The sequence below is a fragment of the Pongo abelii genome, chromosome 13 (assembly GCF_028885655.2).
Source record: "Pongo abelii isolate AG06213 chromosome 13, NHGRI_mPonAbe1-v2.0_pri, whole genome shotgun sequence".
Lineage (NCBI taxonomy): Eukaryota > Metazoa > Chordata > Mammalia > Primates > Hominidae > Pongo > Pongo abelii.
In genome coordinates this window covers 51,167,455-51,239,543 of record NC_071998.2, presented here as the reverse complement: position 1 = coordinate 51,239,543, position 72,089 = coordinate 51,167,455, and the positions used below count along the sequence as shown (strand labels likewise).

At 39.7% G+C, this 72,089-nt stretch overlaps 1 long non-coding RNA gene across 3 annotated transcripts; it reads left to right on the top strand.

The window, feature by feature from the left end:
* The first annotated feature begins 14,833 nt into the window (after positions 1-14,833).
* On the top strand, positions 14,834-53,887 carry LOC129047729 (uncharacterized). 3 transcript variants are annotated; one of them, XR_008509492.1, is made up of 3 exons: positions 14,834-14,985; positions 38,344-38,550; positions 53,638-53,887. It is a non-coding gene; the product is annotated as an uncharacterized LOC129047729 (long non-coding RNA). The 3 variants fall into 3 exon arrangements; XR_008509491.1 differs by lacking the exon at positions 14,834-14,985 and adding an exon at positions 28,255-28,293; XR_008509490.1 differs by lacking the exon at positions 14,834-14,985 and adding an exon at positions 33,462-33,612 and having other exon boundaries at positions 53,638-53,869.
* The last annotated feature ends 18,202 nt before the right edge of the window (positions 53,888-72,089 follow it).

Here is a 72,089-nt window from a genome sequence, read left to right as displayed (position 1 = left end):
TATGGCTGGGGCTTTCCAAGCAGTGACCAGCAGGGAAAGGACTTAGAAACTTGGGCCAGAGCTAGGAAGGAGTCCAAGTCAAGTGGCAGCAGAGAAACAAGCCGAAGTATAGACCCATTAGAGAAGTGAGTGTAATAAGAGCCCCTGCAAACTCCCTTCCCCAAATGTACCCACAGGAAGTGAACAAAACAAGGCAATGGGGGAAAGAGGGAGCAATTAATAACTTGTGTAATCATCAATTATTTTCTAAATTTGTGCATATGTATCCTTTAGGGACTCAGCTGCAAGCAGTGGAAAGTATCATCTCAAATGGAACTAGGCAACAAGGAAATGTATTATCTTGCATATGAAAAGGCTCAGAAGTTGGGTACTTTCAGGGTTGGTTGATTCACTGGCTCAGCCATATCATCAAGGATGCAATTTCTTTCACTTCTCTCTGCTATCTTCTGGGTTGGTTTCATTCCTAGGGTTACAGCAAGATGGCTGCAGAAACTCCAGGAGTCACATCTATATATTTCAATATACAGAAGAAATGCTTTCTATTCCAGTGAAGTATCTTTTTCAATAAAATTCCTAGAAGACTTTTTCTGTGTCTCATTGGCTAGAAACACAATCATTTCTGAACTAATCTCTTCCAAGGGGATTGGAGTTGGCCTTAGATAAGCCAGGTTTATCCTCAGAGCTGGGTATGGGGTCAGCTTCCTCTGAGGCACATGGCTACGAATGGGAGAGGTAGAAACTCTGAAGACAGCTAGGACTTGGGTTGCTGGGTAGAAATTGTGAAGTGCGTACTACACAGTGGGGACAAAGGAGGAAAAAAAAATGGGGAGAAATACGTTTTGAGGTTTCTGACTGCATGTTTCTGTTGTTTCTAGCCCTATAAATGAAGCTGTAGCTCTCTGGCCTTACATAAGTAAAAGAATCCGCTGGGGTATGGCACTCCTACACAATGGAATACCATGCAACTGGTAAAGCAATGAAGCATAGTTCTGCATATTGGTCTAATATGATCTTCAGGATATATTTTTAAGTGATAAAATCAGGTGCAGGGTATTGTATGTATCTGTAAAAGGAGGAAATACAAATGTAAACATAAACCATAAACTAATAAAAGTATCTCTATGTATTGTTTTTGTAGAATTGACTTTAAAATCATGTAAATTGAAACAGAAAGCAATTCTTAAAAATTAAAAAAATGACAGCCGGGCGCAGTGGCTCACGCCTGTAATCCCAGCACTCTGGGAGGCCGCAGCGGGCGGATCACGAGGTCAGGAGATCGAGACCATGCTGGCTAACACAGTGAAACCCTGTCTCTACTAAAAAAAAAAAAATACAAAAAATTAGCTGGGTGTAGTGCTGGGCGCCTGTAGTCCTAGCTACTCGGGAGGCTGAGGCAGGAGAATGGCGTGAACCTGGAAGGCGGAGCTTGCAGTGAGCCGAGATCGTGCCACTGCACTCCAGCCTGGGCGACAGAGCCAGACTCCATCTCAAAAAAAAAAAAAAAAAATTAATTAATTAAAAAAAGACATAAACTTAATTGTGAACTATGTAGGTGGTTTAACTGTAACAAGAGGAATTATTTAGAATGACATTAAAAACTCAGTAATTTGGATTTCTCTTGTGGGATATATCTATCCTAAAGAGAAGAAGAACTGCAACGAAATTTAAATTGTTAATGTCATTAGGAACCAAGATTTTTCAACATAAGAGAAACATATACCATGGTAAAATCAAAGAAGTTAAATTAAAGCTCTGTAATTCTAAATTTGAATTGTAAATATCAGTATAAATATTTGATATATTTTCTAATAAATATTTCCGAGCAATTTCTACTAAAAAGGCCTAGAACAGGCCATTAATAGAGCACCCAGATTGTGGTCTGTAAATACAAACACTCAGAAAATGAAAACAGTTTGTGGTGAAATAGTGAATTCCAACTTTGGGAGAGCAACTGTGCAAAGTAAGCCTGGAAAATCTTGTCAGATCAGAAAGCAAGGAAAACATCGAGATGATGGAGATTGTGTTAAAAAGATTCAGAAGCTGGTCTGAAGAACTCCCATTGGCCAAAGATGGAACAATTTGAAAATCAAAAGGAATAGAACTGTGAATGGATTGATATATATATAACATATAAATATACATGGATTTGTAATCATATAAAAATAATTGGTCACCTTTGAAAGATCCTAGACAACTAATCCATGATTCTGAAGAAAGGTAAATAAGAGCACAGAATCCAGTCTTTAACTTGTTGTTCCTATGTGACGTGTACCTCAGAGCAAACAAATATTTGCTGAAAATTTTTCTTTATAGAAAAAATCCTAGTTAATGAAAGAAGAAGGGTAGATTTAAAATATTAACATTTCAATTCTTTTTTTTTTTTTTTTTTGAGATGGAGTTTTGCTCTTGTCGCCCATAGAGTGCAGTGGTGTGACCTCGGCTCACTGCAACCTCCGCCTCCCAGGTTCAAGTGATTCATCTACCTCAGCCTCCTGAGTAGCTGGGATTACAGGTGTGTGCCACCATGCCCGGCTAATTTTTGTATTTTTAGTAGAGACAGGGTTTCACCATGTTGGCCAGGCTGGTCTTGAACTCCTGACCTCAGGTGATCCAACCACCTTGGCCTTCCAAAGTGCTGGGATTACAGGCATGAGCCACCGCGCCCAGCCCAACATTTCAAATCTTAATGAGATAATTGATCTAAGCAATTCACATCAATGCCTGCTAAGACCTTTAGTTGAAAAGCTGATAGGGAACTTTATAATAGATGAGCAGGCTGGTGACACCCGAACTCCTTGATCAATATTAACATCAAGCATTAGTTACCTCCTCATGTGATGTAATAGGAAGTACACAGCACCACCTATGAAGTCTTCTTGCCAAAAGAACTGAAACTAAGTATAATCAACACTTTCTGTTTACAAGAAATGTTGGGACATAGAAATGAAATATAATATATTGACTTCTTTTGGATTTGAATTTAAACAAGCCTACTACTTAAAAATATATGAGACAATAAGAGACAGTTGAGCACTGACTGAATATTGGATGATACTGGGGAATTATTAACTTTTTCAAATATGGCAATGGTTATATTTTTAAAAAACTATTTTTTTGTAGCTACAAATGGATATGTTTATATATGAAATAGCATAAAGTTTGGAATTTGTTTCAAAATAATGCAGTGTATGTGTGATGGGAGTGAATGGGGGTGGATTGACAAGCGTGAAGCTGGGTGATGGGTAATGGAGCTCACTGTAGTGTTCTCTTTGGCTTATGTTTGACAGTTTCCATAATAAACTGTTTGAAAAGAATGAGCTATGGTCAACCACCTTTCAATCAATGCAATTTTGGCTTTTGCTGCTCTGGCTGTAGGCAGGCGCCTTGATGTGAAGGTTCTGGCAGACAAGACATGGCTGTGTAGAAGCTGCCTTGGGAGTGAGGAATTGCATTGTCAGGGCCTTTGAAATACCTGGGACCATGGTTTTCCAGGTCTCTGCTGTACTTGTGTATTGATCTTCCTCTTCCCCTTTCTCTCACTCCTGCCGGTTCCTCTCAATCACCGGAGTGGTGACAGGATTCAGTGGAATGATCTAGATGAGATGAACTCTGGAGGATTTGCTCTCAGGAATGGTGGCATTGGCTGTTAGTCGCATGCCTCTTCTTGCTTACACTGTGATTTTGGGACTAACCACAGACCACACGTCAAAAACCATCCTCTTCTACTGGTGCCTGAGACTTGACATTACTTCTCCATTGCCAAACATAGAGTCTTGGATCCTATTGAAAGATAAAGTCCATGTAAAAGGGCTGACTCTGTAACTGATCAGTTTTCAAGTTAAGGTGCCAAGAAAAAAACTTATGCTCAGAGGGTTCTGTTACTCATTTGGGTATGACTGTTTTCATCTACTCTAGTAAAAATGTTAAATAAAGAGATGGAATAGTATTAATCGTAAAATTTTCTCCATTCAGATATTTTCATGCTCTTGGTGTATGCTATTGTTTATATATATTAGAATCTAAGATGGTATCTGATTTAATACAGAATTATTATTGATTTTAATTTTCATATGGTAACTTTTCATGCTATTCCAAGAAGAACACTATGATTTTTAGGGGGTTCTGCTACTAGGTAAAGTTTGAGAGCAGAGCACTGCAGAATGACTTATATTTTAGTGTGAGTGAAGGATTTGAGGGTGGGTTTGATGAGAGGCAGAATAGCTTTATTCTACGTGAGAACTGAAATTGGAAAAACCTCAACCCAACCCTTGTCTTGTTTAAGAATGTGTTTCCTTGACAACACCATTTAAGTACAATAACTTAAGTGAAAGTTAAATTCTTAGGAGTAACACCCAAGCAGGGAGAGATGATATTTCAGCTTAGCTTTTCCTGGGAGTTAGTGACTGAACCTGCTGGGTCATAGGCTGTAAGATGTATTTCTTACTCTAGAGAATATAGTTGTAATGACACAAGAATAGAAATTAATCAGAGTTTTTTTTTTTTCATTCCTTCTAATCTTTGTTTAAGTAGTTCAAGATCTTAGCCAAGGGATGGGGACAATTGCTGGCAAGAAAGGAAGCTTTCTGAATGGGCGTGAACCTTGAAACTCGGAATAAAACCGACTGGAGAGGGACACCTTGAATTTAATTCACATTTTTAATCTGAAAAATTAGAGGGAAGGGCAGGAAGCATTTAGACTATCAGCAAATTAACTATTACTGTCTCCAGCCTCTCCTTCAATTTAAGGCAGCTGGGGTATGTGTAAGCCAGATGTTACCAAAGGGAATCATGGTAAGATGTGTAACTAGAAGCTTAAAGATTGTGATTTCTAATCTTCGACGGTTGATGTCTTCTGGGATATAGAGTGTCTACAATCATGCTCTATAGATAGATTTTGTCATTTATTGCTCAAGGATGAAAACAAGCATCCAAAAATTCTTTAAGTCTGTGTTATTTTTCCTATTCTATTTGGATCAAAATCTGTATTATCACTCTCCCCCTCTCTCTCTGTCAAATCATCTTTCTTGCTATCTCACATCTCTCATTGTATGCACCAGAGTTGTGCTGTTCACCAGCCACATGTGGCTACTGAGCACTTGGCATGTGGCTAGTCCAAACTGAGATGTGAGTATTAAATAAACAGTGGATTAGGAAGACTAAGGATGGATAAATGAATATAAAATATCTCACCAATAGTTTTAAAATGTTGACTACATGTAGAAATGGAAATAGATATATTCAGTTAAATAAAACATTATTAAAATTAACTTCAATATTTATTACTTTTCTAATATGGTGATTAGTATGTTCAAAATTACTGTGTAGCTCACATTATATTTCTATTGGATAGAGCCACACTAGAAAATATTCATGACATCTTTAATTTGTGCTAGAGACCAAAGGTATGAGATCAGAAGCTGGATCCCTCAGTTTGAATTGTGGTTCTCCACTTTATACATATGTGGCCTTAGACAGTTCTAAAAATCTCCATGCCTTTGTGTCCTATTCTATAAAATGCAGAGAGAAAGAGTTGCTCTTGCATCGGGTGGTTATGAGATTGCCTGAGACAGTGGCTGGTTCAGAGCAAGTTATGAGTATTACTACTTCTGATGATATTCCTACTCTGTTGCCCTAACCCAGAGCTAATCTCTTGTGTTGCTGAAAATCAGAGACTCTGTTGCAAGAAGGGGTAGGCAGCAGCCTCCCCACTCTTCCCACTATTTACTCATTTTTACTTGCCGTCAACTTCATACCCATATGCCCTTGTATGATCTGAATGTGTCCCCCAAATGAATGTGTGAATGTGTTGGAAACTTGATCCCCAGCACAGCGGTGTTGGGAAGTGGGATCTTTTTTTTTTTTCCTAAGATGGGGTTTCACTCTTGTTTCCAGGCTGGAGTGCAATGGTGCGATCTCGGCTTACTGCAACCGCCACCTTGGGTTCTCTTTTTTCAGCCTCCTAAGTAGCTGGGATTACAGGTGTGTGCCATCATGCCTGGCTAATTTTTGTATTTTTAGTAGAGACAGAGTTTTGCCATATTGGCCAGGCTGGTCTCAAACTCTGGACCTCAGGTGATCCGCCCACCCCGGCTTCCCAAAGTATGGGGATTAAAGGCATGAGCCACCTCGCCCGGCTGGAAAGTGGGGTCTTTTAGGAAGTGTTTAGGTCATGAGGGGTTTGTCCTCATAAATCAATTAATGCTCTTATAAAAAGGGTTTGTGAAAGCGGGTTCTTTCTCTCCTGTTCTTCGTCTCTATTAGCTCTTCCGCCTTCCACCATGTAAGGACACAGTGTCTTGGCCCACACCAGATACTGGTACCTTGATCTTGGACTTTCCAGCATCCTGAACTGTGAGGAAATAAATTTATTTTCTTTATAAATTGCCCAGTCTGTAGTCTCCTGTTATACCAGTGCAAAACAAACTAAGATGTGCCCCTTTAACATTTGAGGACAGGGACTGCACATTCGATTCCTTCATTTCACCCACAGAGTTCTACATGTGGATCATGCACAACAAATAATTGTTTGTAACAAAAAAAGGAGAACATAACTTGTCTAGGAAATACAGATTTGGTGATTGGAACAAGTTTAAAGAATGTCTTTGGAAACATGCTGAGAGCCTATGACATCATCATGTAATATGTCTTTTGTTTCTCATGGCAACCTGAAAGATTATTAAATTGACTATTGACTGCTGCTTTTAAGCAATATACAACAAGAATTTCCTTCCAGAAGAAAAGCTGTGCATTTTTCAAAAAGGAAGAGAATGTGTAATGTCTGAAGATCTTCATTATAAGTCATTCTTTGTTTCAAAATTATACTTGCTTGCCTTTCTGTTTCTATTAAAAATAAAAACACACTCCTTCATGCTTCAAATGAGGTAAGATAATGGTGGTAGGATGTCAGTCCTAAGCCTGTCCCAGGGAAGTAAAGGGTTATAATTAGGTGGCCCATTGAGCCTCAACCCTCACTCTGAGGAAATATTCAGAATCAGGGAACACATCTTTTTTCTTCTGAAGTGCTGGTGGAAGCTTAGCCGGAGGTACTGGTGCCCCCCTCTTTTAGCTGTCCCCAAAGGTCAAATATCCTGATCACAGTTTCAGGTTGAGGCCCATCTGGATAAATGAAGACCACAAACTACAGGTGGAGAGAAGCCAAGCATGTACTATCCAGTGGCTTAACTATGCATTCTCTAGGGGATCAAAAGATAGCAAACCTCCTTGGTCAATCATTGTGTATAACACCCATCTCCCTAAGATTCAATCAATCTGAATGAGTGCTGTCCCAGACCGAGGTAGCCTCTCTGATTTAGCAGCTTTTAAAATTGGCTACCATAACATCCTATAGGATGTTGTTCATCCAGTATCACAGGGTCCAAGAAAACTATCCTCAGTCATTTTACTTAGAGGCAACTTACATGAAATCTGCCTGAGTGAGCTATGTGGTAGAATGTGAGAATGGTTCCAACTCCAACTCAGAGAAATCTCTCTGTAAGGAATGTTCAGGAAGAAATGTAGAGATTGAATCCAAAGATTAATTAAAAGATCTCGGCAGGTTATGGTGGCTCATGCCTGTAATCCCAGCACTTTGGGAGGCCTAGGTGGGTGGATCACGAGGTCAAGAGATCGAGACCATCCTGGCCAACATGGTGAAACCCTGTCTCTACTAAAAATACAAAAAATACCAAAAAAAAAAAAAATAGCTGGGCGTGGTGGCGCACGCCTGTAGTCCCAGCTACTCGGGAGGCTGAGGCAGGAGAATCACTTGAACCCGAGAGGAGGAGGTAGCAGTGAGCTGAGATCGTGCCACTGTACTCCAGCCTGGTGACAGAATGAGAATCTATCTCAAAACCAAAACCAAAACAAAACAAAAAAGATCTCATTTATTTGTAGTGTCTGTGCTATAGGATTTATGTTTCCTGAATTATGGAGCTAGTAAAAATACTCCATCCCTCTTGGCAAAGCACAGAGAACAAATAATTTTACACAAACCTCAGAAGCCACATTGCACAAAGGAACAGGTGACCAGAGGACACTTGCTTCTGGCAATTCCCTCAGACAAATTTGTAAAACAAGTAACAGTTGATTCAACAACCACAGGCTTTGGTCTTGTTTCAAACCCTTCTTCTCTGGAACTGGCCTTTTGCCTGAAGCCAGCTTTGGACCTATCCTGTACTATCCTGTCTCTACTTTCCTCTTCTGGGTGAAGGAGAACATCCATTTTTTTGTTCAGATAAAAAGTACTCTTGTGAGAATGAAACTAATAATGCTTCAGTGACTTTCAGAGGCTTCCTGGTTCCCACTGTATCAATTTAAACTCCTTTGTCAAGATTTCAGGATCCTCCAGTATTGTCAAACACATCTTGTTTTTCCCACGAGTGCATGCTAAGCCTTTATTCCTTTTGTTCATCTCATCTAAAATTGCCTTCCTGCTTCTCATGTTCTGGCTGACATTTAAGGCTCCGTTTAAGTTCTATTTCCTCTGTAAAGATTTCATTGTTTCTTTTAGCCATTCTGAGGACATTTACTCAGTACCCACACCATGAAGACACTACCCTGACTTGTTCACTCTCACTTCTGGTGTGTAACTCATATCTCCCAGCTAGTGGCAAACCACCGCTTGACACTTCACTTTCCATGCCCAGAACTTAGCTACTGCTGAGGTTACTGGGGGCTCTTTCTACAGAGAGAGGAAGAAGTTTCTGACATCGAAACTACCTCAAATGGAATGAGGTCATTTAGGATGTAATGAGTTCCTTCTCAGTGGAAGCTATCAACTAGAGGTCACTGGAAGGGGCTTTCCCTAATGCATAGATCTTAGTTGATTCTTTATAGACATTTGATGAATGAATGAATACAGGCTGTTGGGAAAGAGATTCAGATATTCAGTTGGCATGTGACAAAATTCTCAACACCAAGTTTCTATTATTATATAAAATGGTTGCTCATTAAAGAAAAGCATTTGTCACATCATAAGTCTTTTCTCATTTCGAAACAATTTCACATTTGTTACCTCACTTGATTTTAGCAAACTTGTGAGAGGTGTGAACTTTCACCATTATCTAAGTGTTACACATGAGGAAAGTGATGGAAACATAACAAGGATGTGTAGAAGGTGCATGAGGAGATGGGGACACAACAATAACCAGGAAACAATGGTTGCCATGCTCTGGCCTTGGGCCATTTAGTGGTGGAGGGTTTGGGAGACAAGTCAGGGATAACGATGGGAAAATAAACCATAGTTAAACTTACTTATCCAGTTTGTGCTTGGATCCCCTGGACTACCTATTAAACCAGGACTCTGTGCAGAAGCTGCTGGTTTCCTCTTCAACAAAGAAGTTAGAATTGCAATTTGGGTGAACATTTTTAAGTGAGCCATAGCTGCTCTTTTATTACCTTGTGATAGGGTCCAAAAACACTCAGAAAATTTGAAAATTCCAAACTGTGGGGCTTCAGGAGATGTATATGAAATTTATTTTCTGCTTTAGTGGAATGGTGGATATGAAGTCATCACATAACAAGGAATGCCTTTTTTTTTTTTTTTTTTTTTTTTTTTTTGAGACAGGGTTTTGCTCTGTAGCCCAGGCTGCAGTGCAATGATGCGATCTCAGCTCACTGCAACCTCCACCTCCTGGGTTCAAGTGATTCTTGTGCCTTAGCCTCTTGAGTAGCTGGGACAACAGGCATGTGTCACCATGTCTGGCTAATTTTATATTTTCAGTAGAGACGGGGTTTCGCCATGTTGTCCAGGCTGGTCTTGAACTCCTGGTCCCAATTGATCTACCTGCCTCAGCCTCCCAAAGTGTTGGCATTACAGATGTGAGCCATGGTACCTGGCCAGGAATACCTATTTTAAGAGTAGAATGTGTTAAAGGGCTGAGGTAAATCATAGTAGTATTTTCCTAATGCTGTCTTGTAAACCTTGACAGTATAATATGAATTCAGCAACACAGTTATCAGTCAGATACAATGTTCAAATCATTTTGCTGAACACCTGTCAAAAGCTTTGGTTATGCTCCCTGTTGAAGAGGACATCATGAAAAGACTTGGGCAGTATCGTAAGTGTGAAGTAAGAGAATGACAAATTGATCAGGGTGTATTATATGTGGCTGTATTTGTTTTCTATTACTACCTAACAAATTATCACAAATGAAGCAGGTTAAAATGACTCACAGGAGTCGTCAGGACTCAGCTAAGATGTGCCCAGTGCACATCTTAGCAGGGTCCTCTGCTTAGAATTTCACAAAGCTGCAATCAAAGTACTGGCTGGATTGAATTGCTTTCTAGATCTCAGGATTCTCTTTTAGGTTCCCTCAGGTTGTTGACAGAACTCAATTCCTTGCGGTTGTAGGACTGAGGCCCCCGCTGTATTGCTGGCTTCCAGCTGGGGCTGCCCTTAGCTCCTAGAGCCACTCAGTATCTTGCCTCATGGGCCTTCTCACAACATGGCAGCTTATGATTTCAAGGCCAGGAGGAGAATCTCTGACCTCCTCTGTTTCTGACTTCTAGACCCTCTTTTAAAGGACTTTCCTTATTAGGTCAGGCTTACAAAGTATAATCTCCTTTTTGATTAACTTGAAATCAACTGATTAAGAATTTTAATTACATATGTAAAAACTCCTTCACTTTTGCCAAATAACATAACTTAATCACTGGAGTAAAATCCTACCATATTCACAGGTCACTAAAGGAAGGGGATTATACAGGGCATGCAGATCAGAAGTGGAAATCTTCAGATCATCTTAGAATTTTTCCTACTATACTAGTGAATCAGAAGGCAAAACATCATCTTGTTAGTGACGTTTCTCTAATACCAACTCTCCCATACCAGTTGGGTGTCCTACAATTCAATTCTGACACTATCTGAAGTGAGCATCAGATCCTACACGTTAAGGGTGCAGACTGTTCTCACATCAGACAGCAGATGTTAAGTCCCAGGGGCCGTCTGTACTTCTGTCTCATGAACCACAAATTTGAGGGTTCCTATGACCACCTCTCAGGTTCAATAATTTGCTAGAATGACTCACACAGCTCAGGGAAGCACTGTAATTACGGTTACTGATTTGTTATATAGGATACAAATGAACAGCCAGGTGAAGAGTTACATAGGGCAACAAGGTATGTGAGCAGAGTTGAGGGATGGGGCACAGTGCTACATGATATTTCCAGGCACGTCGCCATCCCAGCACATCCTTGTGTTCAGCAACCTCCAAATTTCCCAAATCTTGTTGTTTCAGAGTTTTTTATATGGGACTTCATTACATAACATTCAAGTGTTATGGACTGAATATTTGTATCCCCCGCCATGTAAATTCACATGTTGAAGCCCTAATCCTCAATTTGATAATATTTGGAGATGGGGTTTTTGGGAGGTAATTAGGATTAGATCAGGTTGTGAGAGAGGGGCCTTCTTGATGAGATTAGTTGCCTTAAAAAAGGAGGAAGAAAGATCCTTCTCTCTTTTTCTCTGTCTGGCTCTGTGTGTGTTGTGTGTATGTGCACTGAGGAAAGGTCACATGAAGACATAGCAAGAAGGTGGATATCTGCAAGCCAGGAAGAGAGCCCTTATCAGCAACCAAATTGGCCAGCACGTTGATCTGGAAGTACCTAGCCTCCTGGGAGAATAAGTTTTTGTTGCTTAAGACATCCAGTATATGGTATGTACTTGTGACAGCCAAGCCAACTAAGACAGTAGGCGCATGTAATTAAATTATTGGCCACATGATTGACCCTGTTCTCTAGCCCCTGTTCACTTCTGGGGACCTCCTTGGTAGATAGGGGCTGAAAGTTTCAACCGTGTAATTAGGTAGGAGAATGTGCGTAGGTTATATGCAGATACTATACCATTTTATATAAGGGACTTGAGCATCCGTGCATTTTGGTATCTGAGGGCGGTCCTGGAATCAATCCTCCATGGATACCAAGGGAAGTCTGTATATGTGTATGTGCATATAACACACACACACACACATGCGTGCGCACACACACACATACACACCAAGCTACAATATATATTCAGCACCAAGCTACGATATATATACATATCTAACATCAGTGTGATTTTGGTGTTAATTCTCCAAACAAGGAAATGCTTAACCAGTGTCACCAAGGGGTTATCTTTTTCATTGTTTAATTCTAGACTTTCTTTCTCTGTGCATTTATGGTTATTCCTGATCTCACCTCAGTCTACCTCTGACATGGATACATGGTAGATTAAAAGTCTCATTTGGGAACCAGGACTGATAAAGGACTACTGGATTCTTAGTCTTCCTGGATGCATTTGCACTATGCTTTGCTTGTTTGTTTTTGGAGATGGAGTCTCAATCTGTCGCCCAGGCTGGAGTGCAGTGGTGCAATCTCAGCTCACTGCAACCTCCGACTCTCGGGTTCAAGCATTTCTCCTGCCTCAGCCTCCCGAGTAGCTGGGATTACAGGTGCACACCATCACACCCAGCTAATTTTTGTATTTTTAGTAGAGACGGGGTTTCACCATGTTGGCCAGGCTTGTCTTGAACTCCTGACATTGCCCGCCTCGGCCTCCCAAAGTGCTGGGATTACAGGCGTGAGCTACCGTGCCTGGCCTGCACTATGTTTTTAAAATTTGTATTTTATTTTTATTTTTTCTTCTTTTTTTTAATTTGTACAAATTTGTGGGGCACATGCAAAGTTTTGTTACATGTATATAATGTGTAGTAATCAAGTCAGGGCATTTAGGGTGTCCATCACCTGAGTACCAAATATTTTTGTTAAGTATTGTCACCTTACTCTACGAAACACTGAATTTATTCCGTTTTACTGTATGTTTGTATACTTTAATGCACTTCTCTTATCCCCTTCACTCCTCTCTACTCACCCTTCCCAGTCTCTGCTATCTTTCCACTCTCTACCTCCATCTGATCAAATTTTTTAGCTCCCACATATGAGTGAGAACATGTGATATCTGTCTTGTTGTGCCTGGCTTATTTCACTTATGATAATAACCTCAAGTTCCAACCACGTTGCTACAAATGACATGATTTCATCTTTTATAATGACTAACTAGTATTCCATTGTGTACATAAGGCACATTTTCTTTATTCACTCATCCATTGATGAACACGGGTTGATTCCATATCTTTGCTATTGTGAATAGTACTGTGATAAACATGGGAGGCAGGCATACCTCTGATAATGTTGATTTCTTTTCCTGTGCATAGATAACCCATTTGTACTATGTTTAAGCTTTGCAGGGGAGTCTTCATCAGCTGAATGTCTACAGGTGTGATTTGCCCTGTTCATATTTATAATTGCAGTCCTTGTCAGTACCAAAAGTTAGACATATTCCTATCACCTGTTGCTGATAGAGGACAGCACTGCTTTTCCTCACTGTTATTCTAGTAGGGTTTTGCAATCTATTCTTAAGTTGAGGACAAGAAGAACAATCTTGATTAATGCACACAAATGCCTTCAAATGTTTTCACAATTTTCCTCTGCATATGTTCTATATTGCACTCCAAAATGTATCCCTTAGCTGGAGCTGTGCTTACTTTTCCATGTCACCATTTCATTCTCATGTACGCTCATGCTACAGCTATAAATTGCTTTAAACTGTTCCTCAGTAACTTAACACAACTTTGAACTGACACTTGAGATTATTATAATAATAATCTCAAGTTCCAACCATGTTGCTACAAATGACATGATTTCATGTCATTTGCATGCATCCAGGAAGACTATGACACTGTGGGCAGAGCAATGAGCGTCTTCTTTATTCCTAAGTGTCACCAAGCAAGTAAGAAATGCCTGTGGGTGTCAGACACAGGTTCGTGTAATTGTCAGGGGTAAGGAAGGAGAGGAAGAAGAGAGAGGGAAAAGACATGGGAAGGAAACATGGAAGAAGGTAGAGCAAAAGAAGAGAAAAAGAAACAAGTCCATTTTGTAGCAGAAGACACACACACACACCAAGATTACGTCAATGGTGAAACCTAGTTAAAATAGTTCTAAAGGTAATTTAGGTTTTTGAAGGATTTTCTTGTGGAAGGAGCCTATACCATGCCCCAAAAGGGCTAACTGAAGACCAGGAACCAAGATACAGGACCAAATGGGGCAGAGAAACCAGGAGGAGTAGAGAGGTGAAGTCTCAGTGAGCCTGGAAGAATTTCCAAAGTGGAATGCAAGACAATCAGAGTGTTTTTAACCAGGGCAATTTGTTTCAGGTCCCAGAGTTAGGGATGACAGGTCAGTACCTAGAAGCGGGTCTCCTGACCCCACTGTGGAACACACTCATCTCTGAGGCCCAGACCCTGCAGCAGGGCAGCACATCTGATTATGTGACTCTGACAAAATGTCAGAGAAATGAAAACAAATGGCTGAGTAGTCCCTGGGGGTATAAAGAGTTCAGTTATTAAGCTCCTCGACCAGAAACATCAAGATTTAGTCATCTAGGATGATTTTATTCCATTTTCTATTATGGGCTGCACCACATAAATCTGTGTTTTATTGCTGGAGTGAGATGCCAGATAATTTCGAGATTACTTTTGGCACTGTCTGAGTTGGCTCACTGCTGTGCCGACAAGTGCTTGTGGAAAATTAGCAGCAATGATATTAATCACTTTCTTTGGGGCTTCCCCCACCCCAGCCCTGCTAGAGCTTTGTTTTGTCCTTCTTCCGAAAAACAAAAACACAAAAACATTTCTTCTAAAATACAGATATCTCAAGTGGAATTAGAGAGTGGGCTGAGGTCAGGAGAGGGAGGTGGTAGTCACGTCTGAGACACAGGAGAGGTGGGACGTAATGAGGCATCCATTGTGTGATGCTATTGTTATGTCATATTTCTCATGCTGGAATCCTCTGTGATGAGACTGCTGGGAAATGGAAGGAAAACAAGGAAAACTGATATTGAAGAATATAAAAGTATAGCCGGTTTCCTCCTTTGATCACCACATTCAACTGGTGCAATACAGGGATGTAAAGGAAGGCAAGAAATGGAGGTGGATGAATGGACGGGTGGATGAATGGATGGGTGGATGAGTGAGGGATTTTAGCACACACACAACCTCACACCTGTACACATACACATACTCATTTTGCTCTGAAAAAGGCAGTTTATTTTGGGGCCAACCGCCTTGACAATTGATACTTTCATTCTCTGTCTCACAATGTCCCCATTAGTCATGCTAATGCCCTCAAACACTCTCCTATCAAAAGCTGCTTTCTTTTTGTTTTTTTTTTAACTTTTATTTTAGGTTTGGGAGTACATGTGCAGATTTGTTACGTAGGTAAACTCATGTCACAGGGGTTTGTTGTACAGATTATTTTATCACCCAGGTATTAAGCCTAGTACCCAATAGTGATTTTTCTGTTCCTCTTCCTCCTACCCTCAAGTAGACCCCAGTGTCTCTTTCCTTCTTTGTGTTTGTAAGTTCTCATCATTTAGCTTCCATTTATAAGTGAGAACATGCAGTGTTTGGTTTTCTGCTCCTGTGTTAGTTTGCTAAGGATAATCACCTCCAGCTCCACTCATGTTCCTGCAAAAGACATGATCTTGTTCCTTTTTATAAAAAAGGTGATTTCTTGAGAATCTCTGAGCTTAGGTCAGAAATTGTGTTAGTTTAAGTTACTGCATTGTCCACCCAAGGAGGTTCTGCTTTTGATAGAACAGCAACTTTGTCATCTCGGTACCTATACATATTTATTGAATTAAATGTAAGTCTCACATCCAAACTTACGTAGAGAACAAAAAGTTTTGATTCCCACTGCAGAAATTCCTGGTATTAAGCAAACTATTTCTGGGGGGCAGTATGGATAAGCAGACAACTGGGATTTCTTGGGAAGCCAACTTAGATGTTACCAAGCATTGCCTGTGAGCATTTGGCTCTAATTGCTATTAATATGTACACAAATCCACATAAACAGTCCTCATTGTGAACCAAGAGCCCCTGAGAGTTCTTTTAAGCCATTATTCGCAAACTCTAGCCATTCATTTTAAGCCATTATTCGCAAACTCTAGCCATTCACAGCCCCTCTCTCCACTACTTTTCTATTTCTTTACTTTACCTCATGCTCCCGTTATAGCTATTCTGTCCTAAACTTTCCCTCTCATTCAGCTAGATATTTCCCTTCTGCTCACTCCCCGACTCTGAATGTTCTCTACTCAACCTACCTCCCCTGCACACCCAGTATTCACCTGTTCTCTTCAGTGACTCTGGACAGCATCACCTGGTTGGGCTCATCTTCTGGTTGGGCTCAGCTGATGGAGGCATCAGTAGGAGACAAGTCTATGGGAGGAGAGTGAGGAGTTGTAGTGTTCCCGGCTACTCCTTTCCTGTGCTGCTGTGGTTCTCACAGTGGCTATGACACTTTACAACACAATTTCTGCTGGGTGGTCCCTCTTTCATGGTTTCAGCTCTTATTGTGTTTACCAACACCACTTGTTTTCCTTGCCCCATGAAGTGTATAGGGTAATGGTTCCCCGCTAATGCTGGTTGTTGGGTACCTCATCATCTATTGTTGATACTTCGAGTATTTTGCCTATTTCTAGCTAGAACCCTGATTAATATAACCATTTTCTAATCATTTCCATTGTGTCTTTTAAACTTCCTTCCTTTCATTGTCAACAAATTCCTGTGTCGTTTCCCTTTCTTCTTAAACATGCTCTGTCTTTTCACTTAAGCTAAAGCCATTTTCTCCACTGCAAATATCACATGCTTTGCAACTCACTTAAATGAAAGCTTCTCTTTCTCCCATGTACCCTATGTCTTGGGACTAAGTGCGGGAGTTTATGGCTGTTTTCGTTGCATCATTCTGCAGCTTCTAGAACTTTAGTCTACCTTAGACATTCTGCATCCCCTTACCCTCTGATGCCACACTTCCCCTTCATAGTGACCGATTTCCCTGCCCTGCTCAAATCACCACCCATTCCACAAGCTAAAGACATTCTTCTCGAGGATTCTAGCTCTGACTCATGGTCTTCCCATTCACTCATCTCTTCATCCATTCTTACATGTTGTAGGAACTCAATAAATGAGAGCAAATATCATTATTTCCTTCAATCAATCCCCCAACAGTCTGATATATTTTCCATTCTTTTAATAAAAACTTCAATCTTCACCTTTGCCACCTCATTTTTTTTTTTTTTGCTTTCTCTTCATTCCTTTATTTCCTAAAAATCTTACTTCTTTCCATCATTCCATTGAAAGTTCTCTCTCTCTCTTTTTTTTGAGACGGAGTCTCTCTCTGTCATTCAGGCTGGAGTGCAATGGCGTGATCTCGGCTCACTGCAACTGCCGCCTCCTGGGTTCAAGTGACTCTCTCTCTTCAGTCTCCTGAGTAGCTGGGATTACAGGCACCCACCATCATGCCTGGCTAATTTTTGTATTTGTAGTATAGATGGGGTTTCACCATGTTGGCCAGGCTGGTCTTGAAGTCCTGACCTCAGGTGATCCACCTGCCTTGGCCTCCCAAAGTGCTGGGATTATAGGCATGAGCGCCCGGCCTGAAAGTTCTCTTTAAAGTTCACCACTGAGGTGTCAGTTACTAAATATAATGATTTCTTTTCAGTTTTATTCTACTTTTTGCTTCACTTTAATTCAACATTGCAAATATTTTTGAATGTGTTCTAGGTGCCTGGTACTGTGCCAAGTGACCTTGTGGGCCAAAACTCCTCATGTAATTTTTGTAATCTGTATATATTTTTTGTGTGTAGTTATTTAGAATATTTTCTATTTATTTATTTTACTCTTATTGATACATAATATTTACATATTTATGGAGTACATAAGAGTGTTTTTTACTTGCATAAAATATGTAATGATAAAGTCAGAATATTTGGGGTATCTGTCACCTTAAATATTTATTATTTACAGGTGTTGGCATCAAGTCCTCTCTTGTAGTTACTTGGTAGTATACAAAGTTTTCTTGCTAGGTATAGTCACACTAGTCTGATATCAAACATTAAAACTTTTTTCGTCCATATAACTGTATGTTGGCACCCATTAACCAACTTCTTTTCGTCTCCCTCCCATATACACTCATCCTTCAGAATCTCTGGTATCTATCATTCTATTCTCTATGTCCATGAGATCAAATTTTTTAGCTCCCTTATATGGGTGAGAAAATGCAGTACTTGTCTTTCTGTGCCTGGCGTATTTCACTTAACACAATGATCTCCATTTCATCCATGTTGCTGCAGATGATAAGACTCAATTTTTTATGGCTGAATAGTATTCCATTGCGTATATATACCAAATTTTCTTTATCTATTTGTCTGTTGATGAACATTTAGGTTGAAGTAATATCTTTGCTATTGTGAATAGTACTGCAATAAACATTGAGGTAAGGGAACCCTTTGATATACTGATAAATACCTAGTAGTAAGATTGTTCACTGCTGAGAGATCTCAGTATTGTTTTACATAGTGGTTCTGCTAATTTACATTCCCACTGACAGTGTATAAGAGTTCCCTTTTCTCTGCATCCTCATTAGCATCTGCTATATTTTTTCTTTTTAATAGTAGCCATTCTAATTATCTATATCATATCATATATCATATGTGATAGCATATCATGATATGATTTGCATTTTCCTGATGATTAGTGGTATTGAGCATTTTTTCCATGTAACTGTTGGTCATTTGTATGTGTTCTTTTGGGAAAGGTCTATTTAAGTCCTTTGCTAATTTTTAAGGGGATTATTATTACTATTTTTTAATGTTGAGTTGTTTGAGTTGCTTTTATATTCTGAATATTAGTCTCCTGTTGGATGAGCAGTTTGCAAATATTCTCTTTTCCAATTTGAATGCCTTTTATTTATTTCTCTTGTCTGATTGTTCTGGCAAGGACTTCTAGTACTATGTTGAATAGGAGTGGTAAAAATGGGCATCCTTATATTGTTCTAGTTCTTGGAGAAAGGGCTTTCAACTTTTCCCCATTCAGTGTATTAGCAGTGGTTTTGTCATATGCGACCTTTATTATTTTGAGACATGTTTCTTCTACCCCTCATTTTGTTGAGAATTTTTATCATCAAGGATGTTAAATTTTTGTTTTTTGCCCTTCATTATGTTGCTGTGGTGTGTTGCGGGAAGTCAGGGACCCCGAACAGAGGGACTGGCTGAAGCCATGGCAGAAGAACATAAATTGTGAAGATTTCATGGATATTTATTAGTTCCCCAAATTAATACTTTTATAATTTCTTACGCCTGTCTTTACTGCCATCTCTGGACATAAATTGTGAAGATTTCATGAACACTTATCACTTCCCCAGTAAATACTCTTGTGATTTCCTATGCCTGTCTTTACTTTAATCTCTTAATCCTGTCACCTTCATAAGCTGAGGATGAATGTTGCCTCAGGACCCTGTGATGATTGCGTTAACTGCACAAATTGTTTAAACAATATGAAATCTGGGCATCTTGTAAAAAGAACAGGATAACAGTGATGTTCAGGGAACAAGGGAGGTAACCTTAAAGTCTGGCTGCCTGTGGGCCGGGTGGAACAGAGCCATATTTCTGTTCTTTCAAAAGCATATAGGAGAAATATCGCTGAATTCTTTTTCTCAGCAAGGAACATCCCTGAGAAAGAGAATGTGTTCCCAAGGGGAGGTCTCTGAAATGGTCACTTTGGGAATGTCTGTCTTTTATGGTTGCAGATAAGGGATGAAATAAGCCCCGGTCTCCTGTAGTGCTCCCAGGCTTATTAGGACGAGGAAATTCCTGCCTAATACATTTGGTCAGACCGGTTATCTGCTCTCAAACCCTGTCTCCTGATAAGATGTTATCAATGACAATGCGTGCCCGAAACTTCATTAGCAATTTTAATTTCAGCCCGGTCCTGTGATCTCGCCCTGCCTCCATTTGCCTTGTGATATTTTATTACCTTGTGAAGCATGTGATCTCTGTGACCCACACCCTATTTGCACACTCCCTCCCCTTTTGAAAATCACTAATAAAAACTTGCTGGTTTTGCAGCTTGGGGGGCATCACGGAACCAGCTGACATGTGATGTCTGCCCTGGACACCCAGCTTTAAAATTTCCCTCTTTTGTACTCTTTCCCTTTATTTCTCAGACTGGCTGGCACTTAGGGAAATAGAAAAGAACCTACAAATAATTATCAGGGGTGGGTTCCAGAGCAATCCAGTGATTGCTCTGGCAAGGACTTCTAGTACTAAGTTGAATAGGAGTGGTAAAAATGGGCATCCTTATATTCGTTCTAGTTCTTGGAGAAAAGGCTTTCAGCTTTTCCCCATTCAGTATATTAGCTGTGGTTTTGTCACATGCGACCTTTATTATTTTGAGATATGTTTCTTCTATGCCTCATTTTGTTGAGAATTTTTATCATCAAGGGTGTTAAATTTTTGGTTTTGCCCTTCATTATGTTGCTGTGGTGTATCTTGTTTATTGATGTATATATGTTGAACTATGCTTGCATCCCTGCTACAAATCCCACTTGCTCATGGTGTATTATCTTTTTGGGGTGCTGTTGGATTCAGTTTGATAGTATTTTGTTGAGAATTTTTGCATCTATGTTCATCAGGGATATTGGCCTGTAGTTTCATTTTTTTGTTGTGTCCTTGTCCAGTTTTGGTATCAGGGTAATGTTGGTCTCATAGAACGAGTTAGGGAGAATTCCGTTCTCTTCAACTTTTTGGAATAGTTTGAGAAGGATTGGTATTAGTTGTTGTATTAGTCCGTTCTCACACTGCTAATAAAGACATAAGAAAGACTGGGTAATTTATAAAGGGAAAAGGTTTAATTGGCTCACAGTTCTGCATGGCTAGGGAGGCTTCAGGAAACTTACAATCATGGTGGCAGGGGAAGCAAACACGTCCTTCTTCACACTGTAGCAGGAAGGAGAACAATGAGTGCCCAGTGAAGCGGGAAGCCCGTTATGAAACCATCAGATCTCATAAGAATGAACTCACTATCACGAAAACAGGAAGGGGGAAACTGCCTCCATGATTCAATTATCTCCACCTGGTCCCTTCCACGACACATGGGGATTATGGGAACTACAATTCAGATGAGATCTGAGTCCAGGGACACAGACAAACCATATCAGTTATCCTTTATACATTTGGCTGAATTCAGCAGTGAATCCATGTTGTCCTGAGTTTTTCTTTGTTGGGAGGTATTTTATTACTGATTCAATGTTGCTGCTTGTTTTTAGTCTATTCGGGTTTTTGGTTTCTTCCTCATGCAATCATGGTAGGTTGTATTTGTGTAGGAACTTATCAATTTCCTCTAGGTTTTCCAGTTTGTTAGCATATAGTTGTTCATAAGAGCCTCTGATGATCCTTTGCATTTCTGTGGTATCAGTTGTTTATTGGATCTTCTTTTCTTGTTTAGTCTAGCTAGAGGTTTATCAATTTTGCTTATCTTTGTGAAGAACCAACTTTTTATTTAATTGATCCTTTATATTTTTATTAGTCTCTATTTCATTTAGTTTTGCTCTGATCTTTATTGTTTCTTTTCTTCTGCTGATTTTCCATTTGATTTGTTCTTAGTTTTCTGGTTTCTTGAGGTACATCATTAGACTGTTTATTTGAAATCTTTCTCTTTTTTTGATGTAGGCATTTATTGCTATAAACTTTCCCCTTAGCACTGCTTTTGCTTTATCTCACAGTTTTTGATATGTTGTATTTCCATTTTCATTTGTTTCCAGACATTTAATTTCTTCATTGACCCATTGCTCCTTCAGAAGCATGTTGTTCAATTTGTATGTGTTTGTGTAATTTCCAGTGTTCCTCTTAGTTTCAATTTCTAGTTTTATTGTGGTCTAAGAAGACACATGATATAATTTTGATTTTCAAAAATTTGTTGAGACTTGCTTTGTGGCCTAACATATGGTCTATTTTGGAAAATGCTTCACGTACTGATCAGAAAAATGTGTATTTTGCCAATGTTGGATAAAATGTTCTATAAATGTCTATTAGGTCCATTTGCTGTAAGGTCCAATTTAAATCTAATGTTTCTTTGTTGATTTTCTGTATAGATTATCTGTCTAATGCTGAGAATGGGGTGTTGAAGTCCAGATATTATTGCACTGGAGTCTCTCTCTCTCTTTAGATCTAGTTAATATTTGCTTTATCAATCTGGGTGCTCTGGTGTTGGATGCATATATATTTAGAGTTGTTATCGCTGGGCATGGTGACTCACTCCTGTAATCCCAGCACTTTGGGAGGCTGAGGCAGGCAGATCACTTGAGGTCAGGAGTTCAACACCAGCCTGGCCAACATGGCAAAACCCCATATCTACTAAAAAATAAAAAAATTAGCTGGGCATTGTGGTGCACACTTGTAGTCCCAGCTACTTAGGAGGTTGAGGCATGAGAATCACTTGAACCTAGGAGGTGGAGGTTGCAGTGAGCTAAGATTGCCCACTATACTCCAGCCTGTTATTTTTTTTGAACTCCTGGCCCCCCCGCCAACAAAAAAAAAGAATTGTTATATCCTCTTGCTGAAATGATCCCTTTATCATTATATTATATAATAACTTTCTTTGTCCTTTTTTATACTGTTTTTGATTCAAAGTTTGTTTTATCTAATATAAGTAAAGCTACTTCTGCTCATTACTGGTTTTCATTTGCATGGAATATCTTTTTCCATTCTTTTACTTTTAGTCTGTATGTGTCTTTACGGGTAAATTTTCTTTCTTGTAGGTAGCATATAGTTGGGTTGTGTTTTTTTTTATAATTCATTCAGCTAGTCTATATCTTCTAAGTGGAGAATTTAATTCATTTACATTCAAGGTTATTATTCATATGTGAGGTTTTGTTCCTGTCATATTGTTTATTGGTTTCTGGTTGTTCTGTATATCAATTATTCCTTTCATTTTCTTTTATTTTTTGCCTTTGTGGTTTAGTGATTTTCTATAGTGGTACCATTTGGATCTTTTCATCATTTGTGTTTTTGCTTTAACAGTGAGTTTTAGACTTTAATGTGTTTTCATGATGGTAACTCTTGTCCTTTCTCTGCCAGGTTCAGTACTCTCTTGAGCATTTCTTCCCTGGTCTAGTGCTAATCAATTCTCTCAACATTTGTTTGTTTGAAAATACTTTATTTCTTCTTCATTTATGAAAGATAATTTTGCTGGTTATATCCTTGGGTGGCAGTTTTTTTTCTTTCAGTACTTTGAATATGTAACTCTATTATCTCCTGGCTTGTATAGTTTCTGCGGAGAATTCTGCTGTTAGTCTGATGGGGGTTTCTTTATAGGTGACTAGATGCTTTTCTCCTGCAGTTTTTTTTTCTCTCTCTCTCTCCTCTTTTCATTTCCCTATTGTCCCACTAGAAGATCTTGCTGTTTTTAGAATTCTCTTTTTCTTTGATTTTAGACAGTTTGACTATAATGTGCCACAGAGAAGACCTTTTTGCATTTTATCTGTTTGGGAATCACTGGGCCTTTTGTATCTGAATGTTTAAATCTCTTGATAAACTTGGGAAGTTTTCATCTATTATTTTATTAAAAAGGCTATTGAACTCTTCTTTGGTCTCTTTGCTGTCTGGAGAACTGATAATTTATTTATTTGGTTACTTTATGGTGAACCATGTATCACAAAGGCTTTATTCATTCTTTTTAATTCTTATTTATTTATTTATTGAGATGGAGTTTCGCTCTTATTGCCTGGGCTGGAGTGCAATGGTGCAATCTCAGTTAACCGCAACCTTTGCCTCCTGGGTTCAAGCGATTCTCCTTCCTCAATCTCCCCAGTAGCTGGGATGACAGGCATGTGCCACCATGCCTAGCTAATTTTGTATTTTTAGTAGAGACAGGGTTTCTCCATATTTGTCAGGCTGGTCTCGAACTCCTGACCTCAGGTGGTCCACCTGCCTTGACCTCCCAAAGTGCTGGGATTACAGGCGTGAACCACTGCCCCCAGCCCCCTTTTCTTTATTTTTGTCTGAATGAGTTATTTTAAAACACCTGTCTTCAAGTTTTGAGATTCTTCAGCTTGATCTAGTCAATTGTTGAAGCTTTCAAATGTGTTTTATATTTCATTCAATGAATTCTTCAGCTCCAATATTTCTGTTTGACTCTCTTTGATGATATTTCTTTAGTACATTTCTCATTCATATCCTGAATTATTTTTGTGATTTCTTTGTGTCATTTTTCAGAATTATCTTGTGTCTCACTGAGCTGTTTGGATATCTAAATTTTGAGTTCTTTTCTGGGACTCCATGAATTTCTTTTTGATTAGGATCTGTTGCTAGAGAATTATTGTGTTCATTTGGAGGTGTCATATTTCCTTGCTTTTTCATGATTGTTGTGTCTTTATATTGCTATTTGTGTATCTGGTGCATTAGTTACTTGTTCCATTTTTTGGAATTTGCTTGTGTAGGGGATGATTTTTCTTGAAGATATATCAGTGATGTTGGTTGGGTGTGTGCAATGGTGTAGTCTCTGTATGATTTCTTTGATTATAAATAATATTGGCGGTATCTGTGATTTCCTCGGTGGCTTAGGGTGTGGTTATTAGTAGAGGCTGTGATGAAGTTTTCCTGGGGACTGGGATGACAGGCGGGCCAGTCTTCAGGCTTCAGTGGTGGCAGCAGAGGGCTGAGCATGCCAGTTCTTGGGCCCCAGGGTGGTGTATGATGGCAGTGGTGTTAGTGGGTCCAGGTGGGCCAATCTTAGGCATCCAGGTGGCTTGCTCAGCTGCCAGTAGTGGCAGCGGTAGGCTGGTCATGCAGGTGCATTATTGGGCCCCTGGGTAATTGGCGTGGTGTGGGGGATGTCAGTAACAGTGACAAGATGATCCTCTGGGTCCCAAGAGGTGCATGCTGGTGTTGGTGTTGCCTTCAATGGGTTGAGCAGGATGGTCCCCAGGCTCCTGGGTGGTGCATGTGGGTGGGTGAGTATTGTCAGTGTCATTGGCAGCAGATTGGGTGGGCCCATCTTCACCCTGGAGGGAGTACACGGATGCCAGAGGTGGTAGAATGTGTGGAGTGTTCTCCACGTCCTCAGGCAGTATGCTTGGGTTCTGGGGTTGCGGGGTGCCAGGCCGGGCAGGTCTGACCTCAGGTACCTGGTGGTCTACAGGGGTGTCCTCAGCACTGTGCAGAGAAGAGAAGGGACCCTGCTGTCTGCACACAAATCTGAGCACAGAGGCCACACCACCACCACTCGTAGCCTTATATAGGCAGCCCTCCAGCTTGCCCACCCCAGCCCCAAATGGCAGCAACAACAGCTGCAACTGCAGCAGTGTGTAGAGTGGGGAAAGGGCTCCTAGTCTTTATGTACAAGTCTAAGCACAGAGTGCACTTTGCCAGTGGGGGCTAGGGACTCACCTGTCTGAGCTCCTTGTGGCAGTAACTGCCATGGCAGTGTGTGGAAGAGGGTAATGGAGTCTACTCTCCATTTATGAGCCTGAGTACAGAGTCCATGCTGCTGCTGGGAAAAGACTGCTTTTCACAGCCTGACAGGGAGCGCTTGGAGTCTGGAAAGCACATGCTGTGGTTTCCCTTGCCAAGGGGCTGCCTCCTTGGTTTGTTGCACTGTTCTTTCCCCAGAGAGTAGTACTTCTTGTGGATAGAGTACTGGGGACCCTGCAGAACTTTTGGGTCCAGCCCACACTGTGCTGTTGTAGCCTTCCAAGTGGACACTGGAAGATGTCAGTCAGGGCTCTAGAAATGTGGAGATATGGGGTCTGTGGTTTCCAGGGAAGGATGCTGTCTGGTGACAGTTACACTCTCCCAGTGGTGCTGTGCTGCAGCTGCTTGGGTCTTGGGGTTGTGAGTGATCCAGCCAGCACAAGTCATCTGTCTGCTAGAGAGCCCTCGGGCCTCTAGACTACCTGCCCGTGCTAGTCCCAGGGTTTGTGTGGATAGAGGAGCTCTCTCTTGGTCAGGATTGCAGCAGATTGTAGTGGGAATGTGACTGCTGAACATCTCTCTCTTACACTTTTTCCACAATAGGAGTTGCTCTGTGTCCCTACCAAGCTAGCCAAGCTAGCTGCTCACCTATTTCTCCTTCTGTGCCTCAGGTGTTTCCTGTGGCTTCTCTGTTGAACTCCAGTGTTCACTCCTACGTGTTCTATTTGAGGTGTGATTATCTATTCACAATTTTGGTTCTTTCTGGAGAGGGTGAGTGTTCAATGTCTCCAGTCAGCCATCTTGAAGCTAATCTATAATTTAACAAAATCTTCCCTTTTCTGCTAGTGCTCCCTAATCTTTACATAGTCCCAATTTTACTTTTTCCTCCAAAATTATCTCCTCAAGGCTTTGCCTTGCCCCTGCTAGCCTCTGTGTTTGGGCAGCTGTCTCTATTCACTTGGTTTCAAATGTCATCTGTTAACAACTTCCAAATTTATGTATCAAGCTCTGCTCTTACTCAAGCAGGATTAGATGTTGCAATTCAGCCCTGGGTGAGATAAAGGGAGTGCAGCAAAGTATAGCTAATTCTTGCAGTTGCTTACCTGGGTTTGTTGGCGGCAGGTTGCTGAGATATGTGGAGGGAACAGGTCTAAGCTTTTTCTATGTTCGAATGCTCTCTGTGCCCTAAATATGCTTGATTTGGTCTGACCAAATTAAATAAGTTTGGGGTGGCAAAGAATTGGAATACAGGGTAGGAAAAAATCAGTTCAGTGCAGTGAGTCACATGAGCCTGGGAATCAGAATGCTTAGATGCAAATCCTGACTGTACCAGACACTCACTGTGTGCTCTTGCTCAAGCTTGGTGAATAGCTCTCTCTGTCTCTGGTTCCTTATATGTAAAAGGGAAAAAAAATAGAATCTTTTCCCTAGAGTCACTATGAGAACTAAATGAGGTAATGCATGTAAAATGCTGAGGCCTGCACATAGTAAGGACTCACCAAATCTTCGCTATCTCAAGCCCTTTGGCTTGTTTTTCTCCCAAAATAAAGAAGAATGTCTTTTCTGAGAAGTCTATGACAGAAAGCAAAAGGCATTAATGTGGAAAGCTCTGTCTTTTGTGAAGCAAAATGCTAAGCCCAGGTCTGGGGCTTTGTGGCCGGGATTCATTTATTGCTCGTTATGAATAGGTTGATGAGAAGTAGGTGGGTAAAAGATGAGGGAAAAGCTTTATGATGAAGTTTATCCTGTTTTCTGGGCCCGGCTCTAGGAAAGCTGATTAAATGAGGTTGGGACTGAACAGGGCTGCCCTACTTAAGGCTTTTGTCAGCACTTTCTTTGTAAAGTCTAATTTCCAGGACCTAGAAATGGCTGTGTTGAAAATATTCTCTGAGGACTTGAGGTTGGTGTGGAAGATCTTTATCAGGCACCAAATAATCCTGTCAAGTTTCAAAAGAAGAACAGAGAGAGAAAGAAAAAAAAATGTTGGAAAGAGAATGAAAAATGCAGACAGGGAAAAAGAAACAAAGGAAGCAGAGAGGTGGAAACGTTAAACGAAAAGGAGAAAAAGACAAAAAAATTATTTTTAGGGTATCTTAGAAACTCCCCTGAAAATGGCGCCTCTATCTCAGGCTTTTCTCCTTGCCCAGGCTCTCTGCTCTTATAATTAACTAGAAAGAGCTCTGCCACAGAGCTTCCTGCTGTCTGTCTGTTCCTATGGCGAGGTCCCTGCTCCCACAGGCTGACATACTCTCAGCCACCTGCCCTTCTTCCTGACTGTCAATGTCTTTACTCAGCTCCTTTTCCATCAAACACTATACCAACCCGATCTCTGACTTCTTTCAAATTTTAGGCCAATGTTGGTTCCCTAAAAGGATCTTTGATTCTCTTCTTGGAGGCTACTGAGTGGGCTCAGAATTAAAGATAAGGCTTGGGCCAGAAACTACAAAGGAAAGTGAGGCCACAGTTAGTTCTATCTGAATACCAACCCCAGTAATTCCAGATTGTTAGGTTCCCTTAGCATGAGGACTCCCAATCCCTGTGGCAGAGGCTGTGGTGATGACTTGAGAGGGTTCAAGTTTGGGTTTGCCATGTCAGGGCAGGCATGTACCAAAGAGGTGTGGGTGGCCATGCCTCCACCTCTACAGGAAAGGTGGAGGTTCTTACCATGCACTAAAGGGAGTCACTGCTGTCTGGCTCCCCTGCTCTGAGAACTGTGGATACAACTGGTTGTAATATATAGGGCCATATTTGGGAGCTCCCTTGTTGCTTTCAATTCTTGGTCTACTCCCTCAACACTGGAAGTAATACCTGTGAAAAGGCAGCCTGAAGACTGAATGCATGTGACTAATTTTCTCTCCCTTCCCAAACCCCATGAAAACAATTATAGAGGAATAAAATATATATAAACCCATAAGCATAGAGAGAAGAGCAAAGGAGACAACTGCTAATGAAAATTTTCTATATAGTTTAGGAAGATGGAATGTGGAGATGGTGGCTGACTGAACAAGGTAGGGACAGTAACAACCTGAGTGTCCTCAGATGGGGGGAGCTTCAGTCAGTGCTGCAGAACTCTAGAACGTCCCAGGATCTGGAGGGAGGGTGAAGTGCAGAGCTGAAACCAGGTGCATTGGTTCAAAGTCTGAGAGCAGAGTGCCTGCAGACTTCCCAGTACTCTTCTCCCCTCACCCAGCCGGGCCATCACTGCACTGGCTATGAGGTACAGAGAGGCAGGGTGTTAGCGATAAAACACAAAGCTGAAAATGGGAAAGATTTAATAAAAATATACACATTGAATAGAACACCACCACCCTCTCACCCCCGCCTGCCCTTTCTTACAGAGCTTGTAGAAATCTTATGTATAGGCATAAGAGTAGATCCAGCAGTGGATTAGATAATTCTTCTCTGGAAGAATTTGGGGTCACACCAAATAAAAGAGCCAGTTTTTAAGATGTTCACCCAGTATTAAGAATCACAAATGGACAAGTCTCATATACATACACAGTATATCCAATCAACTTTTAATAATTTGTTTCTAAATCTAAATGACCAAGCAAGAAACACAAGATATTTGAAGAACTCTTCCAATGTATAGTAAAGGAACCAAAACAAAAAACAGGATCTATCCACCCTCCAAGAAAAAGAGGCAATGCAGAGAGGAAAAAAAAAATCGAAAATTTGCATAATCATATTTTAAGAGAGATGAGGAAAATATCGCAGTCTGGGTTCTCAGCCTTTAAAGCTGGTATCAAGGGACTCATGCGCAATGTCAACTTATCAGAATCTTGGAAGAAAGAGTAGTGATTGATTAGCACCTGCCTCTAACCCCTAACCTTTGGCCCTCAGGCTTAGGTATGCTCTAGAAAGCCAGATCAAAATATTAGCTTTATTAATGGGGGCCCCTTAGTTGCCAAAGGCCAGGGTAAAGGCAGGTCAGAGAATGCAATGGGGACCTACTGCCAAGGTGGAATCTGGACAAATGCTTCCACTTGTGGGTGAGCTGGCTCTGCTGAGCAGACTGATCTGTTCCTACAGTTGCTGCAGGGAGAACCACTGCTCTCCTCCCAATGTCTGATGCTGGCAGTGTCAAGAGCTGCAGGGAAGGTAGAAAGGCTGTGGAGGACTTTCATGCACCAGATAGTGAACTTGCCACTTCTAGAAAACCAAGAAGGAACCCTGGAAATCCTTACTGCAGCATGCAGGAGGCAGTGTAGACAGAGGAAATGGAGATGATATCTCACTTTTGTTTCTTCCCCACACCGGTGTGTGGCTTGACGGATTGGGCTCTGCAATCACTGGTAACTCTTTTGAGGGGAGGTATGAATGAAGGGAGGAGAATGAAACCATAAAGTTTGTTTGTCTCTTACTAACTTCCATAGACAGGGACATATAAACAGAATCTATGTAGATCTACAGAGGGTGGAATAAGTGTCTCCAAACAAGAACTGTGGGGTATTATTCCTCTCTCATCAACATATAATTACATGTGAAGGAAATTCTATGACCAATCATTGGTAGAAGAGGATGCTGGGAAGAGGATGCTGTGGACATTTTGACCCAAACAATCTGGGTGAGGAGGCTAACTAACTCCTGGTCTCTTAACAGCAGGTGACATCATTTAGGGTAACGTCAGCATAAACAGGATAAATTACCAGAGGTAGGAATTAGTGTGAATTTTAGAGTCAGAAAAACCCATTTCAATTTAAGCTCTTCCAACCTTAATAGCTTTGCGACTATGAGGAGTTCTGTAATGTCTGTGGGCCTTAGTTTCCCCACGTGTAAATTGTTACTTGGAATTCTTGCAAAATTTAATGGGAATTCATTCACCCCATTTATTAGACAAGTGTTATTTAAGCGTTGGATATTTTGGCACCTATCATGTGTCAGGTGCTATGCTATGGATGTAATTAAAGAACTTGGCACTATGCAGAAGTTAACAAATGGTAGTTTCTCCTTCAGAGTATTTTAGCTCTTTTAGTATTCAATAGTCCTAGTCAGGGCCGCATGAATTCAGAGCCTCACCATAGGGGAATAGGGTTGGCTCTATGGAAAGCAGGAGAAAGTCACTGTAGATCGTCACTCACTCTCTGACTTGCATTAAGAATATTCTGGCAATATTTCTATCCTTCAGACCTGTCTACATTTATTTAATTGTTCTGAACTCTGAAGCCTTCTATCAAGCAACAACCATTTCCGCCCAGCTTGCCCAGTCCTGGCATCTCTAACCAGGGCTTATATCCATCTTGGAGACACCATTTACAGCGGCAAGAGGCCCTTCAGTGTCGTGGCCTTTGCACTGTGGACAACTGGAGCTGAGGTCACCTCTTTTCCTCAGAGCAGAAATGGTCTGATGAGGTGCTCTGAGTCATGGGTTATGCAGCTGTCTGCTTAGGACTTGACAGAACGCAGCTGAATAAGGATGACTCGCCACTTAATGGACATTAATTACTGCTCACAGCATCCCTGTAGGTCAGAGGACAGAAGGATTCTGATGTCAGATCTGACATGCTGTGGCTGGTGGTAGGCTGGCACTTACATTTGATTAGGGTTGTGGTAGTTTAGCACAGCCAGAGGGACCCAGAGGGAAAGTCTTGCCAAACTTCCAGGACATTCACAGTTACTTTTTTTTTCAGTGACGTTTACATCATGAACTTTGGTCTTGGTTTCCCACATCCCAACTTTGTACTCCATTCCCACTCCACACCAATTTAAACATGTACTGCTGAGAGGTGCAGAGTCTAGTTTCTGAGCTCTGCCTTCTTTGATGGAATTAAAACCAGTACATCTAGAGAGTGTGGGTTTATCTGAAGTCTTCACTTACCAAATCCCTGTATTGTAGCTTTGTGATGCTACTAAGTGTAGAGCAGATTAAAAAGCAAGAATAATTAATAGCATTACAAATTGGAGAAGCAAATGGCAGTCTTCTTAATGCTAACCTCTGGTTCCTGCAATAAAGCAGAGATTTGTAGGAGCTCCTACGCAGTGCATCATTTTCAAACATCATCTCTGAAGCACTCGTTTGTTCCATTTTAGCCTGTGTGGCATATGGAAGGTGTCAGCTGTGAATATTTATTGGGATTAAAATGCACTCTTAAGAGGTGAATGCTGAGGGGAAGCATCTTGTGATATTAATAGAGCACATATATGTCATCCAGAAGATGGCTGATGGGCCGGACCTCTCTCTCTACAGTAGCTGGGTAATGATTCCTTCCGGAGGTGGTGCAGAACAATGTGGACTGGAATAGCCCTGCATCATCTTCAGCTGTTTGGACTTTAGACCCTTGAATTCAAGTGCAGGTTGGGGAAAAGTTATCTGGCAGAGAAAATAAGAGGCAGGTTTTCCCTCTTGTCAAGTGAGGAGTTTAACATTGAGAACAGAACCTTCAGCTTTGGCATTGCCAATAAGAAATGCATGGCCTCTCTCCATTTAGGTGGCAAACCCATCAAGATAAAAGAGCGCTTGTCTCAAGAAGGCTGTAGAGGTGAACACATTCAAGTCAAAGGAAGGGTTTTCATTTTTTACTTCATAAATGCACGAAGGTGGCATTTATGCTGGTGTCTTGGACTTTTGAGTTTAAAACAGTTGAAAGGGCCACAATTTACATGCTTATCAACAGATAAATCATATTAAGTATTAATTCATATTTAACTCGCTGTTGTTCATTTTGGAGATTTTCCTTTAAAAATATTCCAAAGTTTCATAGCAAAAATCTTAGTTTTTTACCTTTTTGTTAAGATATAATTTAATACTGTTAAACCTACCCTAGTGTACAGTTCTGTGAGTTTTGATAAACGTGTACAATCATAGAAGCAACACCCAACCAAAATATACAACAGTCCCATCCTCACCCTCCAAATGTGTGTGTCCCTTTGCATTCAATTTCTCAGTCACTGAAAACCACTGATCTGTTTTCTGTGTCTGTGGTTTTGCCTTTTCCAGAATGTCCTATAAATGGAATCATATGTAGCCTTTTTGGTCTGGCTGCTTTCACTTAACATATTGCATTTGACATTCATCTATGTTGTTGTATGTATCAGCCATTTTGTTTCTTTTTTGCTGCTAAGTATTCTATAGATGCACTAAAGTTTGTTTATTCAATTCTTAGTAGGGAGATGTTTGGATTGTTTCCAGTTTTTGGCAATTATATATAAAGTCACCTCTGTACAGGTTTTCAAGTGACCATAGTTTTCATTTCACTTGGGTCAATAACAAGTAGGAGGCCAAGCTGTGTGGTAAGTGCATGCTTCACCTTCTAAGAAACTGCTGCAAAGTAAGTTTACATTTTTCCAAATTTACTTTTCCAAAGTAAGTTTACATTTTTAAATTTTCACCAAAAATGGATGAGATTTTCAGTACTCCACATTCTTGACAGCACTTAATATTATCGATTTTAATTTAGTCATTATTATAGATGTTTATTGGTATATCATCATTGTTTTAATATGTATTTCTGTAATGACTGTTGAGGTTGAGTGTCTTTGCGTTATTTGCCATTTGATGGAGTTTCTGTACATCTTTTACCCATTTGAAAGCAAATTGTTAATTTGATAGAAAAGTAGTGTTTTGTTTTGTTTTAATTTTTTTTGGTTAGGTTGATGTTGTCAATTGTTATCTATACTCTCCTCTACACCACAAAGGCTTTAGCCACCTAAAAGATATTGAGATCAACATTTAGTGTGAATAGAGCCACATTTTCTTTAAGTCAGATAGCAGAAAACTATATATGGAGCAGTTTTCTGAATGTCTTTGGAAATAAAAAATAACTACTTCCATTCCCCTTGGAGGAGCCTACCCCATCCAGTAAAATGGGGTCATTAAGCCAAGTTCTTCTTTATAGGAGAAGAAAAACCATAGGCGCTTCTTTAAGAGGGTAACTTGTTTTTCCTAGAGCTATAAGACACCAGAGGATTATAGAATTCTGGTTTTTAAAACAGTCTGAGGATTCCCTCAGGGCAAATATTGATTATTTGTAACTTGAAATTTTAAATCACGCTTCAAATGTCATTTTAAAGTATAAGAAATTGATGTACCTGTAAAATTGACATAGTTACTTTAGATATGATACAAATAGAAGCCACAGCAACCTTCACTATTTACCAGATTGAAGAAAAAAATAAGTAAGACCTTGAAATATTTTACTGTTTTAGTGGAATATACTTGCAGTGAACTTCTGTTAGGAATTTTTTTTTTTTGCAGCTCCCAGTGTTTCCTTTCTTGAGGACCACCTTTCTTTTCCATGCCATTTTGCATCTTCCACTGGGATGGGCCCTCAGCAGCCGTGTTAGTAGTACCTCATCCCACCCCTTGGCCAGAGCTGATGTGACCAGAGGTAGGCAACTGATTCATTCTGGGCCAATGAGATCCCCTTGACTGATGCCGAATCTGACATGATGCGAATTTGGGAGTCATATTTCTTGCTATGTAGACATGGAATTAGAGAAACTGAGTATACAGAAAGAACAAGCAAATAAATAAATAAAAATAAGGCTGATTCTTGGAAAGACCAAGATGACAGACGCAGAAAGGCCACTACCTAGTTAAACTCACTTTCCCAGATGGCCCAGGCCTCTGTTTCTGCCCCTTTACTACACTTTTCTATGATTGAAAACCATGAGAAGTTTAATGTGCTTCCATTTAATTCTCCCTTAGATTAAAGGCAGATTAAGTTGGTTTATAATATTACAATCAAGAGAGTCTCAGGCTGGGTGTGGTGGCTCATGCCTGTAATCCCAGTACTTTGGGAGGCTGAGATAGGAGGATCACTTGAGCCCAGGAGTTCAAGATCAGCCTGGCTAACATAGTGGGACCCCATCTCTACAGAAAGTAAAAAATTAGCCAGGTATGGTGGCACATGCCTGTAGTCTCAACTACTCAGGAGGCTGAGGTGAGAGGATCGCTGGAGCCCATGAGTTCAAGGCTGTAGAGAGCCATGATTGCACCACTGTACTCCAGCCCAAGTGACAGAGCAAGACCCTGTCTCAAAAAAAAAAAAAAAAAAAAAAAAAAGAGAGAGAGAGAAAGTCTCAACTGAGATAGCACTGGATGATCTTGGTTAAGAAACCCATCTGATTTGGCATCCTGAAAGAATTCCAAGTGGCAGTTGTTGTAAATATTGAGCTTTATAATGCCAGGTGAATAACTGGAATTGAGAGTGGAGACAGTCAATCTGAAGATAGGTTTCAAGGAAGAAATGGAATTACTTCTTTGTTTTGAGCTCTAGTTAGATTTCTAGAGTCTTAGATTGGGAATGAATCTTAGAGGTTATATAGTTCATTTTGTTCAACTTTTCACACAGGGTGGAAGGCTTCTCTCTTAAATTCAGACAGTTAGCCCATCTGGCCTCTGATTATGTCAGTTGGCTTAATTCAGGCTCTACACAGGCCTAGGAAGACAAATGTTATTTTCTGTTTTAAATTTCACATTTCTCCCCACAAGTCTTCGTCCAAATATTTCAAGACAGTTGTTGCTCTTGGGATTCCTCCTTCTTATTCACTTCTGGGGCCATCCATAGATAATGAAGATATTTTTGCCAGCAGCATTCCAATTTGGATTCAGAAATACTAATAAAATTTGCTTTTGGTTTCCTGTTGTCTGTTGATGAGTCATGCTCACAAACTGCCTCACTTCCTATCTTTTTCAGTGCATTGTAGTCCACTGAGTGTTTGGGGCAAGGACATTTTCGACAATACTGAAAGACTTACCTCACACAGGTGCTGCTTGCATCAAAAGAGTCAGCCCTGCTAGCTGGGAGCCCACAAAGATTTTGGTGGAGAGAAGAAAAAGTAGCATCTAGGTAGCTGTACCTAACAAGTGATCAACCTATTGGGTGAAATGAGTGAATTACTTGTGATCAAGTCATAGCTATTTTATGTAGAAAGGGTTTGTTTGTACCATTTTCCCAAACTAGAAAGAAAGTAGCCTGGAAGTTTGTAATTATATTTCCCTCCCCTCACTTCAGAACAGTAGCAAATGTACTGTCTACAAGAAAAGTGCCATTTTGCAGCTAGTTTTAAAGTGTCACAGACCAGCTGGAATTGGAAGTTCTTGGAACTTTAGAGGTGTTGGGCTGTGTCAGACTGATAAATGATGTAAAACCTGTTTCCCTGAGTATTATTAATCATCCTCAAGCAAATGAAGACATGCTAATTAATTTGTGGTGGTTTTCACCTGCAAATGCCAAAGGAACTAAACCAAATTAAATCTTCTATTCTCTTTAAGACCAGCACCCTGTTAAATACCCTATGACTTATCTAATTCCATTTGAAAGATGTGATTCTTTGCAGACTTAGTTTGCCTGTGGTTTCAAAATCTTAAAGACTTTTTCTTGAATGTGTACCCCAAAGTTTTGCACTTAGGGACTTGGAAAATGAATGGAGAGAATTCACTGCTATGATTTATAGAGGACCCAGCATATACAAGATTCTGTATTAGATAGTTTACCTAAGCTCTCTCATGGGTAGGTATTAAGAAAGCCTATAGGAAGTAGGAATTATCATTCTAGTTGTATTAAGAAGGAAACAGTCTCAGAGACTTTATATAAATTTCCCAGGCCACAGAGTTTATTAATATGGAGCTAAGATGCAAATCCATGGCTGTCCAACCTCACAGTTCGTGCTCTTTCCACTATACCATGCTCCTCCCAAGGAGACAATCTATGGTGTGTGTGAAATCTCACCAGCTAGACACCAAAGCACCATGCATTGTAGGCTTTGCATGGTATTTTAAGAATTAGGATTCCTCATTTAATTTCCTCCATTGGAGAAAAGTCTCAAAGAAAATAATTTTAGAGTCTTCTAATGATTTTCACAAGAACAGCATCATGCATGATACTACTTCATTCTCACCCTCAACTACATGTGTACTTGGCTATTTCTGAGCCAGGTCATTTCTCTTTGGTAACAATTAAAATATTATCGCTCAGATGAGAGATGCCTTTCCACTCATGATGCCTTTCCCCTCATGGCTATAGATCTTCCTTAGGAGCCATGTTTAATGTGCCTCTGAAAGCAAGTGGTCTCTGGACATCCAAGAAGGACTCTGGGGAGACTGAGAGAAAGTAATAGACTTCCATTGGCCACAGATGGTTTGCAAAAGATGGAGCTGGGCATCTTACATCCCTGTCTAGATCAATGTTCCAGAGTTCTTCCTTATCACTGTGACTGTAAAAATTAAATTGAAGGCTCACTTGTGGGAAGTTCATTGCCATTACTAGCATTTTTCTTGGCAATTACTTGGCATACCCACAGAGGTAAGAATGCTGGCAAAAGTTCCACAAGACTGTTTAGATGTCAGAGTGGAGTCCTCTAATGTATTTCCTGACAGCAAGCCCCATCCAGATGAATGTGCTTGGCCAACATCCAGAGCTGGGCACACTCCAGGGAAGAACCTAGGAAGTAGGATTCTGGCCAAGGTGTCTTGGGTCTTTTTGTGGGGGTTTGGAGCTACTTTTTCTTCATGCATGTTTGGCTAGTTACCAGCCCTCTTTCAAGGACTCAAAGGCACTGAACTGTTAGAGGAGGAAACCCTATGGAACACTTTGCTGAAGACAAAGATTATGTAAACTGATGTGCACTCGGCCCTCTTTTAGGAAAATGTATAATTATCTTCACTTTTACTTCTTTTGTGTATTTCATTCTCTCCCAGTTATAGAAATACTTGTGGTCTCAATAAAGATTTCAGATTTGGGCATCTCTCTTCTTCACCATTTCAAGTAACAGACATTCCTGTTTTGTCAAAGAGCTAGCAAGATGTACAAGAGCATGTACTTCTGAATATTGTGTCTGTCACTAACTGTCACGTAGGGCAAGTCACATTCTCTCCAAGCCACATTTTCCTTTCTCACCTGTCAAATGGGGTGATCATGCCTGCCTCACAAGGCTGTCCTGAATGAAAATTCAATGTGAATGGAATTAGCACAGAGTCTGGCTTATGGAAGATGCTCAAAAATGTTTGATTGCTAAAATGAAGACCATTGCTTTTTATTTTTGAAAGTCCCCAGAGCCCTCCCTTATCACACACAACATGCTGCACATACACAATATTTCTGTGTTTTTTTTCCAGGCAAACATTTCCATATTATGTGTTATTGCTTGCAAGTTGCAGTCAGCATTAAGTTAAATTTTCCTCACGTTTTTTCTCCTGCCCTGTCCTCCTGCATAGTATAGAACAAGAGAAATAAGAATTAGAATTGCATTGTGTATTGCTTATTCTTCCCTGAATCCTAGTAGAACCTCCTTTCACGTGTGCACACACAGACACACACCCTTTCCATTTTGTTACCCCCCATCTTCCTTTTCAGATGTCCTCATTGTACATGTTTTCCATTGTTAGACATGCTTCTTCTGGAATCAGAAATAGTAAAAGTGTCCACTTGGATACAGCACAGTAATGTGCATGTTGGGTGGCATTGGCAAACCCTTATGCAAAATGAGAAAAATGCTCCCACCTTTATAGGGAGGCCAAATGAGAAAGTGGGAGAGCTGTTGTGGGAGGAGCTGCTTTCCTCAGGAAGAAAGAAGGGAGAATAGGTGGCAATGGGTGAGTCTTTATTTTCCTTGAGACTGAATTGAGGATGTCAACTGTCTTAGAAAGAAAATCGAAGCAAATCCCTCTGTTCCATTGCCCTTCATAGGGAAAACATACTAAATTGGTCCTCTCTTTGCTAGGCTCTTCCAAAGGTTTATATCCTTGCTGAAATAATCTCTTCAGGAATCACTTCTAAATTTCATGACCTTGTTCACTCTTTTTTATTAGCCATTCTTACATCAGTTCTACCCTCCCCTAGCTGTAAAGCATCTGGTAAAGCCAGCTAAATTTCTTGTGGATTACTGTGGTGCTTACCCAACAACATGGGTGTGGTAGACAGCCTCCAGGATGGCCCCAAAGACCCCAGCCTCATGATATGCACACACTTGAGTAGTTCTCTTCCACAATGTGCTGTGGTTTGTGGAAATTCTCCCAACAGAATATGGGAGAAGTGATGGTATGTCATTTTTAAGATTACAAAAAGATGCTGCAGCTTCTATTTTAACCACATCTCTCTTGGATCACTTGCTGTAAGGAAAGCCTGCTGCCATGTCTTGGGGACCCTCCAACAGCTCTGTGGAGAAGCCCACGTGGTGAGAAACTGAGGCCTTCATGCAACAGCCATGTGAAAAAGTCTTCATGGAAGTGGGTCTTCCAGCCCAATCAGGTCTTCAGATGACTGCAGCCCCAGCTGACAGTTTCACAGCAAACTAATGAGAGACCCTGAACCAGAGCCACCTGGGTAAGTCAATTCCAGATTCCTGACTCTCAGAAACAGTCGGAAAATAAATGTTTATTGTTTGAAATCCTGTCAAAAACTGAGAAGGATCTGAGATTTTACTCTCCTTGCACACTAACAAATTTTTATTTTCTACGCAAAACAGTTTTATGAATATCAGTAGAAGTCATGACTCCTGAGTCAGAGAAAAAAGACTTGTATTATTTACAGCACAGCGGTCAGCATGAGCTCATGTTTACATTGGTTTCTCTTGCCCCTAAACCCTAAACCCTAAAAGGGTGATGTGAGGGTGGGAACAGGTGGATGCTATATACACAGTGGGTTTGCCTCACAACTGAAGACCCTCATCTTAGGAAATCCCAATCTTCTATAAAAGTACTTCAAGAAAATCTGCTCAAACATTGTCCTGGCAGGAGACATTAACTTTATGATACTGGATGGCAAACAAATCTGGCCTCTGTCCCAAAGGGATACATTATCTCTATCTTCCAACATTGTTTGCTGTGTAAATATTCTGGAAAAGAGTCTGGGCCAAAAGCTGTCAGTGTCTCTGCTCACAACACACACAAGGTGTCGAATGGAGACTTGTCTGCTGGCAGCCGCTGAGTTTCAGAATGATTTTCTGTATAGCAATAGATAAGTAATCCAATGGGAGGTCTGTATCTAGGCCTCACCTGTCAAAGTCACTGTACTGAGGGCATGTGTAGTAGAGTTGTATCTATTGATAGAGAGTGAGTGCAAGGGTTTTAGACTTAAGAAATAAGTGAAGGGACAAGTAGGTCCTCTGGTTTTAGAAGATGATAAAGAGGGAGAAAAGGAAAAAGCAACAGAGGGAAGGAGCCAAAAGGTGGAATTTACTAGAATTGACAAGTGTAGCTTTCTCTTGTAGCAAATATTTTTACCTAGAGAATAGATTTGTAAAATGAAAGAATTCACTACTTAGTATCTTGCTGTGTTTAAAAGCCTCTTCTCATCTTCACTAGCAAGTTGTCCTATGACAGGGTGGGGGTGTTGCTAGTGGATATTTTTCACATTTTTTGGTCCCTAGTGAAGGAAAATGAAGTGCAGTTAATTTTGAGCCAATCCGTAGAGAACCCAACTTAGATAATTCTATTTAAAAGGCACATCAAATAAAGCACTTAAAAGATGATTTTTGTTTACTTGCTTTATTCTGTGAAAATGAGGAATCAAAGACCTCTTGGGTTTTCTGCTGTCAGGCAAATATCTTCTATTCTCGTCGTGAAATCAATTGAGGAGGTAAAGAATTAAGAATGATTTTAATTTGAAATGATACTTGGTCTTATGTTTCATTTGATTTTAGAAATATTTGAACAGCCTTCCCTTAATGAAGTCATTTTTAGACACCCAGAACGAGTATAATTGACAGTTAAAAAGTAAAACCAAAAGTGCGAATGAGCTTCCATCAGCCCATAAGAAAAAGAGGACCTAAGATGCTTGATAGATGACATTACTTCAGGTTTCACTCATCTGGCATCTGTTGATAGGACAGGGCTCAGGGATACTTTATTAGTTTTCCAGTATGTAATGCCATAGCTGTTTATTGACATTTGCAGGAGCATCTCTCAATAACAGCACCCAGGGCAAGTTATAGCCTTGATTATAGCTTGGGGAATTTAAAAGCAGGTTAAATGTGAGCTCTCTAATTTCTCTCCTAATTTCTTCATCTCTTAAATGGGAATACTTATCTCAATGTTATTGTGAGGTTTAAATGTGCTAAAGCAGATAAAGAGTGTAGCAATGTGCATGGCTTATAATAAATGCTCAATACGTGAAAACTTTTATTATTATTATTTTTATTATTTTGAGACAGGGTCTTGCTCTATCACTCAGGCTGCAGTGCAGTGGCACCACCATAGTTCACTGCACAAGGTTTGTATTGTTAATCCTCAAAGATATTAGGCATGCTCTTTCTTGGGCTACATTATGTCGTTTCAAATGCAGTAGAGTTCCATTAGATGACATCTGGCTCTATCATGTTCTATTTGATTGTATTACAGGTCAATTCGTAGTTCTTATTTATACTATGTTAGCTATGTGCCTCTCTTTCCTGATGTATGGAAAAGTCTCTGAATGAATACTGGCTCTTGGTCTTGTCATTTGATATAGCAAAATAATAAATACCACCCAATGACCAAACTTAGCAAAGCCTGGTTATTTTCAAAGCGTATTGATTTCAACTTTTTCTTAAGCAGAAAGGCTGTTTATGGAAAATTTCCCTAGAGGTGGAATTCCTAACAGGTTCAAACTATTTTGTGTTTAAAAACGAGGAACCTGGTCCAAAAGGAGGCCGGGACTATGAGTTGTCCTGCAGGTGTGAGTAGAGATGTTGTGCCCACACTTTTTGTCCTTCTGGAAGGATCTTTTCATGGGGCCCCTGGTGGTATAGTCAGTGGGCATTATCACATGTAGCATTCCCAGGGGTTGTCACAGACTGGAGAAAATCACCTTGCAGTTCAGACAACAAAAAGGTCTTTCCTATCCAAGGGGCCTCACAATATGCTTGAGAAGGGACTGAGGTTATGGCAGATGCTTCCAGAGCCCAGCCACATCCGCTGGGCACCCACCATTCCTGTACCTGCCTATCCTTTGGCTTCTATCTGCAAGGACCTGTGACTCTTTGCTTAGAGTTTTCTCTGGCTATGGAAGATGTCTCAGCCCAAGGGCAGGGCAGGTTGGAAGTAAGGCTAAGTACAGAGGAAGTATAGCCCTTGGGACTGAGGGACTTGATGGGTAAACACCAAGCCCCCTTGCTCCCCAGGTGGGAAAAATCCAAGGTGTGTTCTACACTGCTTTCCTGTATTCCCTCATGTGATTGAGCCCCCATTTGCCCATAGTGGTATCATGCTTCATAATATTCTCTTGACTGGCTTCTTTCCCTTTCCTCTCTTAGTTCTCTACTTCCTTAATGATGCTTCTTGGGATATCTCCCAAACAAACTACTGCAACTCATATCCTTGTTTCAGAGTCTGCTTTGGAGGAAGCCAATCTACAACAAAGGATATGCTCCCATTGCCTCCCTTATCCCATCAGCTCTGCAGGTTCCTCAGATTCCCTCCTCTGTGTACCTGTCTCTTGTTCTTCGTAGGAATGAGGGAAAGAAAGAGGGACTTGACATTCTGACTAACACTATATGGGGGATTTTAAATCCTTCATCTCATTTCAGTACTACGATGTAGTATTTCCATTTTACAAATGAGAAAACTGAGACTGGAGGACTAAATATCTTGATTGAGGTAATGCAGCGTCTAGATGGAAGAGATAGGTCTTGATTCCAGGTTTTCTGACTTTGTTCTAAAATATTCTCATTCTAGTTTATCTCTGAAGGCATGAACAGATCAGAGGAGGAATAAAGTTTATCTCCTTATTGTGTTATAAATTTTTAAAAGGCACATCAATCACATCATATTACTCCAAAGGTTTCATATAACAAGTAGAATAAGATTCCAGCTCTATCCTATGGCCTGCTCTGCCCTACATGATCTGTCTCCTGCTTAAATCTTTGATCTCACCTTCTAGCCCTTCCCCTTCTCTCACTCTGTTCTGTGCATACACCAGGCTTATTCCACTTCATGGTCAGCCTTTGTCCTTGCTGTTTCCCTGCATTGAATGCTCTTCTTCAGATCCTTTGCAGGCTACCTCCTTGTCATCATTCCAGTCTCAGTGCAAAAGTGACTTCCTCAGAGGAAGTCCCTGAACATTCTAACTAAACTACCTGTCTTTGCTCCCCTCTCCCTGCCTGGCCCCAGGCATTTCTCATCCAGGTGTTCTTTTTCATTATTATTATTATTATATTCAATGTGCTTATTTGTTTCTGGTTTGTTCTCTCACCCCAGCCTCATATAAGCTGATTGAAGGCAGGGACTTTGCTTGTTTCATTCATTACTGTTTTCCCAGAGCCTAGAATAGTGCCTGGTGCATAGTTTTTGTCAAATGTATACCTGTATAAATGAAAGTGAGGCAGTAGAGAAGAAAAATTGTAGGCATGTATCTGATAGGACCTTAAAACATATTTGGTGTATAACTAAGATTTATTTACCCAACTCTTTGTAATCAGCAGAATTAATATAACTTGAAAGCAAATGCATCTTGCTGACATTTTGGAACCTATGTGCATGCATTAATACCAATCAAATTAACTGTGTGTTTCACAGCCTGCCATTTGGATGAGAGATGCTGGAAAGGGAGAAGGTGGACAGCTTCTTAGCCTCTTTTTTTCTGGCATTTTTAACGACATTCCGGTAAACTGTGCTCCAGGTTTGATTAAAGATTGTTTGGGGTATGGAGAAAGAGTATGGAGACAGTCTTAACAATCATTTACATTTTGGACTTTACTCAAAAAACAAAAATGTCATTGTTAAAAGGCTTACAGCTTAAGTCCTCTGAAATCTAGTTTTGGCTTTTTTATCTCTTTTATTTTGATATTTGTATTTTTGTCCAATGGTTTTTTTTTAGGGGAAGTGAGAGATAGAAAGAGACACGCCTGTGCTCCCATATTTGTTTTAATAAAATTCCCTGATTTTCCTGATTACAAAAGTTACTTATATTCCTTAGAATATTTGGAAAGTAAAACAAAGTAAAGAAGATAATAAAAATTATTGTGTCTATTTCTTAACAACTGCTAATATTTTTATGCATTTCATTCCAGTTGTTTTTCTATGATTATAAATATCTACATGTGGTATAGTTCTTCAATTCTAAGGTACTATCCGTTATAAAATGGGATATTGGTTTATTTATTACTTTCCCTCCCCTCCCCTCTCCTCCCCTCCTTTTCCTTTCCTTTCCTTCCCCTTTTCCCTTTCCCCTTTCCCCTTTCCCCTTTCCTTTCCCTCTTTCACAGGATCTCACTTTCACCCAGGCTGGAGTGCAGTGGTGCAATCCTGGCTCACTGCTGCCTTGACTTCCTGGGATCAAGTAATCCTCCTGCCTCAGCCCCCCAAGTAGCTGGGACTACAGGCACGCACCACCATGCCCAGCTAATTTTTATATTTTTTGTAGAGATGGGGTTTTGCCATGTTGCCCAGGCTGGTCTCGAACTCATGGAGTCAAGCGATCTGCCTCGGCCTCCCAAAATTCTGGGATTACATGCATGAGCCACTGTGCCTAGCCTATTTATTACATTTCAAGAAAAACAAAGTTAAAAGTATATATCTTTTTTTCCTAAAAAAATGGCATTTGTGTACCATTTTCTTTGCACAACACTTGAGAATGAGTTTCCTTCTCATTATGAGTTTAAAGTTTCTTCTGAATCACTTTGGGCCAGTCTTAATTCTGCATATCATCTCTGTTTTGTGCTGCTCCTATAATGTGTGCTTCAAATCCTGATCTCTTTGACATCTGTATCTATAGCCTAATGTCAAAGTATAGTAAACAGTGCAGTTGACCCTTGAACAACACGAGTTTGAACTGCATGGGGCAACTTATATGTGGATTTTTTTCAGTTAAAATTACACCAAGAGTGCCTGCCTCTACTGCCTCCCCTTTCACCTCCTTTACATCTTCTACCTCTGCCAGCCCGAGACAGTAACCCCCACATTGTTCAAGAGTCAACTGTAATGGGATTTTATCCACATTCCTTATTTTGTTAAACTCATAATTTTTTCTTCGATTGAATTACACATCACAGGCCTCTCTTCAAATTTAGCCAGAAGCTTTTACTCATGGATTTTCAGTGCCCAAATAATAGTCCTTCATAATGCATGAATCAGTCACACCAAACTCTCCAAGCTTTTAAGATTTCATGATATATTTGGAGAGACTGGGCACCATTCCCATATGCATTGCAAGAAATGACAAGTATGTCACAACTTAATCTATTTGGCAGCTTGCAAGTTCTTTTTGATGTAAATTATTAAATGCATCCTAATTTTAAAAAAATCAAGAGGTAAAAAAAAATCAAGAGGTAAAAAAATGCATCATAGAATCGAAGATATATGGTATATGTGTAACAATGCGAATGCTTTTTATTTCAGCATTTTTTTTTTCAACTCTGCTGCACGCTAGAGTTGCATGGATGTTAAAGATGAATCTGTAACAAAGCCACACCCTCAGACCTTCTAAAGGGGCCTAGGAACTAATATTTATGTAAAAAATAAGACCAAAAAACTTCTCAAATTCCAATAAGCAGGCTGATTTGAGGACTACCATTTTAATAATTGGTATACTAGATTACTCTTACAGTGGCAATTGACTTTGGGAAATACCTAGTTCAGCAGCCTAGGATAGAAGGCAGGATTTAGAGAGAACTGTTGTCCAGGAATCTCAGCTACAAAAGAGAATGTCTAGTGGCTTTGCATAGAAAAATGAGAGAATTTATTTTATTGCTGTAAAGGAGGAGAGGTAGAGAAGAAAGAGAGGATGAGGAAAGATGTGCTCATGAAATATGAAACCGAGTGACTTAATGTGCAAATGGGCCATGGGAAGTTTTCCTGTGGTGAGGTAGCTAAGATAATTTTTGAAAATGATGATGTTCAGTTTGTAATGATTTGCACATTGTTATATGAAGTTTCCCTGCATCTTTCTTCCAAATGCTTGATTCTATTCTACTCCTGAATTCTTTATGTAATTATTTTCTTGGTAGAAATTGAATAGTGAGGTTTGGGCTGAGAAATAAAAACCTAAAGAAATTGAGGAAGGAGCTGAGCTAACACTCTAAAATCTGGATTGATGCAGGACCAAAAAGAGGATTGTGGAGCTGAGATGACCATGAATATATCATCCCTCAGGAAATCTTAGAAAGAGGTTTGCTTTGTCATAAGGCATGGAATTAGTAGCTTAAGCAAATTTAGTTCAACGTGTAAATCCTGGGAATCTTCACTTGACATGCCATTCAACACACAAAAACATACTCCTATATTTTTGTATTCATATTTTAAAATAAATTGGGATCACACTTTGTATCCAGTTTTGTATACTAATTCCTTCACTTAGTATAATGCCATGAACATTTCCCTATATCATTAATTATTCTTAGAGACTGATATGGTTTGGCTGTGTCCCCAGTCAAATCTCATCTTGAATTGTAGCTCCCATAATTCCCACGTGTTGTGGGAGGGACCTCATGGGAGATAATCAAATCATGGGGGCAGTTTCCTACATGCTGTTCTCTTGGTGGGGAATAAGTCTCATGAGATCTGATGATTTTTTTAAGGGGTTTACCCCTTTTACTTAATCCTCAATTCTCTCTTACCCCCACCATGTAAGATGTGCCTTTTGTTTTCTACCGTGATTGTGAGGCCTCCCCAGCCACATGGAACTGTGAGTTCATTAAACCTCTTTTTCATTATAAATTACTAAGTCTCGGGTATGTCTTTATCAGTAGCATGAAAACAGACTAATACAGAGCATGAATTTTAATAAATAGTCTATCTCACAATCATACTATGATCTATTTAAACATTATCTTATGGGATAGAGTAGGATACTGCCAGTATTCAGAATCTGAAGTCAGACGCTCTGCCTTCACTGCCCCAGCTGTGTTGCTTAGGCAGGCATTCCCACATCACCACCTTGAAGCTGACACAACATTATCCTTTACAAAAGGATATGCAGTTTCGATGGTTAAGAGATTGCTCTTAATTGTTTTAAATTTATGTCTCTTTGATTAGTGAGTTTGAACTCCACTTTACCTGCTATTAGCATTTTACCAATTCATTCTTCTGAAATCAGCTTTCCATGATTGGAATGTTAATTTATTTGAATGGATATGTATCCATGTGGCTCTGCTGAAAAAAGAAGGTTATCGATCATGGTAGAGAAAGCAGATCTGCCTCAAGGAAGTGATGTTTCATTTGCATAATCACATAAATTACATACCTACTTCTTTGAGAGCAAATATGCCAAATTTACCTGCCAAGTGAGATCAGACTCATCTAAAGATATCCAGATGAGGCTGGGCGCGGTCGCACATGCCTGTAATTCCAGCACTTTGGGAGGCTGAGGTGGGCAGATCACGAGGTCAGGAGATTGAGACCATCCTGGCTAACACGGTGAAACCCCGTCTCTACTAAAAATACAAACAATTAGCCGGGTGTGTTGGCAGGCGCCTGTAGTCCCAGCTACTTGGGAGGCGGAGGCAGGAGAATGGCGTGAACCTGGGAGGCGGAGCCTGCAGTGAGCCGAGATCACGTCACTGCACTCCAGCCTGGGGGACAGAGTGAGACTCTGTCTCAAAAAAAAAAAAAAAAAAAAAGATATCTAGATGAATAAGGCAGAGAAATACTTATGAGAAAAAAAGCAGAAGTCCAATGAGCTCCCAGTTTCTAGGAAGTTCATATCACGATCTTATTAGGGTAGGATTTAGAATAACTGAGCATCATCATCTTCACAATAGTGATGAGAAAGGCACAAGAGGCCCTGGATACAAAATCTGCCAGACAATCTGGCCACGATTAATGGGTCATGCATGGAAACCATGGAAAACAGCCTAAGCTCGGTTCTAAAAGCCACTTGTCAGCAGACCATTTCATTCACAAAATTGACATAACAATTATAATTAACTTTTCAGTCGGAGGAATATATTGAAGAGATGGTGCTCATTGCTTTCATTCTCTAAAGGCAGCGAGATGATGTTTTTCTAAGGGCTTTGAAAGGCAAGTGTCCCTCCTGACAGCTGCCACAAGATAACAAGGAAGAGAACAGACATTAAGCAACTTGTTTATCTTCAGAATCCTGAGGAAGTCACAGGTCTCTGTAGGGATTGGGTATTGGTTGACGTCATGATGTTTTCTGAGAACTACAGTAGAGCAGCTGGGGCCAGGAGGTGTAATAACTCCTGAGCTCAAGCTCTTTTTATTGGTACTGCCCTTAAGTCAGTGAAACAAAGAAGGTGAATAAAGCAATTTCTAACTCTTCTAAAGTTAAACCGAGAGTTCACCCAGTGTATTTTCCCTGGGGTTGACAAACTACCAACTGTGTCCTGAGAGCAAAGATTTTTTTTCTTTTTTACATTTTTAAGTGTAAAATGTAAAGGACTGTTAGCCTTTTGTAAGAACAGCTGCTTCATTTTGCCTTTTGGCTGCAAAGCCTAGAATATTTACTCTCTCGTCTTTTACATAAAAGGCTTGCCTATGCCTCTGTTACGCCATCCCAAGATATCTGTACCTGCGTCAGGCTGCAGGATATTCCTGTGGCTCTCTCAGGTCTCCCCACTGGAGGCTCCTGTTCACCTAGACCGCACCTACAGTAATGCCCTGATGAGAAAGGATCACTTTTGCTATGTCTGTGTTCCTGAGAGAGAAAAGGCAAGAGGAAAGGAGGTGAATTCACAGCTAAATTTTAGGTGAGACAGAGCAATGGAGGAGGGTCATATAAGGATGGGAAGTGTATGAGATGTGAGAAGCAAAACCCTCCCTGACCCAGCTGGCTGGGTAGCAGAGGCTGTGAGCTTAATGGAGGAAAAGATGGTGAATGTTCTTCCAGTTCAACAGGGAGGGCAGAAAGCTGAACGGGGAGCTTTTAAAAGAGAAGGTAGATGGTCTTGGAGAGGCCTAAATACCACTTGACTCTGTTAAAGATACTTGGAGAATATAGATTATACTTAAAAATAGCAAAGCTGTACAGGTCAGGCTTTGGCTCAGGGGAGAGGAATGAGAAGGGCAATGCCAGAGATCAACAGCCTTGGAAACAAATGCTTTCCAGGCAGCCGAAAGACATGATCAGAGAATATGAAATGAAGCAGAGAACTGCAAAGGGTAGAAACTCCTAAAACAGAACAGGAGGAAAATGGAGATGGGCCAGTGAAACCACAGCATCCAGCAAAAGGTCAGGAGATGGAGGTTGCAGGTGTACATGACGAGGGTTTAACAAAATGCATTCATTTTTATTTTGAAATCGTTCAAACTCTTTCAAATCTCTTTTGAAATTTCAGAAGAGATTCCTATTTCATCTTTCTTTCCGAATATACATATTCATTTCTCTTTTGCCTAAATATCCAAAATAAGTTTGCAGACATCACAAGTTACCCATAAGTACAACCGTGCATACCTGTCAAGAACAGGGGCAGATTATGAGACTAAAGCTCATGACTGCACCTGAGAAAAAATTACTATCTCAATTGTATTATCAACAGAGTCGAAGCTCAAATTTTCCCAATTGTTCCTAAGTGGCTGGGTTTCCCCCCCTCCACTCCCAATCCAGGAATTAATCAAGGCTCATGCATAGCCTTTGGCAGTTGTGTCTTCTTACTCTGCCCTGATTTAGAAGAGACCCGTTTCTTTCCTTTGTTTTGCCTTATTTTAAGGTCAAGTTTATTGAGGTATAATCTACATAATTATAAAAATACTTAAAAGCTTACTCTTTAATATACAATTCTGTGAGTTTTGACAAACACATACAATTGTGTTAGTACCATCACAGATTAGAAGCCTAGATGTAGAACAGTTTCATTACCTTCCAAAAGTCCTCATGTCTTCCTGCTGTCACCCCCTCCTCTAAACTCAGTCCCTGATAACCAACATTCAGTTTTCTGTTCCTATAGTTTTGCCTTTTCCAGAATATCATATAAATGAAATCATACAGCCTTTGGCCTTTTGAGTCTGGCTGATTTCATGTAGCATAATGCATTTGAGATTCATCTATGTTGTTACATGTGTTAGTCGTTTGTTCCCTTTTATTGTGGAGTGTTATTTCACTGCATGAATGTACCACAATTTGCTTATCTATTCCTTAGTTGAAAGACATATGGTTTGTTTTCAATCTAAATGATTAAGGGTAAAGCCATAATAAACATGCAGGGTAAGTTTTTTAGGTGAGCGTATGTTTTCATTTCTCTAGGGTAAATAGCTAGGAGTAGATCTGATGCATGCTATGGTAAATATATATTTGCATTTGTAAGTAACTGCCAAACTGTTTTCCCAAGTGATCATACCATTTTGCACCCAAACACACAGCCATTTGCTTTGTTCACTCTGCAGAGCCTCTAAGTAGTCGTTATCTGTGTGAGAGTTGATCTATCAGTTTACTCCATCATGTCAGAAGGGGAATACTGCCTTGTCTTAATTAATATAATTATACTATCCTGAAAGCTAGCCTAAAAGTGTGATGCTACTGACATTTTAAAGTCTCAGAGCTGGAGATTTTTGAAGGGACCAAGTGTAACTTTCCTATTTACTAATGAGGAATTGGAGACCCCTTGATATTAAATGTATTTATCAATTCATTTAACAAACATTTTTTAAGCACTTACTATGTGCCATAGTCTGTGCTGGGTACTGGGACAGTAGAGATGACTGGCCCCTTGCTCTCCAGCCATTGGAAGAGCGGGTTTGGATTTTAGTTTTCCACTTTCTAGCTCATTGTTTTTCAGCTACTGCTGGGGAGAATGAGAGAGAGTGAAAGGGAGAAGAAGCCCCCACAGCCTAGGCTGTGGGCATAAAAAGGACCAAATTTTGGCAGCCTGAACCAGACACTGAACTACAGCAGCCTTAAGTTTTCACAAACTTTTTCTGCTAGGATCCTGGGGAATTGAGCCATATGTATAGAAAAGCTTCTCTAGGATCATTGTTGGTAGAGTGAAAGTGTGAGACGTCCCTAAACTACACCAACGTTAATCTTGGGGAGATCTCATTGAAGATGCCCATTGAAGAATGGCAGGCTTGAGGGTGATAGAGTTAGTGCAAAGTGCAGCAAAAAAATTGCCTGGCTATACACGTTTATTTCTTGGGCCTTGCCTAAGGAGTAACTGCCACGTTCCCTCTCCTAGGCCTGTGGATGACTTCGTGCAGTCATGAGCTGCTGATCTTCCTGAGTACTTACTGCCACATGGCTGGCTGTGGCTCCCTGCAGGCAATAAATGAACCCTCTTGGATATGGGAGTGGTTGACTTGGTTGCATTTGATTTTTTTCTGTAGGGAGACTTAGGAATTGGCTCTGTGAAAAATGGAGAGAAAGAGAGGGGTAGAGACAGGAGAGTTTAAACCTCTTTGTCGGGCATTTTCAGTTATTCATGGAAAATCTATACACTCTGTTATCAGCTCTAAGCAAAGCAACTTTGTTGTTTCTATTGATCATGCAATTTATTATCTTTATTTAAACTCTTCAGGCAATAAATAAATAAAACGCAGTTTGAGGGAAAGAAGCCTCTCTGGAGAAAGTAATTTTCCAGGAAAGTAGTTTAATCCTTTTAAAATTAGGCTTACCGACTTAAAGATATTATCTGATTATTCCATTTGATTCCCCTTTAAAAATGATACTGGTCTAGTTCCATTTGATTCCCCTTTAAAAATGATACTGGTCTAGTTTTCTCTTTTAGCTAAAATGTTTTCAAGTTTCACTTCTTTTCTCACCAAACCCTCCATTATACTCATACATTAATCTTCAAAGAAAACATAGTAAAATATATTACAACTAGAAATAAGACAGTTTCTACAGTGTTATTTCTCTATCACTTCCTGGTGAATAAATTTACTAAATCTCTTTAAATCTGTCATCGGTAAAATTGGGACACCAATGTTTGTGCTTTCTACTCTATGGTCAAATATGAAGATTACACAAGATGACGATGATGAAAACACTTTTGTATAGTGATTCACTGTTCATTACATTATTTAACATTTATCTTTTCTCTAGATCTTCTGATACCAAATCCAGCATTCTTTACCAGGCAGCATATGTAGTATGATAAAATTAGAGTGTCGAATGAGATAATCTCTAAGTTCCTTTTCAGATTTAAAATTCTGTGATTTTATTACAGCTTTTCATAGAGAGTTGTTTTCAAGCTGGAGACGCTCAATGATTTCTGTTAGGGCTCCCCTTGAATTCTGGGTAAAATGGTCACTTCTTGGGCAAGTGAGAATTTTACCACCTTCACAGGTTCTCGGCCTCCCTCTGTAGGTCTGCTTGGCTGCCTCCAGCTCCTCGAGTGCCTGTGTGTGTGTGTAGCAGACTGCTGCACTTCCTCATGCACCTCATCATTCTATCCCTGTGCTCTGTGTTGCATTCATGCGCCGCACCTGCTGCCATGTCGACATTCTTCTTGTTCATTTGTCTGTGCCTCCTGGCCTCACTCTCCATGGTTATGCTATGTTGCTGTTTCTATTCTTACACTTACTCTTTCCTTTGCCCTTACTAGATAAGTGTTCCTAAGTTTTCTTCATCAGTGAGAAATTCTTGATTTCTGAATTGAATCCCTTTTATTGAAAAAAAAGACAAAAATATGTCTCTTTCCTAATACCAACATTGGTTTGCTCCCCTAGGGTAATTCACATGAACTTTAATAGGTTTCTGTATGGGCATGAGAAAGGCAACAGGTGAAGATCTAGTTTTTTGGGTGGATGTATGTGTAGTTACAATTAACGTTCTTTACCCTTAGGAATACAACTTGATACCCCCCGCCACCAATATATGCTTAGGCTTAATATCCTCCTAAAAGCTTCTTTTTTATATTATTATTTTTAATTTTCTTAACTTAAAAAATGTTTGCAACAAAAGCCACATTCAAATAAAGCCTCTGTATTTTTGTCTTTATTTTTCAACTGCTTTTCTTATTCTAGGGCAATATAGGTGCTTTTTAATTTAAATGTATCTTAAACCAAAATTCTCATGAAGCTTAGTAATAAGTGACAGTGCTAACCACAGGAAGGCATGGCACACTTGCATGCAAAGGCAGTATGGTGAGGTTGAAAAATCGTGGGTTTTGGAGTTAGGTAGATAGATTTGAATCTTGGCTCTGCAACTTACTAGCTTTGTTAGCTTGGAAAAGTTATATTTAGCCTCTCTGTGCTTTAATGTCCTTATCTCTAAAATTGGGTGATAATAATAATAACAATCTCATTGATTCATTTTGATGGCTAAGAAACTTTGCCTGTGAGCAAGCTACTAACTTAATTCATGGTGGAGGAGAATTAGTTGCCATAGGATCAATTAGAGCTGACTGAGCATATAGTGAACAAAGACAAAAGAAAGGAAAGGAGTGGGAAAATGAAGAACAGAACAAGGCAGTAAAGAAACTCTTCAGCCTTCCAGAATATAGCCATGATAGAAAGACACTGAGGACAGCCCAGGAAGGACAGATTATGGTCTTTTACACTCTGAGACCTGGGCCAGTTCATCGGAAGGGAACTTTGAAAGAGAGAAAAGGGAGGGCCAAGCTGAAAGACTGGATCAAAATGGAGCAAAGGATGGGCAAAAAAGAGGAGGAAGAGGGAGAGAACAATGAAAACAGATGAGCAGAGAGGAAAGAGGAACTAAGAAATTCTCTGTGGCTCTTTGGGTCCAGAAGAGGGAGCTGGAGGCAGAAAGTGAGATATTTGTTGAAATGGAAACATTGTTTTATAGCTTTTCAGGAAGAGGCTATGCTGAACCCATGAAATATAAATGCATGAGTTGATATTCATGCAATAAGGAATTTGGGGTGAGCTGTAATTCAGCAGAAGAGCAGTTTATTTTTAGAATCTCTCACAAGAGAGATTAATTGTTGAGGGAATACTGTGAAAATGTTACTTGGGCTAATGACGTAAATAACCCATTTATTCTCTTTAAGAATAGGGGGCAGATGAAGGAGATGTGACTTGATTACTATTCTAATGAATGTAGTGCTTAAATTTAGCATTCTTTCTAAGAAGTGTGAAAGAGGACTCTGATAGTGAACAGATGAGGTTAATCGTCTGCCAAATGCCTTTCATTTATGCATAGCACAGGGTTTTAACCAGCGCAGGGGACAACCAAAAACACTTCACCCACATGAATTAAGTGATTTTCTGTACATGATATAGCTAGAGGCAACTGTTCTGTAAAGTGAACGAGAATGGCTGCTTAGGGGCACTGAGGGATAAAGGACTCCAGTTATCACCGTGAATGGACTAAAGTGGGATTGCAAAATACTCCATTGTTGTATGTACATAGGTTCCTGCTTCAGTCACAGAGTGCATAGAGTATAAAATAAAGTCTCTTTAAAACAAAAAGAAGAAAATCAGTGAATCTCATCCACTGGTTTGTGAAAAGCCCGTTCTTCTCTTGTTAAGTACAAGAACTTTTAGGTATTTCTTTACTCCAGCGGGACCATAAAACTAGAAAATCTGAGCAGATTACCCAAAGTCCCCATTTTATCTTTTTGTTTCTATCTTTGCCCAGGCCCCTGAGTTTCTGGCAGTTATGGTCAGGGCCCTCTGCTGAAAGAAGCATCCTGGAAACCTGGACACACATGAGAACCGGCCTTCCACCCAGGCAAGAAGCAGGAACCGAGGCTCCTTCTTCCCTATCATGAGGAATTTCTTCTGGAAGGCCCTCTGTTGACCTCTCTCGAGAGATGGCTTTGGTCTAGGTCACCCTAGGCCATCAGTCATATTCTAATAATTTGAACCTTAAAAAGAAGGGGTTCTGGTTTCTGTTTCCTCTTTTTGTGTCCCATATAAACTTCAGATGCAGATAGATGTATGGGCATGGGGCCTTGGCTAACTGCACTCATGACTCTTAGCCAAATTAATGAAGGATAATACTAAAGAGAACAAAACCCTCAGGGTATTACATATGGATTTCAAATTCCAGAATGAGTGTGAGATAAGGGAAATGAGGTAGTATTTAAGACAGAATCTCAAATAAGAGCCAACCAATACTGCCCCAGCCCTTTGACCCCAGTTCTAAATTCTCCTTTTGCACATGGAAAGGGAGAAAGAAGAGGAGCATGTGAGTGGTTTGAAGTACCCTGCCATTCCTTACACATCTGGGCAAAACTCATCATAATAAGGTAAATCAGTTAATGTCAAAATGCATGAAAGAGAAAATGCAGCAATTCTTACTAGATTCAATTTTTCAATTTTCATATAAGAATTAAAGCTAAATATTGACAAAGGAAATTTATTTCTTGCAAATAATTGGGGTTGAAGCTTTTATATGGGGTCAATAATTCATAGGTTACAATATGGCTGAGTTGGAAGGTATATGATCATGGATGTCAATTATGGAGGAGAAAATATTGATTTGGGAGTTTATAGTTCCACCGAAGAAGCATGAAAGAAAAAATACGTAGCCAGAAAAGGTGACATTACAAAGGGATTTTTCCACTGTAGTTCATGAAAGATAATAGACTTGGAAATACCAGAAAGTTGCTTGTGTCTTTAAACATTTAGTAAACATATAAGAATGTGTAAAATAATTTTCTTTAAAAAGGTACATTAATAATCTGGGTCAGAATTATAAAAATTAAAATTAAGAAAATTTACCCTTTAGAAAGAAGGGGAGTGGTGAAATGGAAAGTGAAATATTACATCTTTTGCAATGGTGCTCTCTAATTACTAAAATTAATTTCTCAGAAGTTGGGAGATCTGGCAGAAATTCATAAATATAAACAATTTCTTGTTTGAAAAGGAAGAAACGAAAATTGAGACATTATGGAGGCTGAAGGAGGAGCCCTGATTCTGTTTTTGGCTATCCACATGATGGGACATTTTATGAAAGGATTCAAAGGAAGCTTTCAAGGTGAGGGGTAGACTCAGTGGCTTTAAGGAGTAAAATAGGTATTCTGAATGTAGCAGAAATACCGAGAGGACACATAAAGAGGAGACAAACAAACCAAACAAAGACAAAGGTGAAGACAATGGAGTAGGAATAGAGGAAATTCAAGGACAGATGAGAGGAGTCTTCCAGTCTGAACCAGAGAGTTGTGTGAGACAGGTCAGGCAGCCCTCAGGGAGGGCAGGGGTGCAGCCAGGGAGGGGTGGAGGAAGGAGGGGAGGACTTACAGATGAGGGTGATGTGGAAAGAGAAATGGCTGATCATAGAACTGTGTCGAGATCCTGGGAAGTCAAGGGAGAAGGTGGAGAGGGAAAGAGAGGGATGGGGGCTGTGTGATGTGATAGAGAACTGCGTGTTTACCATAAATCAATGAAGTAGCAATCTGGCAGCAGCAGGTATCACAAGGGATGGAGATAACCTGGAGGGATGGAGATAACTGAGTTATTGAGGTGCAGGATACGTGGGAGCTTCATTCTCAGAAGGTTTTGAGGATTGCCTGAACTAATCATTGACTGCTGCTGTTAATGCTACATGGGAACAGTGCATTACTGCCAATGGAAAAAAAACAAGGAATATAAAAGTTATATCGTTAAAGCGTGGAAGGAGATAAGAATTAGACATTTTTTATAAAGGTCTCTAAGATGTTACTTATTTTAATAAGCTATGAGGTATAAATGAGATAATACATGTAAAATACTTAGAACAAGGCTGAGCACATAATAAGTGCTCAATAAATGTTACTGTTATTTGAAATGTCATTATTTTATAAAACTTTATGAGGCTTTTGTTCTTCAATGAAGTATTTTCTCTTTTAAAAATTATTTTATTTTATCTTTATTTTTTAGTAGGGCTGCCTTCATCCTTGCCATGGATGACACAGACTCCTCCAATAAAATATTTTCTTACCTTTCTCTTTTCTCTCCTCTCATGGCTTCTTATAGATTCAATTTAATTAGATGTTTCCTTTTCCATTGCATATCATAACAGAAGAAAAAGCCCAGGAGAACTGCAAAATCTTGTCATTAGTGAGAGTAGACCTCCATCATCATTTATTGAAATTTATTTTTGAAACATGTTTTGCAACAATAACACAACCCTAAGATGCACTGTAAAGAAGAAATTTAAGAAAATGAGCTGTGGTATTAGATAGATTTAGGTCTGAATCCTGGCTCTTCATTTTACTAAGTCTACATTCATTAGGAGTTTGACTTTTATAAGTGTAGCATTCTTCTTTACAATAGATGTAACAATATAAGTTACCAAGAAAAAGTGGTACATACCTCATAGGGTTGTCTTCAAAATCAAGTGAGACCATCTGATATTGCTTTCACCATCCTCCTTTCCAGGAATGGCCTCTTCTAGTCTGCCCCCATCGCAGTCAAAGATTGGACCAGTTGCAGTTTCCAGGACATCTGGCTAAAATTAATCAGTCCAAGTTTGAGCACTGGGTGTGGCCCAACCTGGGCCGATCAGAGCCTTCCTCCAGGAGTTTTTGAATATTAATTGAAAAAGTGTGTGGAGGAGATCCTTTTGTAGTGAGAAAAAATAAAGCCAATACATGGAGATAAAGACAAAACTTTGGGGGAAGAGAGGATCAAACAGAAAGTAAATGTGGTGCAGATCCCTTTTTAACTGTCTGTGATTCCTTGAGTTCTACAGAACTCTGATCTGCTCACTTTTGTGATTCTCAACTTAATGAGCTCCACCCTGATGCAATTCAAAGCAATGGCCTTAGACGAAGAAGCACTGGCTCGGTTCGTATCTTTGCCCCTGGCTGTATTTTTTACAGAGAAAGTACTGTGTTCATTGAGCTGAGGCCTGAGCAGTCAAGCTTTCCTATAACTGTGATCTTTACTCCTTCTAAGGTTTAGTTTCAGTGTCTATGCTGGGCTGCCATTGGCTTGGAGTAAAGAATTTGGTTTCTTGAAATTTGAAAGGCTCAAAATTATTGGACTTTTGGGTAACTGAAAGCACTTTATTAGCAAAGTTGTATTTTCTTTACTCTTTTATACTGGATATTAAACTTATCTCTTTCTTATAGTACCTTAACGAAAGCTGCAAGAGATTGCCAAAACATGCCAAGATCTGAAATTTTCCCATTTAAAAAAATACCTCAGTTTTGGTGACTACATTTTATAAGTCCAAAGGTACACCAGGCAAACATCTAGCCACATATTTTGCATCTATGTGACAAGAGTTATAAACTAACCCTCTGGAGAGACAGGGATCCTCAGATCCCTCCATCTTTCTCCTCCATCCTCCATCCTTCAATCAGCTGATTCTACATTTAAGAGCAGACTGATGTCAGCTTCCAAGTTCCAGAAGTGAATAAGATAGGGTTCTAAAGTGGAAGTGATGAAAATCAATTCTGGCTTATTTACACAGAAAAGAGTTGCATTCAAGAGGTATTGGGGAGCTCAAACAATTGTTTCGAGGATTAGAGAGCTGCGCAAGGGAGCCTGGGAAGGTGAGTACAGTTGACCCTTGAACGACATGTTTTGAACAACGTGAGTTTGAACTCCATGGGTCCACTTACACAAGGGTTTTCTTCAGCCTCTGCCACCCCCGAGACAGCAAGACCAACTTTTCCTCCTCCTCTGCCTTAGCCATCTCAATGTGAAGATGATGAGGATGAAGACCTTTATGATGATCCACTTCCACCTAATGAACAGTAAATACATTTTCTCTTTCATATGGTTTTCTAAATAATATTTTCTTTTCTGTAGCTTACTTTAAGAATACTCTCTCTCTCTCTCTCTTCCTATATATATTACACATACCATAAAAATATTTGTTAACAGACTGTTTATGTTACTGGTAAGGCTTCTGGTTAACAGTAAGCTATTAGTAATTACGTTTTGGGGGAGTCAAAAGTTATATGTGGATTTTTGACTGTGGGGGGGCAGTCAGTACCCCTAAGCCTTGTGTTGTCCAAGGGTCAACTGTATGTGGTATTTTAAGGCTACAGTGGAGGCAGCTTTTGTGTTCTATTGACTCTCCATAAAAAGAAAAGTTTTCCCAATATAGGATGTGTTTCAGATGCTTGGTGGCCAAAATATGACAAATATCCAATACACAGGGTGATTGTGCTGATGAGGCACTTTCCTCTTCTTCCTTATGTTCCTGTTTATTCTTGCAACAACTTCCTGTTGTGAAGAATCTGTGTATGCCTTTTCTTTGTGACCCCAAGAAACCAGACCAGCTGGATTTTACAGACGAGTAAAGCATATTAGAGGAAAATAGGAGGGTGAAATCAGTGAAGCAAGATTCTGGGACTTTTGATTGTTTAAGAACTTGATTAATAATATCTCTTTAAATATTTCTACTAATGTAAAAAAACCTCAAAATATTTTATTTTAGTATTCTTTATGATAAAACTTTGAAGATGTAGGCAAACAGTATTTGACAACACTTTGTATTGATATATAAAGAATGCTCCTTAAAAATAAAAGTTGTAAAATAGGAAGTGTTTAAATATAGACAAGTCAGTGTAGGGAACACTATTTATCATTTAGTTTTAAATGTTTAAATAACTGCTTCCATTTCCCTAAATTCAAAGGCAACCATTTCAATGGCTTTCATTGACTAATTTAGTTTAGTATTTCATATTATTATATGAAATACATAAAATATGGCTATTTTAATTTTTTGAAGCATACATATGGACTTCCCACTATGTAAGGATGTGGCTTCCTTTTATTTTCCTTTTCTGTCACATTCCTCTGTCATCCTAATACGTTGTAATTTTTGAGATTAGGTAGCCATTGCTTATATTATGACCACGTAAATGCTGTCCACAGCTGAGGTATTGGGTATTCTGTGATTTTTTAAACTTTCTTGCACAACTTTTCTTTCCTCTGAGGTTAATAATTATCTTTTATTTTCTAAGTTTTTGTTACATTTATCTTTAAGTCCTCCCAAACTTTTGGCCATTTGTGTAAATCTCCTCTCAATATATTTAGTTGTATTAGGCATTCTATCAATTCCATCTTTTGGAAGAAATTTCTTCTAAAACCTTGAACCTGCTCTAATCTGGCATGGATTCCTTATCTGAGAGCTGTCTTTAGGACCACACTGTGGATTTCCTTCATCTTTCTCTTATTTGGTCCCAGATTTTGTAATGGCATTTTTTTTCTCTTTTCAACTTATGTTCTCCTTTTGGTAACACATATGCCTCAGTAGTGTTCTGAAAGATGGTGCTTAGATGAAATATTTTTGGAGAACTTATATGACTAAATATGTCTTTTTACTGTGAGATTAATGGATAGTTTGGCTGGGTATAGAGCCAGAGGTTGGAAATAATTTTCCCTCAGGCTACTGAATGCATTGCTCTACTGTCATCTGGCTTCCAGTGTTGCTGTTGACTAGTCTGAAGTCAGCAAACTACATCCCTGTGATGCAGGGCAGGCAAGCCCCAAAGTGGAGTTTAGCCTATGAGGGTTTTTGGCTTTGCCCAGAAAATAATTCAAGGGCAAGCCAGAAGTAGAAGAAAAACAGCTTTATGGAACAGGCAGTGTTACAGCTCTGGTGGTATTACAGCTCTGGGACTGCCCTTGCAAAGCAGGGCTGACTAGTAGGCAGAGAGTAGCAGCTCAGGGCAGTTTTGCAGTCATATTTATACCCACTTTAAATTGCATGCAGACTAGCGGGCAGTTTATGCAGACATTTCTAGGAAAGGGGTAGTAATTTTTGGATCATTGGGTCATTGCTATGGAAAAGGGCAGTAATGCCCAGGTGTTGCCATGGCAATGGTAAATTGACATGGCACATTGGTGGGCATGTCTGATTGACAGCTGCTTCTGCGCTGGATCTGTTTTAGCTAGTCTTGAATCTGGTCCAGTGTCTGAGCCCCACCTCTGGAGTTGAGTCTCACCTGCTACCTCACCTGTGGCCTATTTTTGAATGGCCTGTGAGCTAAAAGTGTTTTTTACATTTATAAGGATGGTAAAAGCCAAGCAACCAACCAGCCAACTAACCAACCCACCAACCAACCAAAAAAAAAAAAAGTTCCAAAACAAAATAAAAAAGAAAATGCAACAGATTGTATGCAGCCTGCAAAGTCTAAAAATATTACTTACTATCTGGCCCTTCACAGAAAAATTTGCTGGAGTAGTCCCGCTGGAATAGACTGACACTATTTTGATTTCTGATCTTTGTGTGATTTTTTGTCTTCCTTTCTGGGAGCTTGTAGGGTCTTCTCTTTGAACCTGATGTTTTAAAATTTTTCAATAACTGTTTATATATGGTCATGTTTTCATTCGTTTTTCTGAACCCTTGCTGGGCTCTTTGAGTCTGGAAACTCAGATCCTTCTGTACCGGGCAATTTCCCCGAGCTATTTGATAATTTTCTCTCTCCTTTTTCTCTGCTTCTTTCTGGGACTCTTATTATTTGGATGTCAGACTTTCTGGATTGAAACCCTAATTTTCTTATCTCTTTTCTTTCAATTTTCACTTTTCTTTTTCATTGCTAAGTGATCTTGGTTGTTCTCTGAAATATTTTTTATGGCATCTTGTTCTCTTTTCTTAAATGAATGCATCATCTCTTATCTCTCTGAGCATTTTATGTATATATATATATATATATATTTTTTAAGTTTTCTTTTTCTTGTATGCATCCTAGTTCCTCCAATTTGCTTTTTTCTGCTTATTAGCTTTGATCCCTATCTTTCAGCTTAGGGCCTTTTCTCAGATGTCTGATGTCCTTGAGTTGCCTGTTCATGTTTTAGAGTGGAACACTGCAGCCTGATGGGAAGCCTCTGAGTACCCAGGTGGGGCCTGGGAGGTCTGAGAGTCCCTGCAGAGGTATCTGGCTCTTGGTTATTTTGCTGGGGAATCACCAAAAGTGATGATCTTGTCTTTTTTTGTGGGATTGTCAAATTCTCTGGAGAAATTGCTTTCAATGTCTTGTGTGAAGGATAATAGACTTATTACTACGATTGTTCTAGGAACCAAGTGAGGGAAGAGGACTGTGGATTTAGCAATGCAACATATAAAAATTCTCTTAGCCCTGTTTTTATAATAAAAAAAAATTTTTTTTAGAGACAGGATATTACTGTTTCCCAGTCTGGAGTGCAGTGGTGGCAACATAGCTCACTGCAGCTTCAAACTCCTGAGCTCAAACAATCCTCCCACCTCAGCCTCCTGGGTTTCTAGGACTACAGGTGCATGCCATCACACCCAGCTAATTTTATTTTAAAATTTTTCTTGAGATAGGGTCTCACTATGTTGCCCAGGCTGGTCTTGAAACCCTTTAGTCCTGTTTTAAATATAATTCCTCTGCTGTGCTAGGTCTCCTAGCTGAGAGACTCTCTGTTTTACATTCTTTTTATTTTTTATTTTTTTGAGTCAGGGTCTCACTCTGTCATCCAGGCTGGCATGCAGTGGTGCAATCATAGCTCACTGAGCCTTGACCTACTGGGCTCAAGCAATCCTCCTGCCTCAGCCTCCCCGAATACTGGGATTACAGCCATGAACCACCATGCCTGGCCTGCTTTACTTTCTCCAGTGAATCAACTCACAGTTTTCAAGTGATGTGAGAAGGGCAGCCACCAAGCTGCTCTGAGAGAGGTATGAATCTGAGATTTAACTGTTTAAATAAAAAAAATTAATTAATTATTACTTTTTATCTGCTTCTCCCACAGCATCTTCCTGTTTTCAACCCATCCTCCTATTTTGGCCAGACTTTCACCTGTACTTCCAGTACTTTGTATTGCTAGTGTCTAAACTTTCTTAGGGGGCCTGTAGAGAAAATCAAGCTGTCTTTCTGCTTCTCCCTGGTCAGCATAGGGTTTTCATTTCTCAGTTCTTTGAAGTCAGAAAATCCCATCTGCTTTCCAGCTTTTAGAATTTGTTTCTCTTGTCTCTTTTCCTATTATCTTTCTCTTTTTAGATTTTCTGCCTTAAAATTACACTTATCATTTTATTGGGGTTTGGGAGGGAGTGAAAATAAATTTGTGTTCACAATCTGTCATTATCCAGTTTAAATAAATCTTATTTTGTCATGTTTCCTTAGAATTTTTATTTCTTAAGAAATAAAATTTTACAAAACAAGGAGAAACTCTTTTTCAACCCCTTTTCAGTCTCATTTCTCTTTCTTTCTCCACCAAGATAACCACTACCTTGAAGTCGGTTTCTATCATTTCCTTCCATAGTGGTCTGCCTTTACTTCACATGTATCTATCCATTAAAATGCATAGTTGTTCTACATGTGTTAAACTTTAAATAAGTGATGTTATATGTAGCTTTCTCTAACATTAAATGTTTGAGATCTGTGCATGGTGACAGATTTAGCTCTAATTCATTTATTTTTACTTCTTAAGGATATTCCCTTGGATAAATATGGTCAAACTGCTCTCCTGTATTTCTACTAATTTATATCCCACACTAGCCATGAATGGAAGCTGCCATTTCTCCATGTCTTCTCCAATCCTGTACTTGGTATTGTAATATGTTCTTCAAATCTTAGGTGGTAACAACATGGGTTGTACTACCTGCGCACTGAGTGGCACAAAATATAACATTAGAATTCTGTCTTTTCAAAACTTACACAAACTAAAGCCAAAGGTAATATTGAGTTTGAGGACAACTAAATTTGATTAGATCTGACCTCTCTTTACCTTAATTTCTTAGAATTCTCTTTGATCATGACTACTGCTATTCATGATCATGCTATGCTTTTCCTTAAATGAATAAAGTTTGAAATATGATAATTTTGGGATTTTGGTACATAATGCAGAGGAAGTGTAAAAGTAGGCCTCAGACAGATGGTGATGCTGGTTCTAGGAGTTCTACTCTTTTTCATTATCTCTCAACTTTTAGATTTTGATGCCAAGGTACTCATTAATCAGTGGAAGATGGCTAGGAGACCAGCTTTTAAGAAGAAGCTCACTGTTTGACTTATGCTTCCTGGTGTGATCACATCTTCAGAGAGACAGCACAATCTGCTGTGTATAACCTTGATTAACACAATCAGCTCACCATTGCAAAAGGGGAAATCTCTTCCTTCATAGAGATTTCCCTCCACTTTTCTCATCTTAGGCAGAGATTTGCTAGCACAATGTAACAGAAAGTTTTGACATGGCTCACCTGTATTTCAGCCCTTCCCTCTCTGAAGAAATGTAGTGTCAAGGCCTCTGGGTATTTCACTAATTTATTTTTGCTTTTTCAGCAAATGCTGAAAAATATCTTTCAAGTTTAATATATACTTGAAAACATGCAAGAAAGTGAAATATATGAAAGTTGAACAACAATCTTGATAAGAGAATCTCAGTCATAAAAAGCAAAAAATATTTTAAATGTCTTGATTATATCTTGCCTTCAGTACATAATGTTCAGGATTACATTTCCAGCATGATTTAGATGTTCTTTCTTTTTTAAATTTTTCTTTACAACTGAACACGCATTCAGCTGGCTTATGTCCAGCAGCAATTCGATTCAGACTAATGATTTTCTACTATTGGCATGCTTGATAAGTTCCTTGACTCAACTAGATTGTGTATGAAAGCTGTGCATTTTATTGCCGGTGTCAGACATTTAATATTTCTTGTTTACTCTTATTTATAAAATAATAGGTAAAAGTGAAAAAATGAGTAATTGGATAAATAGTACAGTGCACACAAATATAGTGAGGCTGCTAAAATGGAACAATTGGCTGGGAGGTGACTTTGAGCACTCATTTTTCACCTGAGATATGAACATCCAAGTTTGGAAATAGTATTACACAAACACACACACATATGAGTATGTTAGTTGTTTGAAAACTGAATGCTTGAATGTTGAGGCCATCTGGACTTCTATCTCATTCTTTTATTTTCTTTTGATTTTCTTAAGCCCTGAGTCTTTACCTTTCCAATTATTGGTGTAGCACTCCTACCTATTATATTTCCATAATGGAACTTATTCTTGTATCTGCAATTGCAGATGCTGTTTATGTAGAAGTTTACTTGATTATCCTGTGTGTGTGTCATCCCACCAACCTCTTGTAAACTACAGAAAAAACTGATGGGATTCACAAATAAACATGTGAGATCATCAGAGCATATTGCATCCCAAAGACTCAGGACAGGCTGGGGCTGTGATACTAATTTTCTTTGACTCTTGGCTATACAGTGTCAAGCTTAGAAAGCCTGAAAGATAAAATACCAAGGGTTCTAAAATCCCAAGTAGCACAAATGGATAGCATTTCAAGTTTCTATAGGCATAATAAGACATCTTCCAACAATCTGGAAGTAAAATAAACAAGATTGCTGTCTGAGAGTTAAACATTTAAAACAAGCATGTAGGCTGAGTGTGGTGGCTCATGCCTTTAATCCCAACACTTTGGGAGGCCAAGGTGGGAGGATCAGCTTGAGCCCAGGAGTTTGAGACCAGCCTTGGCTACATAATAAGACCTCATCTCTACAAAAAAAACAAAAAAAAAATTAGCCAGGCGTGGTGATGCACAACTGTAATACCAGTTATTTGGGAGGCTGAGGTGGGAGGATTGCTTGAGCCAGGGAGATTGAGGCTGCTGTGAGCCATGATCATTTCACTGTGCTCCAGCTTGGGTGACAGAGCAGGACCTTGTCTCTCAAACAAACAAACAAAACAAGCATGCAATTAATTTTTTTTCTATACAAATGAGAATATCTCACTTGTCTACAAAGCCAGACAGAAAAATTACTGAAACTGATAACAGGTCAAAAAAAGTCAACATCAATCAAAAGCGGTGTTGATTAGCAAAAAAAGCTTAGGATAGGGAGAACACAGGAGTGAAGGTGACTAAAACCATTCTGGAAAAGAAGAGGAGAGGAGTTGAGCACGCACAAGTGTGAGTATGCACCTGTCAAAGGACAAGTTTAATAATCCTTTTGTAAAGATGAATACATTATGCAATTTCAGCCTGATGCTATTAAACATTCAACCCATACAATTTATTCTTATTTTGATTCTGTGTTCACCAAGTTACTTTGCAATTACAACTTGGTTCCCTGGGTAGTTAATGTACCTACCGGAAGAGAACGCCTAGACCAATGGTCTGAGTGTATGGGGCTTCTGACATTTTATCTCACTGTGAACAAATAAATAGGTATTCTGGTTTCAGATATTAGACTTAGAATTCAATCAGTATGAGTTCAGGTCTGAAAAATGGGTTCCAGAAAAGTCACTAAAGTAGTGTAAAAGTAGCCCACTCTGTGAAACTTCTGAAGTAGTCAGCTGGTGATGCCATCCTCTGCCCCCATCTCCTTCATATCATGTTGTAGCTGAGCAATTGCACCTATTGACCACAAGACTTCAACCCTTAAGGTGGATACCACAGCAAAGGAAACTGTCTTTGAGGTATTATTCAAATCTAGCTTTAGCTTTTTTTCCCCACAGGGTCAAGATGTGCTGTATAAACCTAGTCTCATCATCAGAACACCACTGTTCATTTTTCTTCTGTTTTTCCTCCTCCCATTTTGATTACTTTGGCTACAGTTTCCATGTTACAGGCCATCTTGGTCTTGCCTCTTTTTCCTACCCCTCAAGCAGTTGTTAAGGCAACCACCAATTTCCATAGAAGGACACCTACTCAAAGGTCAAATGTCCACATCAAGGATTTTCAGTGTCCTTGTCCTACGATTTAGGACTGTGTGTGACTCAAGAAAGTTCCTAATTTCTTTCCTAAGCCAGGTCATGAAGGTCCAAGTACAGAGCAAAGTTCTTCAACTGAGAGACTTCCCTAGTACAAAGGAGAAGATGAGATGCAGTGAGAACCTCTGGCCAGCCCAAGGCAACAGCTGCTCCATTCTAGCTATTCCTCTTGGGGAAAACCATTCATGTTGAATCAGATCAGTGAGAAAAATTCTTTCTAGACAGTGAGTATCTGCTGGTTTCTTCCCAACATAATTCTAACATCATTGATGTTTTTACAGATATTTAATATCCTTGAAAAAAGTTTCAAGGACGATGAAAATAATCAAGTATATCAGAAAACAATCTTTTCCAAATAATGAAATAATACAAATCATGTGTCAAAATATGCCATATATTAAAAGTAGGCAATTTTTACCTTGACTGTTTAAAATAGCCAATTTTGGCCCTATGTCTGTCACCATTTTTTTTTTTTTAAATAGTTAAAGCCACAAAAGTGAAAAGCCCAAACTGAGTGCCCATCACATGACACACAAGTTGAATCTCAGGTGCAGTGCTGATTCTGGGGCAAATTGCTGACCATCAGCTTTGGGGACTGTAATTTCACATGCACATTTTATTCAGGTACCCCAGTTTTATTGGCAAAAATCTCAGGAATTTTAGTAGGAAAACAAAAGCTTGTGTGTCTTGATTTACAAGTAATTGGAATAGCAAAAGTGCATGAAGGTTGGTCTTACAAATACCACCATTCATTCAAAGGATATGTGCTTAAAGGAATAGTAAAGTCTTCCATGTTGGATGTCTGGAACTTACCATTACTGCGAGCACCATCCCTCTTCAGGAGGTCACCTAAACATACAGTGATTTGCTGGTACCCAAGCTGTTTTTCTGGAATGTGTGAGTTGCTGGGCAGAGAAGGTGGCTCTGAACTTAAAGAGTTTGGGAGTTCTGGAGATGGGCTTGAGGGACAGAATGCCCAGCTTGTGAGCTGCTCTCCTTTTCTTGAGAACTACATTCCCCTGTCTCATGATATTCACACGGGTGAGTCCCTGGCACCAGTGCTTTATACATGGCCCAGCTTCCTCTACTCACTTCCCCTCCAAGGAATGGAGGACATTTGTCTCAGGTTAGGCAATTCAAGTCTCTTTCCTGGTAATGGGAAATTTTGAACCTAGCGAAGTAAACCCTAGAGTACTGGCCAAACCGCACCCTAGGGATGAGAACGAAAGAAGACTGTCTTCAAGGAAAGACAAGAATTAAGAAGCTATGAAGAAAAGGGCAGAGCCAAGAAAAACAGAGAGGGTATTTCTTAAGATTCTCCAATTTTCCAGTTGCTGGCTTCTGTCTCCTTATTAAGAACTGTTTTTACCTTTGGGATTAATGAAACACCTCTGTATATCCTTATAATAAAATACTCCTTTTGGTTTAATGCTTGAATTAGTTACTTGTAACCCAAGAGTCTTAATTAATAGAAAGGAATAAACAAAAAAATGACAGACTATCAATGTTTTAGTCTTTTTCTGTAAATGTCATTTTAGTCTGGGTGGATATTTCCAAGTAATTTATCTGGACCTCCAGTTATATATATATATATATGTGTGTGTATATACACATATACACACACACACTAAATATATATAATATATATATTTCAACTATAATGTAATATATATATATATAGTTCAACTTACAAGTCTTCATGGTGTTAATAAAACCTCACAAGAAAAGCTAAAATCTCTAATGAGAATTTCCAAGAAATCCCCAAATTGAGGAATGAATGTAGTTATAGTGATCGTATTTCCTTGAATCTAAGAGACTTCTTTTAAAAAATAATTTTTATTTTCAGGAAATTGGGGGTACATCTTAAAAGCAACATGATCATTTTAAATACATGAATAAGCTCTTTAGTGGTGATTTCTGAAATTTTGGTACACCCATCACCTAAGCAGTATACACTGTATCCAATTTGGAGACTTTTATCCCTCACCCCACTCCCAGCCTTTCTCGAGTCCCCAAAGTCCATTGTATTATTCTTATGTCTTTGCAGCCAGAGGGGCTTTCTATGAAGACTGGCTTCTACACTAATTGTGGCTGTTTCTCCACAACTTTTTGTTTTTTCTCTAAGAAGCTGTTAATAATACAATGGAGCATTTGAAAAGCCGTGACATCTCAGAATCAAGGAAATGTATCCTATTAATGTAACGTGCTTCATAAAGTTCCCTTTTACATGAATATTCTTGGATTTCCAGATTCTTAAACTGTAAGAAGTGGCTGACCTACTTTGAGGATTCCTGTCAAAATGATTTTACTGTGGAATGGTTGGTTTTATTTCCCTAAGATATCTTATTTGACCTGGGCAAAGTTTTCTTGTTGTTAAACAGTAAATAACTTTCTTCTCACAAAACAAAGACAATAAAAGTGGAGGCACCGGGCTTGGGGGCTGCACCCATCACAGAGCCATTGCCATGGCGTGGCACAGGGGGTAGCAGGGGGTGGAGTGGGGTTGGGGAGAGCCAACTTCCTTTCTGAACCTTCTTTGGTGTATTCTACTTAGTGAGTCCCTGTGTTTTCACTGTTTTCTGGTTCACGGTGAAACAAAAAATACTTCTGACTTTTTCACTCTCATTTTCCCTCAACATTAGAAAAAAATTAAAAAACCTCAAAAAACGGTATTTTTAAACATCACCTCCACTAACAGTTGAATACTTTGGTCCTTAAATAGATGCCTCTCACCTTTCATTATATAGAATCACCTCTTAGAAAAGTTTGTAATTTAAATACATAAAATCACTAGAATGAGTAATAGGAAAATCAATCTTTATTCCTTCAGATTAAATAAACCTGCTTGTGAGAAATGTCCTACATGGATAACAGAATATTGAGAGCTAGCTGTTTTTAGAGTCATTAGACAACAGTAGATAAATCTTTTAAAGCAGTTGATTTCTGTCTTTCTTTGGGAGAAAGTTGATCCTTAGGCGCCTAGAAATTCCTAGGTCTAAGTCCACACTCCATCCCAGAGTGTGATAGGGGAAAAATGGTGTGTGTTGGAAGCAGAGGGGCTTTTTATTGATTTTTTTTTTATTTCCATAACTTTTTGGGGAACAGGTGGTGTTTGGTTACATGAATAAGTTCTTTAGTGGTGATTTCTGAATTTTTGGTACACCCATCACCTGAGCAGTATACACTGTATCCAATTTGCAGGCTTTTATCCTTCACCCCACTCCCAGCCTTTCTTGAGTCCCTGAAGTCCATTGTATTATTCTTATGTCTTTGCAGCCAGAGGGGCTTTCTATGAAGACTGGCTTCTACACTAACTGTGGCTGTTTCTCCACAATTCACTTAACCTTCCTGAGCTCCAGATCTCTCCACTGTAGAGTGTAGTAATATTACTTATCTTTCAGGATGACCATATAGATCAGAAAACGTGTGTCCAAAAAGCAGCCCAGGTTGCCTATCTGTGCGTTGATTGGCACTTACTAGGTAGCTTCTGTTGTCTTCACTCACATTGTCAGCAACTTTATCACCTGCCAGAGAACGCCCTTTGGCAGCAGCTGAGTTGGCCCATCCTAAATGAAGCAAACATGTCAGTCTTCTCCAAACAATTACTCTTCCCTAGCATAATTGGTAGGGGAGAAGCTGTAAGTGCTGCTTTAGTTCTTAGTTGCAGACAACACTATCCTCTTTAGAAGGTTCAAGCAGAAATGAATTTATTCAAGAATATTAGAAAGCACAGAGGATCACTGGAAGCCTGAACAGCATCTTGGCCGTGCTTGCATTTCAGAACCACACTGCAGAACTGGCCTGGAGAGGGAGACTCTGCCACCACCAACCCCAGAGCCAGGTTTATCTGCTGCCATCAGGGTATTTTTGTCTTTCCCTTACCCCCAAATCATGCTGCCAGAAGCACCAATACCTCCAGAAATTTGCCAAAAGTATCAGCAAAATAGACCTGTCATCTTCCACCCCTCCTCTCATATTGCTTCAGAATCAGTCTCATTTGGGTGGGTCTGAGTGATGGCATCTACATCACAAGTCTGTTCTCTAAATAGCAAAGAGGGTTAGGAAATAGCTTTTTTGGTTTTTTGAGTCTATGTTGAGAAGGTGGGATTCCCCATGTGGAGAATGATCAAAAGATCTTAGCAGCCGCAAATGACAGGTATCTACTACAATGTCTTAGGTGTGTTAGAAGCATCTTCCTCCTGTCTCCCCGGGTTGTCAGGGCACGAAGGCAATCATCCTTTGCCATCAAAGTGATGCCCACTGTCATCAAGATTTCCAGGGTCTATTTTCATCATGTTGCTGCCCTGGTTACCAAGAGATAAATTAAAAATATCAGTCATATTTTGTGCATTTTATGATTTAAGTAGTTCTTTTCACATTATTGCACTTTTTTCCCTCACAAAACCCTGGAAGTTGGTCATTATTAGTTATATTTACATAAAGGAAATAGATGATCAAAAAAATGTGTTTTGCCAAAGGTCATCCAGCCTTTGTATGCAATAAAGGTTTTTATCCAAATTGGTTGTTTCTAACTCAAAACTAACAAATTATCAAGAAAACAGACTTTTGAGTCTGACAGTTGTGGGTTCAGGGTATAGCTCTGCCATTTATTAGTTTGCCACTTAACCTCCTTGAGCTCAAGTTTTCTCACTGGTAATGTGAAAATGATAGTAATATCTGCCCTGTAAGGTGATTGTGATGATTAAATAAGATAATAGCTTCTAGTACAGTGTAACTGTAGGCAGCCAGTGAGTCATGTGTAATATCATTACTGTGATTGGGATAATTCTTATTTGTATTATAATACACTTAGGAGAACTGGGGACATATACCTTTTATATCCTGATGAATATGTGCTCTAAATAGCCCTAAACAGAAGAAGGTTTATCTATAGGGTGTCCAGGCAGACAGGACTTTAACTCGATTTATTGACTTTTTAATAACTTGGCCAAATGTCATTTTAAAATTATAGGCAATTTTCTTTCTTTAGAGGGCAACATTTATTCACTCCTGGGCAGTCTTACTTTGTTCTAGGAAGGACAACCAAGTGACCCCTTTAAGGCATTTACATACCTGGCAAAACCCCACTTGACTTTAATGTCTTTCCATGAATTTACAAGGTGCCCCAGGAGCCTTTGGAAGTTCTGATGAACTGGGGTAACTAGTTACCTGACCTACATACCTATCTAGGTCAGAGAACAGGGAAGGTCAGCAGAAGCTCTGAGAGGAAATTGCCCTAAAGGAGGAAGGTGTGTGAATGAGTGACCCCAACACAACACAAAGGCAAGTGAACTGTTTCTGGGGACAGTTTCTGGCTGATACTAGACACCCTGATCCAGGATATGGTCTGCCTTGGGGAAGACAGTGGACGAATTGAAAGAGCTAAGAATGCAACAGTTGGAACTCCAGGTTGGGATTGGTGGGGCCCTCTATTGGTGATCTTGGGGTAGGGTCCAAGGAGCTACTCAGGCAGAGGGCACTGGGGGTGCCAGCTTTGGGAGCTTCTTTGGTTTGGGTGGTGACATTGTGTCCCCCATAGAAAGGCATTAAAATGGACTATAAATGACATAAGAATGGCGTGGAGTTTTGCCAGATACAAGCAACAGCAACAGTGGCAGCCAGTGGGCATTATTTCTTATTCCCAGGTTATTCCAGGGCCCGTTCCTATTCCCAGTGGCACCTTCCTGATTTGGTACCAGTGTCAACATTGGCCGTGAAGGAGGCACTTCCTCTGACTTGCTCACACCATCCACATTTACCCTTAAAACGAGAACCCAGACTGAATCTGAGGACTGAGTGAGCACACTTGGGAGTTTTGATCATACCAAGGGGGAGCTGTTTCATGTGAAAGGGGGAACCGCTCAGATTTTCTGCTACTCTGGATAAGTGGGGATGTTGTGGGATTGTAATTTGTATATGAAAGAAAAATGTAACCTTATGTTGTGAGCCCACACTGGAAAAGTCTGGGTTACTTAAGTAAATAGCTATTGTGTATGTACTATGGAAATGATCAACTGCCATTGATATTATTATAAAAATGGTGGTTTATCAAACACTAAGGAAAGGTCAAAGACTAACCCATCACCAAGTTTGCTAACACTTAGCAAACACAGGTTAAGTGTCACTTGGAATTCAGAACATGGGTAAAATGGTTTTTTAAGGCTCAGCCACCCAAAATGAAGGCTCACAAGTGGAAAAGGACCACATGGCCTCTCTGTACTCCTAGGGGAGCCCATAGCTTGAGTGGTGGAGTGGAGAGAGCCTAGGTTCTGCAGTCAATCGGAACTGGATTCAAGCTAGCCTTTCTAAGCTCCAGTTTCTCATTTGCAAAGTGGGAATAAACATACTAGCTTTTTGAGATGGAGTTTGGCTCTTCTTGCCTAGGCTGGAGTGCAATGGCACGATCTCAGCTCACCACAACCTCCGCCTCCCGAGTTCAAGCGATTCTCCTGCCTCAGCCT